The sequence below is a fragment of the Taudactylus pleione genome, unplaced genomic scaffold, assembly GCF_031769625.1.
Source record: "Taudactylus pleione unplaced genomic scaffold, aTauple2 ptg000199l, whole genome shotgun sequence".
Lineage (NCBI taxonomy): Eukaryota > Metazoa > Chordata > Amphibia > Anura > Myobatrachidae > Taudactylus > Taudactylus pleione.
The window spans coordinates 3,984,258-4,056,346 of NW_028284601.1; the positions used below are offsets into that span (position 1 = coordinate 3,984,258).

Genomic DNA, 72,089 nt, shown 5'->3' on the forward strand with positions numbered 1-72,089 from the left:
ACATGGTGGCCCACCAAACAGCCCCGAGACTGGAGGTTTAACCCAATCCACTCTCCTTTAATCACTCTATTTCTCAAAAAGGTACAATCTCACCGCACTAGACTTCTGATGTTTATAGTGAGTCTCCTTCTTCTGGTTGGTGTCCCTCAGATAAGGCGTGAGAAGACATCGAAGTTGTTGCATCGCCTGCGGCACAGGGGGCAAACGTTGTTAATCTGCAGCCACTGTCTCAGGCAAGGAACGTGGAAAGTATGCTGGCAGGATGTTACTGCCATTTCCATTTCAGCATCTATGTTGGAGATGCAGATGGCGCAGAACTCTACTTCCTCTTCTCTAACAATGCATCTGCTGAATGTGGGCAGACTGGGCAGAATGAGCCTCAGGATGGTGTCCAGAATGAGGCGTTCTGCATTCTGCGCAACCTGTTGATATTGGCTGGCAGTTGGCTGGTTCCTTGCTCTTCTAGAGGATGCTCCATTTCTCACTCTTGTTGATCTTCTTCCAGCTGATGGTCTGAGGCGTCCTGACCTCAGCCATGTCCCAGTCATGCTCTGGTTTGGTCCATCTGAAAAGACATTCATATATTGTAGATATAACAAATAGCCATATGTAACATGTAAAGATCAAATATTGTTGGCATACGATAGGAGTTATTGCAATAACATGATTTTTATATACTGTATATTATCTTACGATACAAAGGGCCTCATTTATCAACAAATTTTATCATTCATAACGAGTGATAAAACTCATTGCGTATAATAAATTGGGCTCAAGCCAATCAGCTCCGAACTGTCATTTTTCAAACAGATGACGGTTGGGAGCTGATTGGTTGAAGCACCATTATCATACGTAATGAGTTTTATCACTCATTGTGAATATATAAAACTCGTTGATAAATGAGGCTCTTAATAATCAAAAAAGAGCTGCAGTAGTATAAGTGTATGGATGCAGGCCCCAAATGTTTAGGGGTTCCTGATCAGTAACTGACTAACAGCATGGAACGGGCCACCCAGTAACACGGGACACAGGGCCTGATTCAGACTTGGGAATAGAGAGAGATATCTCTCTCAACTGATCATCTTGGTGGGACCAGGCTGCACTGCAGGTGGGGCAGATTTAAAATGTGCAGAGAGATTTAGATTTGGGAGGAGTATTTCCAAACTGACATCTAAATTGTAGAGTAATAATAAAAGCTGTACAGTATTTGTGGGCTACATGCAAAATCAGCCAGTATTTACCCCACATGTAAAAAAATGTATGTATTTAATTTTACACCCCTTGCATTGCAATATGGTGTGTTCAGGTTCACAGTTGAGAGATATCTCACTCTTTTCCCAACTCTGAATCAGGCCCACTGTCCATAGACCACTATCATAATGCCTCCCACTTCAAAGGACAACTGCCAAAGAATGAGAAACTGGTCTGAAGCTGGGTACACACGTAAAGATTATCTGTCCAACCAGCCAACTAGTTGATTGGTTGGAATGAAAATCTGGTAAGGTATGACAGCAAATGACAATCAGCAATTTGCTCCTAAACGCCGGAAAATGGACAAAAACTGTTGTTTGAACAAATTGTTTAGTTCAAACATTTAACAAACTTGTCTGACGACCATTTTCATCTGTTTTCTGGCATTTAGGAGCAAATTGCTGATCATCATTTACTCCCATACGTTACCAGATTTTCATTCCAACCAGCCAACTAGATGGATGGTTGGACAGAAAATCTTTACGTGTGTACCCTGCTTAAGATTTAATTTACTGAACATGTTTCTTACCTTCGTTTCCAATCAGCTGAGCTAACTCCCGTCGGCTCATTGCAGCTGCTGATAAAGTGCCAAATAAGATGAAAAGTAGGTGCACAAACTAACAAATAAACAACAAACAGAAAGAAAAGGCACAGGTGTGATTGTGCGCTGATCTCCGGTCACTGGTGAATCGCTGGAAGCAGTCACTAGTGGGAAAACTCGCTCTCTCTTGTGAGGCCTTTCTCATGCGTCAGCGACAGCTTCAACTGAGGAAATGCCAGTGATATTGCCGTGCGCTGGGGTTACATACCCGGCCATACAGTGGGCACCTGACCATGGCTGTTGTTTACATTTGAATGTGGCATGCGGGCGGCAGTTGGTGATGGCTGTGCGTCACATCAGCTCTCTGCCCTATACCCCACATCATCATCTTCCCACTGATATCACACAGGTACACCAGTGGGAAATCAGTGGGAAACGACAGGTTAGTGCTGAGGGGTAGTTACACCAAAAACAGAGAGGTTCTGCTACTGGACCCAGTGAGCTCAGCTATCATTGCTGCTGCTATCTCTGCTCTTCCTTTGGTGATCTCTGCTGATGGGCAGAGTTGAGCGTTTGTGATTTTGTTGCTTGGCACTATTTCCAAAACAGTCGGATCGATGAATAATATGGAAACCGGTATTCAGACTACACACTGAACAGCTAGATGCAGGCATGGGCTCCTACACTTGTAGGTGTTCTTATAACCAGACATATGCAGATGGCAGCCATTGTGCCAGCCATTCAGTGCATCTTTTCTCACTATTCATTATTATATCCAATCGAGTTGGATCACATTTGATTGATTGTGGTGAACCCACACCAGGAACATATTTTTTTTAATGTGACCCAGTTGATCAACCAAGGATGCCGGGCGTATATAGCTGGTATTAGAGCGGAGTCAAATATTGCATAATATACCCAACAAAGAAACCTATGTAAACCCATAAATTTGCAATTAAAACCTATTTAGTTAGGCAGTAAATGTTGTCACTCAGTCCCACATTGTCAGTGACTATAATGCTACTTTGCAGCAGTGGCATATCTAGGGGAGCTCCACCTTCCGCCTCCCGCAGAGGGTGACGTCTCTCCCATAGTACAGAGCGGGCCGAGAGGACGGAGGAGCGGATGGCAGCGGGCGCAGAAGCGGGGATTCAAGTAAGTGTTGGGGTTTTTGTGTGTGTGTCTTTGTCCTTATATATGTAAGGGGCACTGGCACTGCATAGGGGGGACCACTAGTGAGGGCACTGCATAGGGGACCACTACTAGCGGCACTGTATAAGGGGTACTACTGGAGGCACTGCATCAGGGGCTCTGTATAAGTGGCACTACTGGAGGCACTGTATAAGGATGCACTACTGGGGGCACTGCTACTGGGTACATTGCATAAGGGGTACTACTACAGTGGGCATTGTAAGAGGGGCACTACTACTTGGGGCATTAAGGTGCATACGGAATGGAAAGAAATGTGCCCAGAGTGATGAGAAATGGTGGTGTGTCATGTTGACACGCCCCCATTTTCAGTGACCACGCCCCTTGCACCATGTGACCACGCCCACTCTTTTGGCGTTCGCGCACCTACTTGGAGGGACGGCCTCCATTTGTTTAACTTGCCCTGGGCTCCAAATACCCTTGTTACGCCACTGCTTTACAGTTTCACTCATAGCAGAGAGTTTAATACAAAAAGTTTAAACTTATTAATTTGTACATCGTTAAGTAAGTCATCTTCATGAGGATTTAGTTACACATGGGTAGAAACAAAATGGCTGCCAATATTTTCCCCAGAAAGCGTGTGGCGGGGCTTTATATAACTGGACATTTCAATAATAGACACTCAATATTATTAACTGTCAGTTTAATAAATAAACTTTATACAACACGTGTGCTAATTTGTACAGCTACAGGCAATGCTCAAAGAATGTAATTGTCACCTAATTTTGCATGAGGTCACCACTTGCGGCTACACAATTCCAGATTAGGTCTACCGGGAGTTATGGGAAACAACACCATGATCCAGAGGAAACTGACGCCTGGTGGATGGTTGTGGCAAACTTTGGGTTCACATCTGGTGACTGAGAAGACCATGAAATAACGATAACTTCAGTGTCATGCTCAGGGTGACTATACATGCTCTGCGGATGGGCGTTCTGTCATCCTGGAAGACACGGCTGACATTGCAGTCAGATGCTCACCTTGCCCCCGCTGTTTTCCTTTGTTGAGGATGTCATTTCCTTCAGCGTTTCATGCTGACGTCACCACAGATACCACGGCTGGTCAAACTTCAGCATGTTTATCTGTCTTGAGAGTAGATGTACTAAGCCTTTGGAGAAAGATAATGTGGTGAGAGATAAAGTACCAACCAATCATCTCCTGTCACTTTATAGGCTGTGTTTGAAAAATGACAGTAAAGATGGGTACACCCTGACAGATATATTGCCTGTTCCATTGAACGGGCGATATATCTGTAGTGCATCCACTGGTGTGTACAGGCAATATGTCTGTGAGTGACGTCATTCACATACATATTGCATCTGCCCTGCAGCATAGCTGATCTATATTTAGCAGCTATATCGGCACGTCTGCCTGTGTGTTGGCGATTCGCCGACAGCCCGTACACTTGTTATAGGGACCGTTGGTGACTGACATCTCAACTGGATGGGTAAATTTAAATACCCACCGGCCCAGTTATGTCAGTGCATACACATCGGCCGAAGGATTGGCAAGTGTGTACCCAGCTTTAGGAGCTGATTGGTTGGTACTTTATCTCTCTCCAAGGCTTAGTACATATACCCCTCTGTCACTGAAATTCCTACTTAACATGCCCCAACAATCACTGAGGTCTTTCTCTTGCAGCCATAACTATGACCCCCTGGGACAGTCGAGCATTTTTATGCATGAACCTGACAGTGTTTTTTTCTCACTGGTTCACCTCCATTTTCCCAGGGTTGCGGTCCTGCTAACTCACTCACAGCCACGCTTGTGGAATCATTCACCAATTCATTCATTTGTTTGCTTAAATGCTAACTCATTCACTCACTAATATTCACACTTGCTCACTAAATTCCTTCCCTTCCTGTGATGACTCGGTATTTCACTCATTCTTCACTTGGTTATTCACCTGGATGGAACAACTACTGTACCGTCCACTACTGTCACTTCTAGTTGGCCATCCAGGTAATCACATTCCCTGCGGGGTCACAAGCTGCTGGGTTGTGAGCAGGAGGCATGTCTCCCCAGCAACTTCATTTTGATGTATCAGTCCTAGAAGTCTTTGGCTCCTCAGACGTTTGCTGTCTTACGTTGGTGGAGGTCCATTGACATAGGTGAGCATTAGAGACCAGCCAAACCGTTGCGAAGAGCAGCTGGACCGACCCAGTGGAAAGATGAGGAGTGAGCCACCGAGAAGCAGAAACAGGAATAATAATAAGGAGGCCAAACGCTTGATCCAGAGCCACAGGCAGCCCGGAGAACTGTGGGAGGTTTTGTGAGGCCTCATGACATCCCTGCCAAGAGAAGAGAACTGGCGATTACTGACTGAACACACAGATGACCTACAGAGGCAGAACCGTTACTAGACTTTTTGGTGTCCTGTGCCAGAGAGAGCATTGGTGACTCCCACCCCCACCTTCATTGTTTAAATAGGAACATAAGTTAGTGCAACTGATAAAGGGCCATGGACTCATGGGGAAGGGCCAGGGAAGAGATAAGGGAGGCCAGGAGATGCTGGGGATAAAAGAAGAGGAAGCTACAAGTGAGAATGATAATAATCAGGAAAATTGACAGGCCCAAACAGCGCCCCCTGCCCTGCGATGCCCTGTGCCATGGCACTGGTCGCACTACCCTAGTTACAGCCCTGCACAGAGGGCTCCCATTGGTAACAGGTTACTTAGGACAGTCCCTTTTATTTAACCAAAATATTTTACTCCCATAATTTTACACAAGCCCAATTAACAAAAGTGTTATAAAGGTGGATACTTATACCTTCTAAAGAGAACAAGGGAAATTGTTTCTCATGGCAACTAATCAGATTCTAGCTATCATGTAGTATATTCTATAAAATGATAGCTGGAATCTGATTGGCCGATATGGGTAACACCTCCACTTGTCCTCTTTAGAAGGTTTGATCCCTAAAACCTGTTTTACTTTATCTGTTATGTACAAAATACATTGGGTGAATATTAGGACTTCATCGGGTGGGCGGACATATTACAGCTAATTTCCTCACCAGCTGTTTTATTTATGGTAAGAGAGTGTGAATTTGTGAGGGGACCAGGAGGCGGGATGATTTCACGGTCTGCCTGTAATCTGGGCAATAACATAGATGGTGCAGCCCCAGATAATTGTTTAGTAGAACTTGTTTCCTTGACAGACATTCCCCCTGAGTCTCAGCCACATCTACTGAGGTCAAGCAGATTTGCACCTGCAAAAGTGATGGGCAAGGAAAGTCCTGGTGATCTTCCTCCATTCTTACATTGCAGTGTTTGGGGGTATGCAATATGGTTACCGATATATAACCTGTTGTACAAAGTAAAAAGTTTTCTCCTAACTCTATATAATAATTTATGTTGATCATTTTAACACCTGTGGCAATCACTATCAGGGCTGTAGCTAGGGTAGTGCGGCCAGTGCCATCGCATAGGGCACCACAGGTCAGGGGGAGCAGTTTGGGCCTGTCATATTTCTGTTTATTATCATTCTCACTTGTAGCTTCCTCTTATTTTATCCCCAGTATCTCCTGGCCTCTCCTATCTCTTCCTTGGCCCTTCCCCATGCGGCCATTCCCCTTTTTAGGGTGCATTATGTCCCTTTGAAAAATGAGGAGGGCGCCAATGCTCTTTCTGGCACAGGGCACAAAAAAGTCTAGTTACGGCTCTGATCACTATACATTAATTCTACTAGAATGTGGGATCTTTACCCGTTCTCCATGAGAATTGAGACCTCTTGCTTTGAAGGGTGAATCTTCCTTTTCACATTCTGCAACAGAAAGAACATTTATAAGAGAAGACTATCAATAGTAAAGTGACCCTGTCGCCTACACTCTGTGGAAGTTATTTATAAAGGGCAAAACACCCTTTGGTGACGTCACATGCATCAAATTATGCTGGCGCTCCTAGGTTACTGCCAAAGGAAGCAGGATTACAGCATTTGTGGAGGAGCAGCAGTTTGCACCAAAGTGAGAGGAGTTAATGGAATGAGGAGCAGTTTGCACCAGCTGGTGGGAGGAGTTAGTGGAATGAAGAGCAGTTTGCACCCACTGGTGGGAGGAGTTAGTGGAATGAGGAGCAGTTTGCACCAGCTGGTGGGAGGAGTTAGTGGAATGAAGAGCAGTTTGCACCCACTGGTGGGAGGAGTTAGTGGAATGAAGAGCAGTTTGCACCAACTGGTGGGAGGAGTTAGTGGAGTGAGGAGCAGTTTGCACCAACTGGTGGGAGGGGTTAGTGGAAAGAGGGCCTGTCTAGATGCAGCTAGTTTTGCAGTGCAGTGTAAAATCACAATGACATCTAGCAGAGCTTGAAGTGCAGAGAAGGCACATTTTAAAATGCAGATTTGTACTAGTTATGATTATGAGTTGGTGGAGATCGGGACTTATTATATAATGTGACACATTTTTACATGTAGCTATCTGTAGCCCTTTCCATTGCCCCCCACTGAACCATCTGCAGGCCGATGGCCACTCATGTGCAGTACACTCGTTAAATCTAAACCCAGAGGCAAAGTGATAACGGTAGCTATCACTTTGTTTCGAGGCTGAATTAGGTTTTTTGGAAAGCTCTGTTCCGGCGAGTTGGGACTTAATTATTACGTCTCAACTGTATTAAAAATACGCTTGATAATAAATACGGGTCACCACTAAGGGGGAGATGTACAAAGACTTGGAAGGAGATAAAGTGGAGAGAGATAAACTACCAACAAATCAGCTCCTAACTATCATGTTACATGCTGTGTTTAAAAAATGACCGTTAGGACCTGATTAGTTGGTAGTTTATCTCTCTACACTTTATCACTCTCCAAGGCTTAGTACATCTACCTCATAAGCTCCTCCCTCACCTATATGAACAAATCCATGCCTACACCCCCCCCCTTGTCTCTTTCTATCTTTAGGACTTAAACACAGTAGGCTGCTTAAATATAAAAGTAATATCTGTCATGAATCTATATATAAGAGGCACGTTCTCTGCAGCAGTTACTTCTGTGAAAGTGTCGCTTACCTGAGTCATCACCATCCGCTTTTTCTTTCCCTGCCGTCTTCTATGCCCAGGGCAGGTATGGTGTGACCGGCTGCCAATCACCTGTGCATCAGAAGCCACTGGCGCCACCTCAGCAGGGTTATGCCAGCAATGCCCAGGTGCTGGGAGGGGACCATCCATTCTGAGCGCCGAATCTGGCTCTTCTATTGGGACGGCAACTAAAACAAAGCGTAACTGTGTATCAAGTCATCAAACACAGACATTCAGCAAATTAGATGCAATGCTAGTCTATGGTTCTACAAAACCACCCTGATCTATCATTGCACAGCACAATAGGATGTGTTCTATATATTCTGTGCATTGTATGCTTGGTGTGAGGTGCAGGGCACTCACCAGGACAACAGATGGCGTCTTCTCCTCGTCCTGTCTCCATTCCTGGCAAGGAGTTGGGCAAAGACTACAAGAGGAAGAGAACCCTCATTATACACCTAACAGACTGGAACACAGATAGACAACACTAAATCTCCAGGAAAACTTGCCACAGCTAGGCAGAGAGAGAGCCAAATACAGACAGACAGCACATACACAGACATACACAGAGCGACAGAATGGGGAAATAACAGCTAGTGACACTGAGGTTCTGGACCAGGGATGGGGAACCTCCAGCCCAGAGCCGTATAAGGCCCCCAAATCATTTGGTCTGGTCCTCTGAGCTTTTTTCTGATAGCCTCATCTGGATTGCAGAGTGCCTGTAATGGCACACTGCAGCCAGAATCTATGCAGCAGTGCCGCCTGGAACGTCCTCAGGACGCTTCAGACGGTCACACCGCTGCCCTTACAGCTCCCCAGAGCACCCTCAGGATGCTCCAGGCATTGCTGTAATTACTGGCGATTGTGGCCCCGGGTGACACCACACATAGGGGGCGTGGCCTGCATCGGGCCCACGAATAAAGTTATATATATCAAAATGGCCCTCTGCAGAAAAAAAAGTTCCCCAACCCTGCTCTAGACAGTCAACCAGGGAGAGAGACATCCAAGGTTATAAACACTTGTACAGACAGACACAGTAACTGACAGGCACAGTAGAGACACACGGTAACCTCTGGCAGACATGACTGGGCCCCAGGGTAAATTCCGCCAATATTTTGCTACTTTTCTGGTTTTGTTAGCACTATATAAAAGTGTAATACTATAATGGATCAGGTCACATAACATACATCATCTCTGCGGTGGGGCTGAGCATGCAGAGGGCATTTCAGTTGTCTATTTAAGTCCTCACACTTAATCCTGGGTTTTGTTTTGCATTAAAATACACCAGTAAAAACTTATATCACATGCCACAAGCAATCATGTTTGATATACATGTACACTAGTGTTTCAGTGATCACTGTGGGCTTCCCAATGCATCTAAAGGCAAAAAGGTGAATTTGCAAAACTAACTACACAACAAAAATGTAACAGAATGCATGTAAATACTCCACAATGTGGCCCTGATTCAGACCCGCTTGTTGCCGGAGGCAGCGCGCAGGGTCTGATGGGCGTTTTTTTTTCTTTGGCCGCTCGCTAAGCTGTGGGACACCTCACTGTCACTCACCATCGACAGCCGCCCCGTCTTGTAGCGAGCCCCGCAGTGACTGAAGTTCAGTCGCTCAGCGGGGCTCACGCATGCGCACGCCGGACGCGGCGCATGTGCAGGGGGAAACATCAAGCCGCTTGCGAGCGGCTCTGAATCAGGCCCTGTGTACAGTAACTCTAATTTGACTATGTACCTTGGAGAGAAATAAAGTGAAGAGGGTTAGTACCGACCAATCAGGCTCTTTCCTCCTGTCACTATCCACTTTATCTCTCTCCAAGGCTTAGTACAGACAGACACAGTATCTTACAGGCACAATAGAGACACACGAGAGAAATAGTACCAACCAATCAGGCTCCTGTCACTTTACAGGCTGTGTTTGAAAAATTAAATTTTAGGAGCTGATTGGTTGGTACTTTATCTCCATCCATTTTATCTCTCTCCAAGGCTTAGTACACAAACCTCTATGATTACTAACAGACTGAGGTGGAGACCAAAACATTCACTTTAAGAGGGTAACTAGAGGTAGTAAATGATAGAATTCTCATAAAATTTTGCACTTCACATTCCGGAGCGGATTCAGAGCCGCACACACGTTGTGCACAATTGCTCTCACACTGGGCCTAATATAGAGGTGTCAGAGTCACAATGCCCATGTGCCGCGATGGTCTTCAGACAGCAGTTTTACTGTGGATTACGATGCAGAGTGATCGACAGACAGCAACCCTTTGGGGGGAGGTAACGGGTGTAACACACCCCCTAAACCAGTTGCGACATGCCTGCGTCTCCTCCTTACGCAGGTGTTCTGCCCCCGGTGCCTTACTTTTGAAGGGCATTTTGAGCACCCATAGGGTTGCTCAGAGGTATGATGGTGCGACCAATGTTCATCTGTTTGTACGCAAGCGGCGGATCTGAGAAGTTGGCGGTGAACGCCTCTGTACAAGAGACGGGGGCTGAGACATCTGCTTAACTTCTCACAACATCCTCTGTACTCAGAATCGCAGCAGCAACGGGCATTGCGTCCACCTCTGAATCAGGCCTATAGTGTGCAAAGATCATTCTAAATGCGAATATTCACCCGCATGCAGAATTGTGCGACTGCCCCATCCATAAAATTTGGTTTAATAACAATCATAATTATCAGCGTGCACATGCACCAGTCTTATGCTTGGTGCAAGAGATACCTCTGGAATCAGACTCTGTGTACACGCAATCAACATAGCCCGCAGTTGCGTCTACACTAAGCCTAGTCTTCGTATGAACCCTTAGCCCCTTTGCCACCTAGTTATGCCCATTCAGCTGCAAGTGGAAATGTGACTGAGATCCATATGACTCAGAATTGCCAATAGATGTATACGCAGAGCCGTAACTAGACTTTCGGTGCCCTGGGCCAGAAAGAGCATTGGCACCCCCCTCCCCCTTCATTTTTCAAATAGGGACATAAGATGCGCATCTGAAAATGGGGCGTGGCTTCATGGGGAAGGGGCATGACAAATCTGATTTGTCCCATACAATGCTGAAGAGGTACCGATCCCTATGTACCACTGTTATCTAGATGTCACTGCCAAATACATTGTGAATCCAATGGTTGCAGTGATGATACACAATAATTATGCAGAGGTGATGGGTTCGAGTCCTGGGTATGACAGTATTTTGAAATGAGTGTGTTAAATAAAGGAGGATGTGACTGGAGGTGCTTGGGGAGGTGTCCAGATGAAGGTGGAGTCAGCCAGGGAGGAGATATGAGCAGCAGGAGATGCCGGAATAAAATAAGAGAAAGCTACATGTGACAATGATTATAAACAGAAAATTGACAGGCCCAAACAGCGCCCCCTGCCCTGCGGTGCCCTGTGCCAAGTGGCACATGTCGCACCACCCTAGTTATGGCCCTGTGTGTACGCTCAGCTACAGAGCATGCGTGGTGCTAAAATACACAAGATCTGTTCTCAAAACAGACATTTATTCAACTTTGCATCAACCCCTTTATCTTCACTCATCTTTCATGTCCACCATTCACAATTATATACTGTTAGATGGCCACTGGAATGTCTACACTAGAGGTTTCCAAACTCGGTCCAGAAGGCACTCTAACACTCCATGTTTTAAGGATATCTATGGTTGAGCACAGATGGTTAAATCAAAAGACTGAGGACCTCATTCAGAGCTGCTCGCAAAATGCGAGCGCTCGCTCTGAATGAGGGCGGCCGCTTTTCTTTTGAGAGGCGGCCTCCTGGTCGCTCGCTAAGCTGTGGGTTACCACCCACAGCTTTAGCGAGTGACTAGGTGATGGTCGCGATGGTCTCGACCATCGCGGCTTGTGACGAGACCCTTGCGGTAGGGTATCATCTACCGCAAGCCCCAGGTTGCTTCCTGCTCTAACAGAGCAGGAAGCACCCTACTGACATCACTGGTGATGTCAGTAGGGCCGCCTACAAACGGCAGGTGTTCCTTCAGGAACGCCTCCGTTTGTCCGGCCACCCCCCTACCCAGCCTACAAAATGGGGCGAGCTGTCGATCAATATTGACAGCCGCCCCTTTTGTAGTGAGCCCCAGAGCGAGTGCATTTGTCACTCGCTCCGGGGCTTGCGCACGTGCAGTGTGAGCGCTGTGCGTGCGTAGGCCCTCACCAGCTTGCGAGCAGGTCTGAATGAGGCCCTGAGTTTGGAAACCTCTGGTCTATATCCATGAGTCTAGTGCAGAAATGTTCCTGTATTCTTTGACTTCGCAAGCAGCTGGCTACAGTAGGTTTATATTGAATAACAGACCAACAGTACCACAAAGATACAGCCACTGGTTGATTAACGACTGGTGCTCCAAGGCACAAGGACATTAAGACATGAGGAGAAACCAATGTGCATTTACTGATATATCTTCAATCTGTCCTTGACTGTGCATCCATTCTTGGGTCGTCTTTAAGCTGCAATTGTCCCAAGATTGAGTATGGCTGGTCAAATCATCTGCTGGAGGTTCCTGGTCTTCATGGCTTCTGAGTTTTGAAGAAGTGACCCCAAAATCTGAGCTAAAGCTGCTCTGGGATCCCTCACTCCTCTGAAAAATATTCCAGGGAGCTGTTGGGGGAAAGGTAGATACAGTGTTATACTTCCCAATGAGTTGAATCAGTTTAATAACCATTAATAAAAGAACACGTGTGGAAGATGGAAGATGAGAGGAATACGAGACAGACAAACCCTCACACACCTGACGTTGCCGTGTAGAAGGACTCTTGTCCATCATGAGAACTAGATCTTCCAACATCACCCAGTGGGTCCCAGTCTAGCTCAGCAGCCAATGCTACATTGGTAGCAGGAATGCAAGGTGCGCTTGAATCTTCTTCCTGGTCAATGTCCAGGTCTAGGAATACATCTGAAGATCCAGATGATGCATGTTCAATATTACTATCGAGAAAGTCATCCTCAAACACCTTCAGGGAAAAGAAAGCAATTGTGTTCATCCATATGTATATACTATTTAATTTGCTTGAGGGGGGCAGAGTCAAGAAAGTTAGTCAAAACTGTAGAGAAGAGAATATATGGCAGCAGTTTATTGGGAAACCCTAAATCCAACAGCCAACATTTTTTAAAGCATGGTCAATGTGTGAGCACATTAATTACATGCATGGACCTGTTCTATTGTGGTTACTACAGCAGTAATTCCAGTTTATGGTGCCTTTACCGCTGTGAGCTGCTTCACTCATGCCCCTGTGTCTCAAACTCCCACCTCCAAGAACTACAGGGAACATACATACCAGTTTGGTGCTCACAAGGCGTTTCTGGAAACGGGAGAGACGGATGAAAATCTCCTGGCAGTATGAGCCTAGCTCCGTCATCTCCTCCTCCAGGGTCTCAGCATCTCGGGGGTCACTGTTGTCTATCAGCAGGTCTCCTCGCTCTAGGAGACACTCCTCTCGCTTCATGTTGCTCCACGCATCCTCCTGGAAGACCTGAAAATCACCCGTCAACATCATTAGAGTTGTAATATTAATTCTGGCAATGCTGTAAGAAATAACTAGTATTACAATTAAAATGTACAGCCGTTATTTAAAGATAACAGTGCTAGATATGACAATGGTATTATTGATGTCTATAATAATTACTGCATACTCTGTTTTTACTTACAGTACTTACTGTGGCTTAAAGAAACTGCTATGGGTGGTGCATTAAATGCAAGCAAGTGATGCATGACTGCACCATGCATGAAATGAATGATCAATAATGAAGAAATTAGCTATACTATTAGATAAACAATTACTTGAACAAGGTAAATATATTTATGATATTTCTTGCACCTTTAATTGTTGTATCTTCTCAGTTGAGTTGCCACTATAGATATACTCTACACTGGACAGTTCTAGGTCCATCTCAGTCAGACACAGCTTCATGTCCTCCTGGTCAGTATCAAATTCTTCTCTCTTCTGGACCCTAGACTATAAGAAGACAAGTAAAAAGTCTTCAATAATGTGTTTACCGCATACATATTTATCTTGATTTCCCTTAATCCTAAATGGAACTAGTGAGATACCTTCAAAGCCTGGTGAACAGTCTCTGTCTCCCTCTGCAGATGGCACCAGGACATGTTAACCTCCTGCATTCTACTCCGAAGGACACTGGGAAGCAACGTCTGGTGACAAGTATGTGTAAGTCGCCAGTACTGCGTGTTCAGAGATTCCAGGTCCAACAACTTCCCTTGCATCTCCCCCAGGAGAACCTGTATTTCACAAGCAGGATGGGGAAAAAATGGAGGGCAGAATGGTTAGAAAAGTGTTATATGTATAATGGTGGAAGGCTTAAACATTGCCTTATTACCTCATACTTCCTCAGGGTCAGCTTAGATTCTTTATGAAGGGTCTGGAATGGGTTTCGGAGAGACGCTATTATTTGGGCAGCCTGTAGCCAATCTTCAAACAGCAAAAGGGAATTTAGAAACTGTTCACAGTTATCTGTCCTGTTCCAAACTATGGGGAAAAATACAATCCAGTGAGGCGTGAGAGGAGAGGTAGGCAGATGCTGTATGTACAAAGCAGGTGGGAAGGGATAAGTAATAATTGGAGGGCATCTACAAGGGGTAAGTAGAGGATGGTTAAGGACGGAGAACAATCATGTATAGAGCGAGAATGCAGGTGAATTAAAAACTCCAGTTGGGCTCCTTCAGAAAGAACTTTACAACACTGCATATTACTGCATGTACATAATGTGTCCTGGAAGCCCCTCTGAGCAAATCGGTTAATTGATAAAAGCTTCGATGACCAAGGCACCGAATTAATGCAAATAACATTGTGAACTGTAGGCCTATTTTATTGTTAATTTTTTTAGACAATGTAAAGTCTCTTGTACTTTGACAATACTGTATTGCCAGTACATGTGTATTACTGAACTAACTCATTTATTGAAAATCTCTGAAATATTTATACTTAAAGTCTTTCCAACAAGCTGTTAGTACTATCATCTGGACATAAGAGGCATTTTATACCTGGATGATTTATATCTTGTAGCCAGAGATGGTTTGATTGGCTGTCTGCTCTCCAATGAACAGATATTCTATGTACAGGCTGCAGATTGGTTAAGTCATTAAGAGGTCTATTCACTAAGCCTTGGATGGGGATAAAATGAACGGAGATAAGGTACCAGCCAATCAGCTCCTAGCTGTCATTTTTCAAATACAGCCTGTGACATGACAGTTAGGAGCTGATTGGCTGGTACCTTATCTCCGTTTACTTATCTCCATCCAAGGATTAGTAAATTAACCCCCAGAGTGAAGTTATAAGCTTTGCTATTTGAGCTTTTTGTCCTACAGCAACACCATAAACATTGGTACAGGAATCAGTATAATTTACCACCGGCCACATGGCCAACAGCGGCTGCCCGACACAGGAGGAAATCCCGATCTACCCATTAACCCTAACCCTCCCTTAGGGGTGCCTAACCCTAACCTTCCCACCAAGTGCCTAACCCTAACCCCCCTCTAAGTGCCTAAACCTAAGTCCCCCGGGGGGGTGCCTAACCCTAACCTCCCCCCTGTGCCTAACCCTAACCCCCCTCTAAGTGCCTCAACCTAAGTCCCCTGGGGGGGTGCCTAACCCTAACCTCCCCCCATGGGTGCCTAACCCTAACCCCCCCTTCGCCTAGCCTAAACCTAACCTCCCGGGGGGGTGCCTAACATGTTGGATTTCACTGATCCCCGACCCAGACATGTGGGGATCAGCAAATTGCCCCAATCGTTAGTGTATGGGGGCCACCCGCGCACGCAGGGGGGGTTCCGAGTACCTAGAAACCCCCCCTGCCCGTTGCTCCGACGGCCCGGCGAGCAGCTAACACTATTACTTTTTTTTTTTGTAAGGAGACACTGCCTGGGCTGGCTGTAGGTGGAGCTGCAGCGCGCAAGCCCCTCCCAGTTATTTGATGGCACTGTGATCGGCAATTTGAGAGAGCGCCTGCCGTCGCGACACTATCTACTAGTGCGAGCGCAGCGAGTCCCGGAGCCGCACAACGTAGGTGGGGTGCAGGGGGGATAATATTTGCTAGGATGACTGCTGTATGAACATACCGGCGGGGGGGGAGGGGGAAGGATCTTATGACGGCTGCATGTATATGCCGAGGGAGGGTGATAATAATATTTATTAAATGGTGCCAGATCGATTGCTGCATGTACTTGCCGGGGGGCTGTTGTTTGTATTTAACTACTTGTATTTTGGGTCTGCATTCATGTTTTTTAGATGAGCGCTGCGTGTGTGTGTGTGTGTGTGTGTGTGTGTGTGTGTGTGTGTCAGTGTGTAGTCTTTGTCAGTCAGTGTGTGTCAGTGGGTAGTTTTTGTCAGTGTGTGTGTGTAGTCTTTGTCAGATGTGTGTCAGTGGGTAGTCTTTATCAGTGTGTGTCAGTGTGTAGTCTTTGTCAGTGTGTGTGTGTGTAGTCTTTGTCAGATGTGTGTGTGTGTGTAGTCTTTGTCAGATGTGTGTGTGTGTGTAGTCTTTGTCAGTGTGTGTGTGTGTGTGTGTGTGTGTGTGTGTGTGTGTGTAGTCTTTGTCAGATGTGTGTCAGTGTGTAGTCTTTGTCAGATGTGTGTCAGTGTGTAGTCTTTGTCAGTGTGTGTCAGTGTGTAGTCTTTGTCAGTGTGTGTGTGTGTGTGTGTGTGTGTAGTCTTTGTCAGATGTGTGTCAGTGGGTAGTCTTTGTCAGATGTGTGTCAGCAGTGTGCAGTCTTTGTCAGTGTGTGTGCGTGTCTGTGTCATTGTGTGTGCAATGCTGAACTGTCCATATATATATATGGTCAGTTTGGAAACCCCCCTTTCAAAATCCTGCGTTTGCCACTAGGGGCCTTAACACTCTCCCAGTGCTTTAGACACTGTGTATCAGAAATAAATATGTCTAGGCAAAGTACTGTATACTAATATAAGCAGAATTTCGGTTGGATACAATTTGTTACAAACCATAAATTAGAGAAACTAAGGGGTCTATGCAGTGGCTTCACAAGGGGGAGCGGGCTGCACCTGGGTGTCACCCACTAAGGGGTGACACCAAAGTGCCGACTCTCCCTCAGTGAAAGGAGCCGGGTGCTGCACTGTAATATTACGTGCAGCACTCGGCTCCTGACAAAGTGAGGAAGCCGGCACTGCCCGCAGAGTCGTCCCCGGGTGCAGTCTACAACTCCGGGACCCCCCCTCCACCGACGTTCCCCAGTTGTTGCGGGGTTCGAGCCACGAGGCCACGCCCCCCCCACCGGGTGCAGTAGCAGGGAGGGGCACCACTGAGTCTATGTACTAAGACTTGGAGAGAAATAAAGTGGACAGAGATAAAGTACCAATCAGCACCTAGCTGTCACTTTACAGCACACTGTGATGCATGCGTGGTACGCAGCAATTGTGTGCGTATTAGCAAGTGTGATCCAAGCTGAATCAGGCCCTGTGCTCACTCTTGCATTTGTGTGGAGGTGACAGGCCGTATAGGTCTGGACCACCATTGTTTTTTTTTACTTAATATATTTTATATCTTTCAAATATTCTAAATGTGAGAGTTATTTTTTAATGGGTAATTGAATATAATTGTGAAGTACTCTACCTACCACTTTTTTTATTCATTCAAACAGTACCCCATTGCGAAACTCGCGTTTGCGTGCGCCAACTAGCCATTGCAATCGGGACTGAGATCGCAATGACTACGCAGACACATTCACAGAGTGATTGACAGGAAGTGCCATTTGTGGGTGGTGACGGTGAGGTAGTCAGGCGAGCGCAGGCGTGCCAGTGCGTTTCAATGCCGTTGCAGGGGAGAGGATAAATTATCCATTTCAATGGCATACGCAGCCTGAGGCCTGATAGAAATTGCTAACAACCATGCACGCTGAGTAAGGACAGGGCTTGTGCAAGTGTGCGTGAGGCTGCGATGGTACTCCATTGTACCGCTGGTTTCGCAGTCTTGCTAGACATTACGGCGGTGTGGTAAGTAAAGTGGGCATCCTTATGTTATGCTGCGAGGGTATTGCGATCGCAATGGATTAGCATACAGTTGAACTGCGTGCGTAATCGCTATTGCATTTGCAGTTGCGTATGGTAGGGAATCAGGCCCAGAGACGCCCGGCTGCTCACATACAGTAGGAGGACATACTCAGATGGAGACACTGCACCTACCTAAGGGCTGGTGCAACTTACCATGATGTGCTGCACCTAGGACGTGCCTAAAGACACTGGACGGTAATGCAGCATCTTAAGACGGTGCAAGTAGGCATCTCATTCCTTGAGACATTCGGATTCACTCTTTTACACCAGGGAATGGCTTTATTGCGGCATCTGTATAAAGTCGCAGACGCAACTGCGGCAAAAGACATGTCTGTGTCCATCTCAGAATCAGGCCCACAGTACATTAACTCTCAACCTTTTATGATTATTACATTATATACATTGGTTTTGAAACATACTGTAATATGATCTTATCAGAAATGTTTCCAGCAGGATTACCTGCTTGCCATGTCCCACTCCCCCCATATACCCGCCCCCCCTTCCCCTACACCACCACCCCTCAGGGATCACCTTCACCAGGTATTCACAGCTTACTGCTGCAGAATCATCCAGTCCCTATTTAGGGCTCTATTTACTACAATCCGCATTGCGAATTCAGCCAATATCAAAGGGATTTACTAAATATAAGAGATGTGCGCCGACCCGTGTTTTGGTTTTGGATCTGAATCTGGTTTTGGATTTTTTTCCTTGGTGTTTTGTTTTTAGGTTTTGGTTTTGGATCTGTATTTTTTCCAAAAAAATTATATGAACAGCTAAAACTACATAATTTGGGCCTGTTTTTGTTTCTGTAGTATTATTAACCTTAATAAGAATGATTTTCAGGCATTTCTAGGCATTTTTAATCACCTCACAGTATTGATTTCACTATTTTTCACCTATATAGGCCAAAGGCTGCAGCGAGCTGGCTGGCTAAAGTAAGCAACAGAGCAGCAGCACAAACACACGGCAGTTTAAAAAAAATATCAGACATCTATGAAACATTGCCACACAGCAGTGGCAGACAGGATGGCAGTTTAATAAACTATAATAATGTCAGTCGGCAATACCCCAAATTGTGCCAAATGTAAAGGAAAGAGGTGCAAGATGGAATTGTTCCTCCCACCCACTCTTATGTGGGATATTACAAAGGACATGCACAGTTTAACAAAACCAAGCACTTTAGCCACTAGGACTGACACTTTCGTGGCTGAACTCCTTGGTTTGTTTGGGTCCCCACAAAACATTTTTTGGATGACTACCTTCAATTATTAAGGAGGAGGTTGATGATGAGGGTGTTGGTGGTGGAGATTGCATGTGCTGGTCCAAACTGCTGGTAGCTGATACTGTATACAAATAGCCCAGGCGCTGGAGAGTTAAATCAATCCTACAGCAACAGTATGGTTGAAAGAGGAGGTCACCCTCAAATAACAAAGGCAAATATATATATAAAAATGGGCAACTATATGGGCTGGTGTCAATTAGTAACGCACTCAAATCAGATGTTTCAATGACAATAAGTATACATTTATTAAAAAATCATTTTAACATATCACATCAACACAATGGATGCATCCATAATAATTACTCATTACAAAAAAAGTATATTAAAAAAAATAAATAATAAAATATATAGTCCTAATATTCAGGTGGTGGTACCACAGGAAAACACAGGTAAATAGATGGATGATCAACAATAGATTGATAAGAGTCACTGTCCAGTTGTACTGTAACGTGTTATGAAATAAATGTAGTAACAAATTAATTACCTGCAGACTTCTGTTGTAGCTGGTATTGCTAGTTAATTTATGCCAAAAAATGGTGATGATGATGATAAGTCCGTATGAACGGGAAAACGGGGTGCTGTAATTGCCGCTCCTGGGAAGTGTGTGGTCGGCTGTGGAGCTCGGGACGTTCACGATCCGGATGCATAGGCAAATGCAGGGGGGGTTTCTGTCTGCCTGGAAACCCCCCTCCCCAGCCCACACCATGACCACAATAGAAATAGTAATAGAATAGAATTTTACTAGAGCTGCATGTTCTTCTCAGTATCACAAATGAAATAATTAGCACCACCTGTGGATCTTCTAACATGTATAAGCCAGTAATAAATAATCTGTGCACCAAATAGGATATCTGGAAAACATTCACTGTTAGGGATGTGCTGCTATAGAGCCCAATATGTACATATTTGTCCAGGGCAGTGCTAGGTTCTTCTGCTGCTCCCCCAGGCTCCCGAACTTGCTCCAATGCCCTGGAATGGTGCCCACATCTGAAAAAAAACATTCTGCTCAGAAAGGATGGCCTTACTGCCTCATCTAATGGCTTACTGTGATCACTGGTCCTGTATATGCTGGAATTATGACACACAATACACTTTGTATGATGTATATTAAAGCTGGTTAAGTGCTAATTCTACCCTCTTCATGGACTGGCCACACTCACTCTAAAATCAGGCATTTGGAAACCCCCTCTAGAAATCCTGCATTTGCCACTGGGATGCACTGCATCTCCGGCTGTATTAGTGCAGGGACAGGGTCTTTGTCAATGAAGCCGCAGCATCACCTCCTCCGGTAGACTCACTCGGGAAGTGGAGCGTCGTGTGTTCAGGGTGAGCTGCAGACGTGGCCGCTCTAGGTGAGGAACAGCTCCAGCAGTCAGAGCACAGGAGGCGGTGGGTGTTGTAATATCCACGGCAGTGAAATGCCGCTTGTCCCGTCTCAGTAGCAGATCATCTCAGTGGTTCAATCATTGGGGGGGAACAGGTCTGCAGTAAGTGAGAAAAGTGCTCTACCCGTGTCTGGGGAGCAGATGGTCCTTGTACCTTCTGTGGGAGCACCATGCAATAGGAGAGAGCACCTACGCGTTTCACCGTCCTAAAGGCATCTTTGTCAAGGTGAACAGAAAGCTCTGTCATTCCAGTATTTAAATTAGCTGCATATATTACAGATGAAATCCATTGGAACAGCTCATTTGAGTGGTATAATCGGTGAGCACTGTGGTATTAAGGGAACTCAGAAGGAGAACAGATAGTATACAATCGGGAAGCCGGCTGCCTTAATAACGGCAGCCGGCTTCCCGACTGTCATATCCCGGTGAGGGTGAAATGCCAGGCATCTAGATGTAGACGCCTGACATTTCCCCGATGCCGGGAGCCTGGCGCCCGGCATCCCGATCGAAGGGATGCCAGGTGCCGCGAGCGGACTGCCGCGGGGGGGAGGGTTAGGTTTAGGGCACCCGGGGGGGACTTAGGGTTAGGCCCCCCCCCGGGAGGGTTAGGGTTAGGCTAGGGGGAGGGAGGGTTAGGGTTAGGCACCCCCCCGGGGGACTAAAGTTTAGGCAGCGGGGAAAGGCGGAGTGAGGGTTAGGCACTTAGAGGGGGGATTAGGGTTAGGCACTTGGGGGGGAGGTTAGGGTTAGGCACCCCTAAGGAGGGTTAGGGGATTAGTTAGTTATTGTGGCCGGCGGCGGTATTTCATACCGATTCCGAACAGTTACTGACCTACATAGATACAGTTTACACAGCTTACAGAAGAAAAGCAACATGTAATCACTAATTGAAACTTTCTAACTAAATTAACACTAAATGTGTCAATCATCACTACTACTACTATTCTGTATGTATATTAATATTCTGACATTAGTCTTTCAGGACCAAATTTTAGTAAGTTACTCTTTCTGAACATGTATAAATATAGCTAATTTTTGCTAATTTAAGTCTACCAGAGGAGGTGATGCTGCGGCTTCATTGACAAAGACAGGGGGCGAGATATATTTGTCTTTGTCAATGAAGCCGCAGCATCACGTTGCTTTTCTGGCTTTCTTTTTATCATTAGCAAGAACTGCTACCACTGGCGGCTGATTTACACAAACCACATCCTTATCATCAACATCCACGTTAACGTCAAATAGGACAGAAATTTCCCCCTCATCCTCCTTTTGCACTTCCTCCACACTATCATCCTATTTTTTTATTTCACCATCTAATACTAGCACAGCCGTCATGGCGTCAGTGATCCGCTGTGAAACTGGGTGACAGCTGTTATACATACTTCCTCTAGCAAAGGACTGTTTACAGTGGCGTAACTACCGCCCCCGCAGCCCCCGCGGTGGCGTGAAGGCATGGAGGCTTGTGGGGTGAGGTGGCTGCAGATTCCATGCGGACTAGCCGTCCACATGAAATCTGCAGAAAATGGCCAACTGGGGGGGGGGACTGCTACTACTAAGGGCACTAGGGGGGGGGACTATTACTACTAAGGGTACTGGGGGGGGACTACTACTACTAAGGGCAGTAGGGCAGTGCTGGGGGGACTACCACTAATGGGATTGCTGGGGGGGAGGACGGACTACTACTAAGGGCACTGTGGGGCAGGACTACTACTACTACTAAGGGCCGTGCTGGGGAGGGGGACTACTACTAAAGGCACTGCTGGGGGGGTGACTACTACTAGGAGCACTGCACACTGGTGGGACCACTACTGGGGGACACTGCATAGAAGGGGATTACTACTAGGGGCACTGCTGGGGGGACTACTACTGGTGGTATTGCTGGGGGGAGAGGACGACTACTACTGGGGGCACTGCTGGGTGGGACTACTACTGGGGGGCATTGCTGGAGGGGGACTACTACTGGGGGCACTGCTGGGGTGGGGACTGCTACTGGGGGGCATTGCTGGAGGGGGACTACTACTGGGGGCACTGCTGGGTGGGACTACTACTAGGGGTACTGCTGGGGGGACTGCTACTGGGTGCACTCCTGGGGGGGCTACTGGGGGCACTGCTGGGGTGGGACTACTACTGAGGGCACTGCTACTGGGGGCACTGCTGGGGGGGCTACTACTGGGGGCACTGCTGGGGGGACTGCTACTGGGTGCACTCCTGGGGGGGCTACTGGGGGCACTGCTGGGGGGGACTACTACTGAGGGCACTGTTACTGGGGGCACTGCTGGGGGGGCTACTACTGGGGGCATTGCTGGGGGGGACTACTACTGGGGGCATTGCTGGGGGGGACTACTACTGGAGGCATTGCTGGGGGGGACCACTACTAGGGGCACTGCCCTGGAGGGACCACAACTTAGGGCACTGCATAGGTGGGGATTACTGCTGGGGGCACTGCATAGGTGGGGATTACTGCTGGCGGCAGTGCATAGGTGGGGGACTACTGCTGGGGGCATTGCTGGGGGAGGACTACTACTGGGAGCATTGCTGGTGGAGGACTACTACTGGAGGCTCTGCTGGGGGGGACTACTACTGGGGGCACTGCTGGGGGTTAGTACTGGGGGCATTATATAAGGGGTCCTGCATAGGGGGACCACTACCTGGGGCACTATATAAGGGACACTGCTGGGGGCACTGTATAAGACTCCTGACAACGATAATTAGAAACCTTACTGTGGGGCATAATATGGTGTCAGAGGGCAAATATGTAAGTGGCACTTTGGTAATAGGCATTACAGTGTGCGGCATAATGTGTAAGGGGCATTACTAAAAGGAGGAAAAATACTGTAAACTGTCTAGGGGGGGTGGGGGCATACTTTTAACTTTTGCACTGGGAGACAAATTGTGTATAAATGTCCCTGTAATGATTTTACCAAAATGCCATGGGAAAGGGGGGGGGGGGCATCAGAAAATGTTTTGGCAATTTATAGTTACGCCACAGACTGTTTAGTAGTCAATTGTTTTTTTTAAATGACTTCCGATCACGAATGAGGATGTTGATGATGATGCAGGTGTTGGTGTTGGAGATCGAAGGCGCTTGGATCCCACGGAGAGGGAGCAGGCGACATACACTTTGATATTTGATGAATGCGCTCCAAGTGACGTACCAAGGAGGAGGTTTCTAGGTAGCTTAGGTCCCTCCCTCTACTCACTCTTGCTTTGCAATGGTTATATATGGCTTGACAACTGTTGTCCGGATCGGGATGGAAATAATTCCACACGTGAGAAGTGGATTTTTTGTCTTTTGCCCCAGCATGACAACAATCGGCTTTGGCTTTTTCAAACCATGGGCAACAGCTGTTGCCTTACTTACACAAAGGACATCCTCAGCAGCAACATCCTCATCACCAACATCCTCCTCATCCTTAGCACCTACAACTACCAAAATATCCTCCTCCTCCATGTGCAATTCCACAGAAGCATCCTCAATGACTACGTCTGCAAGATGTTGACTGCCCTTCCCCACATTTACAGAGGGCACACAAATGTTGGAACTTGGTGGATCCTCCAGTACACTAGTATTTAGGTCGAGCTCACACATGACAACCGCGGACACACTTGCACTCTCCTCGGGGATTTGTGATTTCGATTTCTCAGGGCACACAGTTGGTTTTTCCGGAGCTGTCTTAATAACTTTCACATTTTTAATTGGACCACCACCACTACTACTACAAGCAGAAGGGCTATCAGAATCAGCAGTCTTCATAAAGAAAGGCCAAGGCCTTATCCTTTCCTGCCACTTCGTGTAGTGAATGGCATATTGCCAATTTTTTGTTTATCTAAAGGCAAATAATCTTAAAAATGTTTTTTCTTAACTTCAGTAAAACTTGCTTTACCATATCGATGGCGTGACTTAAGCCCTGGGGCATGGGCCTTCATAGAGGAGGAGGAAATTGACAGCCTTGCACTGCTGGCGGCAGCTACAACATGTGGTTCTTGGCCTTGCTCTCCTGTCATGTGACAGTCTTCCATATTTTCTGCAGTCTTGAAGCAGTGTCACAATCACCAATAGTGTAGTCAAGGTGCGGTTACAAAATTCACACGCATGTAGTCATGTGCACACACAAAAATATTAGAAAAAAAGACAAATGATGATTTATATTTTTTTTTCAGCTCCAGAAGAACTTGGCTCCAGAGCAACGATTGATCACGACTGGAGTCGGGCAGCACTAGGTTGCAACTTGCGTTGCTGGTTGGATCTTGTGCGGTACTACGGTTAAGCCTAACACGCACGCACGCACACAGAAAAATATAAAAGACATTTTGATTTTTTTGGGGGGCGTTTAGAACTTGGGCCCAGAGATGGACACTGCACAAGCCCAGGACACAGCAGACAGCCCAGATGGATCAGCAGACAGCACAGTGACAGTGACAGCACCATGACCAGAGACCAGAATGGATCAGCACAGACAGCACAGTGATAGTGACAGCACCGTGACCAGAGACCAGAATGGATCAGCAGTCACCAGCCCAGGATACAGCAGATAGCACCAACACCTCTCCCAGCCCTACACTACCCACCCTCCCTGTTCAGTCTCCACAGCCGGAGTGAAATGGCGTGTGGTCCCTTATACACTGCATTGATCATAGAGACGAAAGCTCGCGAACCGCAAGATTTTGTCTCTATTGTTTTGCGTCGATTTGAGAGATCCGAGTAAGGCGGGAACATCTGAGCCTGCTTGGGTCCGACTCGGCTATGCTAAATTCGGGTGGGTTCGGATCTCTGGAATCCGAACCCGCTCATCTCTACTAAATATCCCTTGCAGGGACAGAGCTTGCGATAAAGCTCTGTCCCTGCGAATCCCCTCCGTACACTTATCACGGTATTTTTGCAAAAAATACCATGACAAGTGCCCCGCGCCAAGCATCGACCGGCCACCGCTAAGCCCTGCCCCCATCGCTAAGCCCAGCCCCATGCGATCACGACCCCCCCTTCCCTTAATTACACTTACCTCTGGTGATCGGGGCTTCAGTGATGTCCTCCGTGGCTCCAGTCAGCTGATCTCCCATCCTGCACTGGGACCCGGTCAGCTGCGATCTGACTACTAAAAATAAGTGATAATTAGGGGTTGAAGTAGAATTTTACGAATTCTACTCCAATTGCCCTGTAATAACTGTAGGTGATACTAAAATAATGTGAAAAGGGTGTGAAAACACCCTTTTCACTTTATATTAGTAAAAATAATGATAATAAATAGAGCCCTAAGAGACATGCGATAGCTCTCCCTGGGCCCCACAGATTACCAATGAGCAGACATGCACGGCTTACAGTACATGCATTGCATTGTATTAGAACAGGATTGGTGCATCGGGGGTGACAGCGGGGGAGCCACGGCATCCTCAGTTCAAATGATGGATGATGAGATCGATCATACCCCTCAAGTCGGAGCCGCTGCGGCTGTCTCTGCTGGCACCACACTGAATGCTGGGAGGAGGTAGGAGGGAGGGGAGGCAGAACCGCCATTGTGTGAGCAGCTGCAGTGAGGAGCCTTACCGTCAATTGCCAGAACCAACGAGAGCCAGCTAGGCCAGCTGACCTAGCAAAGTTACCAGACAGCACTGCCAGCAACTAAAACTAAACACCAATAAGTACAGTACTGTATGTTGTTAAAATGAAATAAAATGATTGTGCTATATGAATACCCACAATCACCATCTAATATCACCTGTGGTTCTGTTCCTGGCATCGCTTTATTTGCTATTGGTTACATGAAAATAATCTGGAATATCAAATTGTCTGCATATGAAGCGTTTCTAATTTGCTCTAAGAAAATGTAATTATTTTAATGATTGTACTTACAACAACCGCATATACTTTTGTTTTGTATGTGTTAGTATCTTACCGTGTTCTAAATGTCATTAGCCTGACAGACTGCACCTCTGTGTACTTTTAATATGATCAACAGTGTGGTACAGTGTTGAGACCAGTAATATTTTCTTCATACTGTAAAATATTAAGCACTATATACTACATATATACTGTGTGTGTATATATATATATATATATATATATATATATGATGTGGTCACGTTCCTGCCGGCTAGGGATGCATTATAGGCGTCGAGATACCGATGCCTATGATAATCCCAATGCCGGAATTAGGGTTGGCACCCTACTGGGAGGGTTAGGGATAGGCTAGGAGAAGGGGGGGATAGGTTAAGGCACCCCCCAGGAGGGATAGGTTTAGGGAGCGGGATTAGGTTTAGGCACCCCCTGGGGGAGGATAGGGTTAGGCACTAGGGGGGAGGTTAGGGTTAGGCAACGCTAAGGGAGGGTAAAAGTTAGGAGGGGGAGGGTTAGCTTTACTTACCTCCACTGTCTGCATGTCATCCTTTCAGGCTCATGTTGTCGAGATTTGAACCAGCAGCTAAACAGCCCCCAGCATTACAATCCCATTCCATATATATATATATATATATATATATATATAATATATATATATATATATGTACATATACACACACTGTATACTGTTTTATAATTGTTGCTTTGGTCGGTCCATGTATTCTATACCTACACAGAAATATCAGTTGCCAATGACTGCTCTATTACAGATATGTAAGTTTTTACTGTAGCTTCAGTGGCGGCAAATAGCCTCTTCTCGGCGCACCTGGTCCGGGAGACTCCGCCGCACCGAGCAACCTTTTCGCTGAAAGTGTGCGCCTTTTTCATACAAATAAAACCACTCGAGGTGACAATGCTGCATTGCTAGCGTGCACTAACTACTGGGGTGTGCAACTTTTGTACATCAAAGTGTGGCCGAGTCTGAATCTGTGAAATAGGGCTCCGACACCAGTGGCCACATCTTTTACCTCACACCAAGTACCATTGAGCTTAATCTGAGACTTTGCACATGTGTGAATTGAAACCAATTCCTGTGTGTTACTGTCGCAGACTAGAGACTCTAGTGTTATCATTATATCATTATATTTTAAATATTTGAAGGAGATTGTTTTTCATTACAATATTATGTTTATACAGTACAATATTCAGCTTATCTGCCTACCTTCATTATTTAACCAATTTACAACACACTTTATACCCTTAACAACAACATAACTGTTTTAGCAGGGTTGGGGGAGAATGGGGGGCAACTTAATACTGTAAAGAATATACAGTTGTATAGGAAATAGAGGTTGCTGTAGGTGAAGACCGGACCTTCAGTTCTATGGGCTCTATTTACTACAAACCGCATTTGTAATGCAGATTGTAGTGTGATATTAATGACTGAATTCGCATTGCGGATTCAGGCAATATCACAGGGATTTACTACAAATCCCTTGCAGGGACAGAGCTTGTGATAAAGCTCTGTCCTTGCGAATCCCCTTCGGAGCCTTATCATGGTATTTTTGCAAAAAATACCGTGATTAAGTGCACGCGCATGTGCCGACCGGTCGCCGCTGCTACCCCCCGGCGCTAAGCCCCGCCCCCGATGCTAAGCCCCGCCCCCCATGATTGTGGACCCCCCGCGACCCCTCCCTTAATTACACTTACCTGCATGCTCCGGGCCTCCGGTGATGATCTCCATTCCTCCGGTCAGGTGATCTCCCATACTGCACTGGGGCCTGATCACCGAGCCGCAGTGCACTGTGGGAGACCAGCTGACCGGAGGGGAGTCATCTCCGGTGACCCGATCACTGGTCCCTGGAGTCAGGTAAGTTAATTTTTTTTTTACTATTTTTTTTTTTCCTTTTTTTACAGTAATCAGCTTGCGGTCTGTTAAGACCACACAGCTGATTACAGGGACCGACTCCCGGCTCTGCTCTCGGCGTTAGAGCAGGGCAGGAGGCCGGTAACCGGGGGAGATCCTGGATAACGTCACCTCCAGGTGGCGTTATTATCACAGGGCTTTCCCCGATATTTTTTCTCATTTAATTTTTAGTAACTCCGGTCAGATCACATTTCCCATTACAGTTATGGGAAATGCAATCTGATTACTGAAAATAAGTGATACTTAGGGGTTGGAGTAGAATTTTACTAATTCTACTCCAATTGCCCTGTAATAACTATAGGTGATACTAAAATAATGTGAAAAGGGTGTGAAAACACCCTTTTTCACTTTATTTTAGTCAAAACAATGTTAATAAATAGAGCCCATAAGTTTATTACATTACTGGCTGCATACATTATAACTTCATAATGATTTGGTGACTTTAGAGTGATATGCTGAGAAAGGAGAATATTTGCATTCAAAAATGTCTTCATCTTATGCCAGGATTTGACTCCATAAGTCGCTCAGGGCTTTAGTTTGCCATACATAATTACATTATAATTTCCCATTGTTCTGTGAGTGACATCTTGAATGGTGTTAATTTTGTAAAATGAGATGTTTGCATATTCCTCTAAGGGCCACTTAAAAAAGACGCCCAATTCCCTGCTTCCCCAATCTGTCCGGAACTGCCGATCCAACGGTCTGAAATGCCAATCGGTGGCCATGGATGGTAGCTAATCCGCCGGGGAATCGGAGACATTTTTTATGTTAAAAATTCCCTATTTGCCGATCCCTGTCATATTTTGGTCGTGATCAGCAAATCAGGCAAAACATTTTGGATTTCTTTCACCAATGCCCCGGCGTCCGGGGATCGGGGAATTGTGACAATCCGTCACTGATATATAGGGGCTGTTGGATAGAATGCAGAGCTCAGAGGCCTCAGGTTTGACTACAAAAGTAAATATTTTGTCTACTTATAAATACAATCTATAATGTGTCCTCATGTAACTATCCTTGCTGTCATCAGCTATTCTGAAAGTTTCAGCTAGTGATGCATGGATTAACCTCAAAGAGGGGAGATAACAGTGAATGTAACATTGCACTGGATGTTCTGTAAATGTAATTTTAATTTTTATACAGATTTATTTAAAGAAAAATGTATAAATGATGTTATTTTCATTGTTTAAGAAAACTAAACCCCTTTCAGTCACACTGAGAATCCCGGGAATTTGGCCTACCTCAGCCAAATTCCCAGGTTGCCGCATATGTCTGAAATTCCCTTCAATCGACCAGGGAATTTCCCTGCTTATGTCTGCATGGTGCTACCCGGGAATTAAACCCCGGGCTGCACCAAGCAGCTTTTACATTGAGTTGGCAGTGCAGAGCGTTCTATAGGATGCTCAGCGCTGCTGCTCATCACCCCCCGCGCCGGTGGCTGTGTACAGAGAACCCCAGACGGACGCCGGGGATACCCGCCGGCGCTGGAGATCGCCGGCGGGTCCCTGCCACAGCGGGCTGCCCAAACTCCCGCTAGACAGAAGGGGAGATATAAATAATATAATAATAGTAATAATAAAATAAAATGGCTGCAATGATTGGTCGGCTGTCTGCTGCATGATGATGACATCATCATCGGCAGCCGGAGAGGGGATAGGCTAGGAAGAGCAGAGGAGAGGCAGGTAATATTAAAAACTTAAAAAACCCGGCTTATGTCTCAACCAAATACCCGGGAATTTGCACAGGAGTAATTCCTGGGTCTGAGCAGGAAATTTCCCGGGTCGTATGTCTGAAAGGGGTATTAGTAATCCTTCAGAGATCCATCTGTATTAAAATAAAAATTAAAAAAACAGCAAAAAAAGAAAGAAAAAGTGTGCATATACCTTATAATTAACACAGTCAATATTAATAATAATAAAATAAAGACTCGGAGACATAGATTTGGCAGAATAAAATTTGTTAGCTATTTATTTGAGACATGTTAGGAATATTCAAATAAACTAAAGTATGGTGACAAAGAAATGACGGCCATAATCAGCCCACTCCAAAAATGCACAACCCAGCTAACATTATTACCAACAATATGTATCCGCTCAACCTTCTAACATCACTACACCCCACCCCGGTATGGTGTTGACACAGTACCCATCAGGGTGGTCCGGCGAACAAACAAGTCAATGAAGATGGCCCATCCAAAACCATAACATTAATTAATTCAACCAAATTTGCAGTCGAAACTGTGACTTGACGTTCTTTCCCACCAAAGCAAAGGTCTGACTACAGTACTATCGCACCACCACCAAAATACCCTAAAGCAATAACCTGAAACAGATCCTACACAAAAAAGCAAAAGTCTCCCCTCAGACAGATGGACTGCATTGGATCTATACAAATAATTATAGCGGAACCTAATTATGGAATGTCCAACCACACTACCACCATTGGCCAATACAAATTTTGCAAATGCTGCATTCTTCTTCTTTTTGGCTCTGTCAATCAGGGCCACCACACCAAATAGGCCTCGGCACAATAAATAACCAAACTATTTTGCAAGAGGACCAAGCCGATGAAATACTGCCCATATCATTCACTATGGAGCACCTCAATTCCAAACCTGTCATCTTTTCCACCGAGATGTATCAGCAAAACCTCATGAACACAAAATTGTTTAGCTAAATTGAAAAGCTTAGACTGCAAGGCCCACCACATCATACCTCTCACACCAATCCACCAAACACACTCCGACCACAGAAAAGCAGGAGCACCATTGGAAGCCATGAACCTAGCAGCCCAAAACACAAACAAATGACCAAAAATCCACACTCTAAGGGGTAAATTTACTAAAGTGAGAGTTTTTAGAAGTGAGTTTTAGAAGTGAGAATCAGATTCTACTTAACGTTTAACTAGCACCTTCTAGAAGATAATAGCTAGAATTTGATTGGTTGCTATGGGCAACATCACTTCTAGAAACTCTCACTTTAGTAAATTTACCCCTAAGAGAGTAAAATGGAACACCTATAAGGAGGGAGAAAGAAAATAAATTGATTTTAATATGAATTTAACTTGTAATGAAATGGATAATCTGCCAAAAGAAAAAAATGTTTTACTTAAAAACAAGTAGCCGAATCAAAACAAGCTTCTGTGCCAATTTGAAGCAACATAAAGACACACAAGGGTAAACTAGGAACCAAGGGGGGAGGGGGGAGAGGCTATGGAAGGGTGGGTAAACTAGGGTAACACAAGTAATAACTCGGCAAGAGGTAAAACCAAAACCTGCTGAGGGACTGTGACTTTGAGATTAAAATATATCCAATCAGCTGAATTAGGTCCGTCAGTTCAGGCAAAAAAAAGGCCAAATCCCTCAAGACCCCCGCTGCCAATAGCGGCAAGTAGCTAGTCCCCGAGTAGGGTAGACAAGGGAAAGACAAAACACTAGACACAATGACCAACAGATGGGTTTAATTATTAAAGGCAAAACATTTGCCTTTACTTGGAGTCTGGGATGAAATTTCTTGTCATAAGCACGCCAGACCGTACCAAGCAAATTGCGATGCAAGCTGTTAATCAGATGCAGATACAGTATCTGATAATGTTTGTGTGTTCCTCTGGATGGGTCTTTAAATAACAAGCAGCGAACACACAAAGACCTGCAATCCAATTACCATAGGATTTGAAAGCGTCGAACCAGATGCCCCCTTTCCCTTTCGCAGCCTTAAGCTCTTCTTTGGCCTTCTCGGTGAGGACAAAGATGTCCACATAAGCACCCTTAGTGATATTATGTTTGAAACCGGGAAGCAGGCTGCTCAACACAGCCGTATTCTCACAACGGACCCTGTCGGACCGCCCAGAGTGGGACGCATGTGCACTCTTTTTGCGCAAGCGTGGGTATTTAGACAATTTATGCCACCATTTGGCCTCGCACTTCACATATTTAGCCTCCCGCTTGTGCGCCTTCGTGGAGCTGCTAACACCTGACACTAGCGAAGAAAAGGATGAGGATGTGATACCTTCATCAGCAACAGGCGTGCGCCAGCCTGCACTTCAACGGAACCAGCTGCCACAATGCCCACAGATGTGAGCCTCCCGTCACAGCACTCAATATAGAAGCCGCGGCAGGACGGCGTGAGCCCGCACTGAGGCCTCTGCAGTGAGCAGCACCAATTGAGCCACCACTGCCTGCCACAGCTATCGCACCAGCCCCAGACACATCTAGGTACAGGTAGGGGGGTTCATTACACGCCGGGCACGAAGCATGGGGGAACAATAAGAAAAGAGATAGAAATGGGGAACAGCAAAGAAATAGGAGGACAGGGAAGGCAGGAGAAGACAAATCTGAGAGATTAAAGATTGAGGGGTCTATTTACTAAGCAGTGTTAGGAGACAGAGTGAAAAGTGATAAGAAAGTGAAAAGGTGCCAGCCAATCAGCTCCCAACTGTCATCTCACAGGCTGTGTTTGAAAAATGACAGTTGGGAGCTGATTGGCTGGCTCCTTATCACTTTTCACTCTGTCTCCTAACACTGCTTAGTAAATAGACCTCTGAGTTTAAGAAATAGCAGAACAGGGAAAGAAGGAAAAAGGCAGTAATCTGAGAGACCAGAGACTGAACTTAATAAAAACCTAAATCACAGTATATGATCACCAGAGCAAAATGCCAGCACTTATCCTCCACAGGTGACAGGAATAAAGAGGCTTAGGGGTAAATTTACTAAAGTGAGAGTTCTTAGAAGTGAGTTTTAGGTGAGATGTTGCCCATAGCAACCAATCAGATTCTAGCTATTATCTTCTAGAAGGTGCTAGTTAAATGTTAAGTAGAATCTCTACTGGTTGCTAAGAGCAACATCTCTTCTAAAACTCACTTCTAAAAACTCTCACTTTAGTAAATGTACCCCTTAGTATCAGCCCACAAAGCCTCACATAGCACATATATAGGAATGGGTATGTAATGCCTGCTGTAGGGATGCCTCCTGTCATATTACCGAAAGTAGCATCCCGACAGTTGGAATCCCAACAGGGAACCCCCCCTTAACCCTCTCCACCCACACCCTAACCCTCCCTGCTAGTTTGTAAACCTAACCCTCACCCCTTCGTACCTAAACCAAACCCACCCCCCTTAGTGTCTAACCCCCTCAGTGGTGCCTAACCCTAACACTCCTCCCTAGGGTTGTCTAACCCTAACCTCCCCCCAAAAAAAACCTAACCCTAACCCCAATACGCTCCTTAATACTAACCCTTCCCCCACAGCTAGCGCTAAGGATATATATATACACACACACACCCTAACTATCATAGTACAAACCAATCACATGGTGGCCCACCAAACAGCCCCGAGACTGGAGGTTTAACCCAATCCACTCTCCTTTAATCACTCTATTTCTCAAAAAGGTACAATCTCACCGCACTAGACTTCTGATGTTTATAGTGAGTCTCCTTCTTCTGGTTGGTGTCCCTCAGATAAGGCGTGAGAAGACATCGAAGTTGTTGCATCGCCTGCGGCACAGGGGGCAAACGTTGTTAATCTGCAGCCACTGTCTCAGGCAAGGAACGTGGAAAGTATGCTGGCAGGATGTTACTGCCATTTCCATTTCAGCATCTATGTTGGAGATGCAGATGGCGCAGAACTCTACTTCCTCTTCTCTAACAATGCATCTGCTGAATGTGGGCAGACTGGGCAGAATGAGCCTCAGGATGGTGTCCAGAATGAGGCGTTCTGCATTCTGCGCAACCTGTTGATATTGGCTGGCAGTTGGCTGGTTCCTTGCTCTTCTAGAGGATGCTCCATTTCTCACTCTTGTTGATCTTCTTCCAGCTGATGGTCTGAGGCGTCCTGACCTCAGCCATGTCCCAGTCATGCTCTGGTTTGGTCCATCTGAAAAGACATTCATATATTGTAGATATAACAAATAGCCATATGTAACATGTAAAGATCAAATATTGTTGGCATACGATAGGAGTTATAGCAATAACATGATTTTTATATACTGTATATTATCTTACGATACAAAGGGCCTCATTTATCAACAAATTTTATCATTCATAACGAGTGATAAAACTCATTGCGTATAATAAATTGGGCTCAAGCCAATCAGCTCCGAACTGTCATTTTTCAAACAGATGACGGTTGAGAGCTGATTGGTTGAAGCACCATTATCATACGTAATGAGTTTTATCACTCATTGTGAATATATAAAACTCGTTGATAAATGAGGCTCTTAATAATCAAAAAAGAGCTGCAGTAGTATAAGTGTATGGATGCAGGCCCCAAATGTTTAGGGGTTCCTGATCAGTAACTGACTAACAGCATGGAACGGGCCACCCAGTAACACGGGACACAGGGCCTGATTCAGACTTGGGAATAGAGAGAGATATCTCTCTCAACTGATCATCTTGGTGGGACCAGGCTGCACTGCAGGTGGGGCAGATTTAAAATGTGCAGAGAGATTTAGATTTGGGAGGAGTATTTCCAAACTGACATCTAAATTGTAGAGTAATAATAAAAGCTGTGCAGTATTTGTGGGCTACATGCAAAATCAGCCAGTATTTACCCCACATGTAAAAAAATGTATGTATTTCATTTTACACCCCTTGCATTGCAATATGGTGTGTTCAGGTTCACAGTTGAGAGAGATATCTCACTCTTTTCCCAACTCTGAATCAGGCCCACTGTCCATAGACCACTATCATAATGCCTCCCACTTCAAAGGACAACTGCCAAAGAATGAGAAACTGGTCTGAAGCTGGGTACACACGTAAAGATTATCTGTCCAACCAGCCAACTAGTTGATTGGTTGGAATGAAAATCTGGTAAGGTATGACAGCAAATGACAATCAGCAATTTGCTCCTAAACGCCGGAAAATGGACAAAAACTGTTGTTTGAACAAATTGTTTAGTTCAAACATTTAACAAACTTGTCTGACGTCCATTTTCATCTGTTTTCTGGCATTTAGGAGCAAATTGCTGATCATCATTTACTCCCATACGTTACCAGATTTTCATTCCAACCAGCCAACTAGATGGATGGTTGGACAGAAAATCTTTACGTGTGTACCCTGCTTAAGATTTAATTTACTGAACATGTTTCTTACCTTCGTTTCCAATCAGCTGAGCTAACTCCCGTCGGCTCATTGCAGCTGCTGATAAGGTGCCAAATAAGATGAAAAGTAGGTGCACAAACTAACAAATAAACAACAAACAGAAAGAAAAGGCACAGGTGTGATTGTGCGCTGATCTCCGGTCACTGGTGAATCGCTGGAAGCAGTCACTAGTGGGAAAACTCGCTCTCTCTTGTGAGGCCTTTCTCATGCGTCAGCAACAGCTTCAACTGAGGAAATGCCAGTGATATTGCCGTGCACTGGGGTTACATACCCGGCCATACAGTGGGCACCTGACCATGGCTGTTGTTTACATTTGAATGTGGCATGCGGGCGGCAGTTGGTGATGGCTGTGCGTCACATCAGCTCTCTGCCCTATACCCCACATCATCATCTTCCCACTGATATCACACAGGTACACCAGTGGGAAATCAGTGGGAAACGACAGGTTAGTGCTGAGGGGTAGTTACACCAAAAACAGAGAGGTTCTGCTACTGGACCCAGTGAGCTCAGCTATCATTGCTGCTGCTATCTCTGCTCTTCCTTTGGTGATCTCTGCTGATGGGCAGAGTTGAGCGTTTGTGATTTTGTTGCTTGGCACTATTTCCAAAACAGTCGGATCGATGAATAATATGGAAACCGGTATTCAGACTACACACTGAACAGCTAGATGCAGGCATGGGCTCCTACACTTGTAGGTGGTCTTATAACCAGACATATGCAGATGGCAGCCATTGTGCCAGCCATTCAGTGCATCTTTTCTCACTATTCATTATTATATCCAATCGAGTTGGATCACATTTGATTGATTGTGGTGAACCTACACCAGGAACATATTTTTTTTAATGTGACCCAGTTGATCAACCAAGGATGCCGGGCGTATATAGCTGGTATTAGAGCGGAGTCAAATATTGCATAATATACCCAACAAAGAAACCTATGTAAACCCATAAATTTGCAATTAAAACCTATTTAGTTAGGCAGTAAATGTTGTCACTCAGTCCCACATTGTCAGTGACTATAATGCTACTTTGCAGCAGTGGCATATCTAGGGGAGCTCCACCTTCCGCCTCCCGCAGAGGGTGACGTCTCTCCCATAGTACAGAGCGGGCCGAGAGGACGGAGGAGCGGATGGCAGCGGGCGCAGAAGCGGGGATTCAAGTAAGTGTTGGGGTTTTTGTGTGTGTGTCTTTGTCCTTATATATGTAAGGGGCACTGGCACTGCATAGGGGGGACCACTAGTGAGGGCACTGCATAGGGGACCACTACTAGCGGCACTGTATAAGGGGTACTACTGGAGGCACTGCATCAGGGGCTCTGTATAAGTGGCACTACTGGAGGCACTGTATAAGGATGCACTACTGGGGGCACTGCTACTGGGTACATTGCATAAGGGGTACTACTACAGTGGGCATTGTAAGAGGGGCACTACTACTTGGGGCATTAAGGTGCATACGGAATGGAAAGAAATGTGCCCAGAGTGATGAGAAATGGTGGTGTGTCATGTTGACACGCCCCCATTTTCAGTGACCACGCCCCTTGCACCATGTGACCACGCCCACTCTTTTGGCGTTCGCGCACCTACTTGGAGGGACGGCCTCCATTTGTTTAACTTGCCCTGGGCTCCAAATACCCTTGTTACGCCACTGCTTTACAGTTTCACTCATAGCAGAGAGTTTAATACAAAAAGTTTAAACTTATTAATTTGTACATCGTTAAGTAAGTCATCTTCATGAGGATTTAGTTACACATGGGTAGAAACAAAATGGCTGCCAATATTTTCCCCAGAAAGCGTGTGGCGGGGCTTTATATAACTGGACATTTCAATAATAGACACTCAATATTATTAACTGTCAGTTTAATAAATAAACTTTATACAACACGTGTGCTAATTTGTACAGCTACAGGCAATGCTCAAAGAATGTAATTGTCACCTAATTTTGCATGAGGTCACCACTTGCGGCTACACAATTCCAGATTAGGTCTACCGGGAGTTATGGGAAACAACACCATGATCCAGAGGAAACTGACGCCTGGTGGATGGTTGTGGCAAACTTTGGGTTCACATCTGGTGACTGAGAAGACCATGAAATAACGATAACTTCAGTGTCATGCTCAGGGTGACTATACATGCTCTGCGGATGGGCGTTCTGTCATCCTGGAAGACACGGCTGACATTGCAGTCAGATGCTCACCTTGCCCCCGCTGTTTTCCTTTGTTGAGGATGTCATTTCCTTCAGCGTTTCATGCTGACGTCACCACAGATACCACGGCTGGTCAAACTTCAGCATGTTTATCTGTCTTGAGAGTAGATGTACTAAGCCTTTGGAGAAAGATAATGTGGTGAGAGATAAAGTACCAACCAATCATCTCCTGTCACTTTATAGGCTGTGTTTGAAAAATGACAGTAAAGATGGGTACACCCTGACAGATATATTGCCTGTTCCATTGAACGGGCGATATATCTGTAGTGCATCCACTGGTGTGTACAGGCAATATGTCTGTGAGTGACGTCATTCACATACATATTGCATCTGCCCTGCAGCATAGCTGATCTATATTTAGCAGCTATATCGGCACGTCTGCCTGTGTGTTGGCGATTCGCCGACAGCCCGTACACTTGTTATAGGGACCGTTGGTGACTGACATCTCAACTGGATGGGTAAATTTAAATACCCACCGGCCCAGTTATGTCAGTGCATACACATCGGCCGAAGGATTGGCAAGTGTGTATCCAGCTTTAGGAGCTGATTGGTTGGTACTTTATCTCTCTCCAAGGCTTAGTACATATACCCCTCTGTCACTGAAATTCCTACTTAACATGCCCCAACAATCACTGAGGTCTTTCTCTTGCAGCCATAACTATGAACCCCTGGGACAGTCGAGCATTTTTATGCATGAACCTGACTGTTTTTTTCTCACTGGTTCACCTCCATTTTCCCAGGGTTGCGGTCCTGCTAACTCACTCACAGCCACGCTTGTGGAATCATTCACCAATTCATTCATTTGTTTGCTTAAATGCTAACTCATTCACTCACTAATATTCACACTTGCTCACTAAATTCCTTCCCTTCCTGTGATGACTCGGTATTTCACTCATTCTTCACTTGGTTATTCACCTGGATGGAACAACTACTGTACCGTCCACTACTGTCACTTCTAGTTGGCCATCCAGGTAATCACATTCCCTGCGGGGTCACAAGCTGCTGGGTTGTGAGCAGGAGGCATGTCTCCCCAGCAACTTCATTTTGATGTATCAGTCCTAGAAGTCTTTGGCTCCTCAGACGTTTGCTGTCTTACGTTGGTGGAGGTCCATTGACATAGATGAGCATTAGAGACCAGCCAAACCGTTGCGAAGAGCAGCTGGACCGACCCAGTGGAAAGATGAGGAGTGAGCCACCGAGAAGCAGAAACAGGAATAATAATAAGGAGGCCAAACGCTTGATCCAGAGCCACAGGCAGCCCGGAGAACTGTGGGAGGTTTTGTGAGGCCTCATGACATCCCTGCCAAGAGAAGAGAACTGGCGATTACTAACTGAACACACAGATGACCTACAGAGGCAGAACCGTTACTAGACTTTTTGGTGTCCTGTGCCAGAGAGAGCATTGGTGACTCCCACCCCCACCTTCATTGTTTAAATAGGAACATAAGTTAGTGCAACTGATAAAGGGCCATGGACTCATGGGGAAGGGCCAGGGAAGAGATAAGGGAGGCCAGGAGATGCTGGGGATAAAAGAAGAGGAAGCTACAAGTGAGAATGATAATAATCAGGAAAATTGACAGGCCCAAACAGCGCCCCCTGCCCTGCGATGCCCTGTGCCATGGCACTGGTCGCACTACCCTAGTTACAGCCCTGCACAGAGGGCTCCCATTGGTAACAGGTTACTTAGGACAGTCCCTTTTATTTAACCAAAATATTTTACTCCCATAATTTTACACAAGCCCAATTAACAAAAGTGTTATAAAGGTGGATACTTATACCTTCTAAAGAGAACAAGGGAAATTGTTTCTCATGGCAACTAATCAGATTCTAGCTATCATGTAGTATATTCTATAAAATGATAGCTGGAATCTGATTGGCCGATATGGGTAACACCTCCACTTGTCCTCTTTAGAAGGTTTGATCCCTAAAACCTGTTTTACTTTATCTGTTATGTACAAAATACATTGGGTGAATATTAGGACTTCATCGGGTGGGCGGACATATTACAGCTAATTTCCTCACCAGCTGTTTTATTTATGGTAAGAGAGTGTGAATTTGTGAGGGGACCAGGAGGCGGGATGATTTCACGGTCTGCCTGTAATCTGGGCAATAACATAGATGGTGCAGCCCCAGATAATTGTTTAGTAGAACTTGTTTCCTTGACAGACATTCCCCCTGAGTCTCAGTCACATCTACTGAGGTCAAGCAGATTTGCACCTGCAAAAGTGATGGGCAAGGAAAGTCCTGGTGATCTTCCTCCATTCTTACATTGCAGTGTTTGGGGGTATGCAATATGGTTACCGATATATAACCTGTTGTACAAAGTAAAAAGTTTTCTCCTAACTCTATATAATAATTTATGTTGATCATTTTAACACCTGTGGCAATCACTATCAGGGCTGTAGCTAGGGTAGTGCGGCCGGTGCCATCGCATAGGGCACCACAGGTCAGGGGGAGCAGTTTGGGCCTGTCATATTTCTGTTTATTATCGTTCTCACTTGTAGCTTCCTCTTATTTTATCCCCAGTATCTCCTGGCCTCTCCTATCTCTTCCTTGGCCCTTCCCCATGCGGCCATTCCCCTTTTTAGGGTGCATTATGTCCCTTTGAAAAATGAGGAGGGCGCCAATGCTCTTTCTGGCACAGGGCACAAAAAAGTCTAGTTACGGCTCTGATCACTATACATTAATTCTACTAGAATGTGGGATCTTTACCCGTTCTCCATGAGAATTGAGACCTCTTGCTTTGAAGGGTGAATCTTCCTTTTCACATTCTGCAACAGAAAGAATATTTATAAGAGAAGACTATCAATAGTAAAGTGACCCTGTCGCCTACACTCTGTGGAAGTTATTTATAAAGGGCAAAACACCCTTTGGTGACGTCACATGCATCAAATTATGCTGGCGCTCCTAGGTTACTGCCAAAGGAAGCAGGATTACAGCATTTGTGGAGGAGCAGCAGTTTGCACCAAAGTGAGAGGAGTTAATGGAATGAGGAGCAGTTTGCACCAGCTGGTGGGAGGAGTTAGTGGAATGAAGAGCAGTTTGCACCCACTGGTGGGAGGAGTTAGTGGAATGAGGAGCAGTTTGCACCAGCTGGTGGGAGGAGTTAGTGGAATGAAGAGCAGTTTGCACCCACTGGTGGGAGGAGTTAGTGGAATGAAGAGCAGTTTGCACCAACTGGTGGGAGGAGTTAGTGGAGTGAGGAGCAGTTTGCACCAACTGGTGGGAGGAGTTAGTGGAGTGAGGAGCAGTTTGCACCAACTGGTGGGAGGAGTTAGTGGAAAGAGGGCCTGTCTAGATGCAGCTAGTTTTGCAGTGCAGTGTAAAATCACAATGACATCTAGCAGAGCTTGAAGTGCAGAGAAGGCACATTTTAAAATGCAGATTTGTACTAGTTATGATTATGAGTTGGTGGAGATCGGGACTTATTATATAATGTGACACATTTTTACATGTAGCTATCTGTAGCCCTTTCCATTGCCCCCCACTGAACCATCTGCAGGCCGATGGCCACTCATGTGCAGTACACTCGTTAAGTCTAAACCCAGAGGCAAAGTGATAACGGTAGCTATCACTTTGTTTCGAGGCTGAATTAGGTTTTTTGGAAAGCTCTGTTCCGGCGAGTTGGGACTTAATTATTACGTCTCAACTGTATTAAAAATACGGTTGTTAATAAATACGGGTCACCACTAAGGGGGAGATGTACAAAGACTTGGAAGGAGATAAAGTGGAGAGAGATAAACTACCAACAAATCAGCTCCTAACTATCATGTTACATGCTGTGTTTAAAAAATGACCGTTAGGACCTGATTAGTTGGTAGTTTATCTCTCTACACTTTATCACTCTCCAAGGCTTAGTACATCTACCTCATAAGCTCCTCCCTCACCTATATGAACAAATCCATGCCTACATCCCCCCCCCTTGTCTCTTTCTATCTTTAGGACTTAAACACAGTAGGCTGCTTAAATATAAAAGTAATATCTGTCATGAATCTATATATAAGAGGCACGTTCTCTGCAGCAGTTACTTCTGTGAAAGTGTCGCTTACCTGAGTCATCACCATCCGCTTTTTCTTTCCCTGCCATCTTCTATGCCCAGGGCAGGTATGGTGTGACCGGCTGCCAATCACCTGTGCATCAGAAGCCACTGGCGCCACCTCAGCAGGGTTATGCCAGCAATGCCCAGGTGCTGGGAGGGGACCATCCATTCTGAGCGCCGAATCTGGCTCTTCTATTGGGACGGCAACTAAAACAAAGCGTAACTGTGTATCAAGTCATCAAACACAGACATTCAGCAAATTAGATGCAATACTAGTCTATGGTTCTACAAAACCACCCTGATCTATCATTGCACAGCACAATAGGATGTGTTCTATATATTCTGTGCATTGTATGCTTGGTGTGAGGTGCAGGGCACTCACCAGGACAACAGATGGCGTCTTCTCCTCGTCCTGTCTCCATTCCTGGCAAGGAGTTGGGCAAAGACTACAAGAGGAAGAGAACCCTCATTATACACCTAACAGACTGGAACACAGATAGACAACACTAAATCTCCAGGAAAACTTGCCACAGCTAGGCAGAGAGAGAGCCAAATACAGACAGACAGCACATACACAGACATACACAGAGCGACAGAATGGGGAAATAACAGCTAGTGACACTGAGGTTCTGGACCAGGGATGGGGAACCTCCAGCTCAGAGCCGTATAAGGCCCCCAAATCATTTGGTCTGGTCCTCTGAGCTTTTTTCTGATAGCCTCATCTGGATTGCAGAGTGCCTGTAATGGCACACTGCAGCCAGAATCTATGCAGCAGTGCCGCCTGGAACGTCCTCAGGACGCTTCAGACGGTCACACCGCTGCCCTTACAGCTCCCCAGAGCACCCTCAGGATGCTCCAGGCATTGCTGTAATTACTGGCGATTGTGGCCCCGGGTGACACCACACATAGGGGGCATGGCCTGCATCGGGCCCACGAATAAAGTTATATATATCAAAATGGCCCTCTGCAGAAAAAAAAGTTCCCCAACCCTGCTCTAGACAGTCAACCAGGGAGAGAGACATCCAAGGTTATAAACACTTGTACAGACAGACACAGTAACTGACAGGCACAGTAGAGACACACGGTAACCTCTGGCAGACATGACTGGGCCCCAGGGTAAATTCCGCCAATATTTTGCTACTTTTCTGGTTTTGTTAGCACTATATAAAAGTGTAATACTATAATGGATCAGGTCACATAACATACATCATCTCTGCGGTGGGGCTGAGCATGCAGAGGGCATTTCAGTTGTCTATTTAAGTCCTCACACTTAATCCTGGGTTTTGTTTTGCATTAAAATACACCAGTAAAAACTTATATCACATGCCACAAGCAATCATGTTTGATATACATGTACACTAGTGTTTCAGTGATCACTGTGGGCTTCCCAATGCATCTAAAGGCAAAAAGGTGAATTTGCAAAACTAACTACACAACAAAAATGTAACAGAATGCATGTAAATACTCCACAATGTGGCCCTGATTCAGACCCGCTTGTTGCCGGAGGCAGCGCGCAGGGTCTGATGGGCGTTTTTTTTTCTTTGGCCGCTCGCTAAGCTGTGGGACACCTCACTGTCACTCACCATCGACAGCCGCCCCGTCTTGTAGCGAGCCCCGCAGTGACTGAAGTTCAGTCGCTCAGCGGGGCTCGCGCATGCGCACGCCGGACGCGGCGCATGTGCAGGGGGAAACATCAAGCCGCTTGCGAGCGGCTCTGAATCAGGCCCTGTGTACAGTAACTCTAATTTGACTATGTACCTTGGAGAGAAATAAAGTGAAGAGGGTTAGTACCGACCAATCAGGCTCTTTCCTCCTGTCACTATCCACTTTATCTCTCTCCAAGGCTTAGTACAGACAGACACAGTATCTTACAGGCACAATAGAGACACACGAGAGAAATAGTACCAACCAATCAGGCTCCTGTCACTTTACAGGCTGTGTTTGAAAAATTAAATTTTAGGAGCTGATTGGTTGGTACTTTATCTCCATCCATTTTATCTCTCTCCAAGGCTTAGTACACAAACCTCTATGATTACTAACAGACTGAGGTGGAGACCAAAACATTCACTTTAAGAGGGTAACTAGAGGTAGTAAATGATAGAATTCTCATAAAATTTTGCACTTCACATTCCGGAGCGGATTCAGAGCCGCACACACGTTGTGCACAATTGCTCTCACACTGGGCCTAATATAGAGGTGTCAGAGTCACAATGTCCATGTGCCGCGATGGTCTTCAGACAGCAGTTTTACTGTGGATTACGATGCAGAGTGATCGACAGACAGCAACCCTTTGGGGGGAGGTAACGGGTGTAACACACCCCCTAAACCAGTTGCGACATGCCTGCGTCTCCTCCTTACGCAGGTGTTCTGCCCCCGGTGCCTTACTTTTGAAGGGCATTTTGAGCACCCATAGGGTTGCTCAGAGGTATGATGGTGCGACCAATGTTCATCTGTTTGTACGCAAGCGGCGGATCTGAGAAGTTGGCGGTGAACGCCTCTGTACAAGAGACGGGGGCTGAGACATCTGCTTAACTTCTCACAACATCCTCTGTACTCAGAATCGCAGCAGCAACGGGCATTGCGTCCACCTCTGAATCAGGCCTATAGTGTGCAAAGATCATTCTAAATGCGAATATTCACCCGCATGCAGAATTGAGCGACTGCCCCATCCATAAAATTTGGTTTAATAGCAATCATAATTATCAGCGTGCACATGCACCAGTCTTATGCTTGGTGCAAGAGATACCTCTGGAATCAGACTCTGTGTACACGCAATCAACATAGCCCGCAGTTGCGTCTACACTAAGCCTAGTCTTCGTATGAACCCTTAGCCCCTTTGCCACCTAGTTATGCCCATTCAGCTGCAAGTGGAAATGTGACTGAGATCCATATGACTCAGAATTGCCAATAGATGTATACGCAGAGCCGTAACTAGACTTTCGGTGCCCTGGGCCAGAAAGAGCATTGGCACCCCCCTCCCCCTTCATTTTTCAAATAGGGACATAAGATGCGCATCTGAAAATGGGGCGTGGCTTCATGGGGAAGGGGCATGACAAATCTGATTTGTCCCATACAATGCTGAAGAGGTACCGATCCCTATGTACCACTGTTATCTAGATGTCACTGCCAAATACATTGTGAATCCAATGGTTGCAGTGATGATACACAATAATTATGCAGAGGTGATGGGTTCGAGTCCTGGGTATGACAGTATTTTGAAATGAGTGTGTTAAATAAAGGAGGATGTGACTGGAGGTGCTTGGGGAGGTGTCCAGATGAAGGTGGAGTCAGCCAGGGAGGAGATATGAGCAGCAGGAGATGCCGGAATAAAATAAGAGAAAGCTACATGTGACAATGATTATAAACAGAAAATTGACAGGCCCAAACAGCGCCCCCTGCCCTGCGGTGCCCTGTGCCAAGTGGCACATGTCGCACCACCCTAGTTATGGCCCTGTGTGTACGCTCAGCTACAGAGCATGCGTGGTGCTAAAATACACAAGATCTGTTCTCAAAACAGACATTTATTCAACTTTGCATCAACCCCTTTATCTTCACTCATCTTTCATGTCCACCATTCACAATTATATACTGTTAGATGGCCACTGGAATGTCTACACTAGAGGTTTCCAAACTCGGTCCAGAAGGCACTCTAACACTCCATGTTTTAAGGATATCTATGGTTGAGCACAGATGGTTAAATCAAAAGACTGATGACCTCATTCAGAGCTGCTCGCAAAATGCGAGCGCTCGCTCTGAATGAGGGCGGCTGCTTTTCTTTTGAGAGGCGGCCTCCTGGTCGCTCGCTAAGCTGTGGGTTACCACCCACAGCTTTAGCGAGTGACTAGGTGATGGTCGCGATGGTCTCGACCATCGCGGCTTGTGACGAGACCCTTGCGGTAGGGTATCATCTACCGCAAGCCCCAGGTTGCTTCCTGCTCTAACAGAGCAGGAAGCACCCTACTGACATCACTGGTGATGTCAGTAGGGCCGCCTACAAACGGCAGGTGTTCCTTCAGGAACGCCTCCGTTTGTCCGGCCACCCCCCTACCCAGCCTACAAAATGGGGCGAGCTGTCGATCAATATTGACAGCCGCCCCTTTTGTAGTGAGCCCCAGAGCGAGTGCATTTGTCACTCGCTCCGGGGCTTGCGCACGTGCAGTGTGAGCGCTGTGCGTGCGTAGGCCCTCACCAGCTTGCGAGCAGGTCTGAATGAGGCCCTGAGTTTGGAAACCTCTGGTCTATATCCATGAGTCTAGTGCAGAAATGTTCCTGTATTCTTTGACTTCGCAAGCAGCTGGCTACAGTAGGTTTATATTGAATAACAGACCAACAGTACCACAAAGATACAGCCACTGGTTGATTAACGACTGGTGCTCCAAGGCACAAGGACATTAAGACATGAGGAGAAACCAATGTGCATTTACTGATATATCTTCAATCTGTCCTTGACTGTGCATCCATTCTTGGGTCATCTTTAAGCTGCAATTGTCCCAAGATTGAGTATGGCTGGTCAAATCATCTGCTGGAGGTTCCTGGTCTTCATGGCTTCTGAGTTTTGAAGAAGTGACCCCAAAATCTGAGCTAAAGCTGCTCTGGGATCCCTCACTCCTCTGAAAAATATTCCAGGGAGCTGTTGGGTGAAAGGTAGATACAGTGTTATACTTCCCAATGAGTTGAATCAGTTTAATAACCATTAATAAAAGAACACGTGTGGAAGATGGAAGATGAGAGGAATACGAGACAGACAAACCCTCACACACCTGACGTTGCCGTGTAGAAGGACTCTTGTCCATCATGAGAACTAGATCTTCCAACATCACCCAGTGGGTCCCAGTCTAGCTCAGCAGCCAATGCTACATTGGTAGCAGGAATGCAAGGTGCGCTTGAATCTTCTTCCTGGTCAATGTCCAGGTCTAGGAATACATCTGAAGATCCAGATGATGCATGTTCAATATTACTATCGAGAAAGTCATCCTCAAACACCTTCAGGGAAAAGAAAGCAATTGTGTTCATCCATATGTATATACTATTTAATTTGCTTGAGGGGGGCAGAGTCAAGAAAGTTAGTCAAAACTGTAGAGAAGAGAATATATGGCAGCAGTTTATTGGGAAACCCTAAATCCAACAGCCAACATTTTTTAAAGCATGGTCAATGTGTGAGCACATTAATTACATGCATGGACCTGTTCTATTGTGGTTACTACAGCAGTAATTCCAGTTTATGGTGCCTTTACCGCTGTGAGCTGCTTCACTCATGCCCCTGTGTCTCAAACTCCCACCTCCAAGAACTACAGGGAACATACATACCAGTTTGGTGCTCACAAGGCGTTTCTGGAAACGGGAGAGACGGATGAAAATCTCCTGGCAGTATGAGCCTAGCTCCGTCATCTCCTCCTCCAGGGTCTCAGCATCTCGGGGGTCACTGTTGTCTATCAGCAGGTCTCCTCGCTCTAGGAGACACTCCACTCGCTTCATGTTGCTCCACGCATCCTCCTGGAAGACCTGAAAATCACCCGTCAACATCATTAGAGTTGTAATATTAATTCTGGCAATGCTGTAAGAAATAACTAGTATTACAATTAAAATGTAGAGCCGTTATTTAAAGATAACAGTGCTAGATATGACAATGGTATTATTGATGTCTATAATAATTACTGCATACTCTGTTTTTACTTACAGTACTTACTGTGGCTTAAAGAAACTGCTATGGGTGGTGCATTAAATGCAAGCAAGTGATGCATGACTGCACCATGCATGAAATGAATGATCAATAATGAAGAAATTAGCTATACTATTAGATAAACAATTACTTGAACAAGGTAAATATATTTATGATATTTCTTGCACCTTTAATTGTTGTATCTTCTCAGTTGAGTTGCCACTATAGATATACTCTACACTGGACAGTTCTAGGTCCATCTCAGTCAGACACAGCTTCATGTCCTCCTGGTCAGTATCAAATTCTTCTCTCTTCTGGACCCTAGACTATAAGAAGACAAGTAAAAAGTCTTCAATAATGTGTTTACCGCATACATATTTATCTTGATTTCCCTTAATCCTAAATGGAACTAGTGAGATACCTTCAAAGCCTGGTGAACAGTCTCTGTCTCCCTCTGCAGATGGCACCAGGACATGTTAACCTCCTGCATTCTACTCCGAAGGACACTGGGAAGCAACGTCTGGTGACAAGTATGTGTAAGTCGCCAGTACTGCGTGTTCAGAGATTCCAGGTCCAACAACTTCCCTTGCATCTCCCCCAGGAGAACCTGTATTTCACAAGCAGGATGGGGAAAAAATGGAGGGCAGAATGGTTAGAAAAGTGTTATATGTATAATGGTGGAAGGCTTAAACATTGCCTTATTACCTCATACTTCCTCAGGGTCAGCTTAGATTCTTTATGAAGGGTCTGGAATGGGTTTCGGAGAGACGCTATTATTTGGGCAGCCTGTAGCCAATCTTCAAACAGCAAAAGGGAATTTAGAAACTGTTCACAGTTATCTGTCCTGTTCCAAACTATGGGGAAAAATACAATCCAGTGAGGCGTGAGAGGAGAGGTAGGCAGATGCTGTATGTACAAAGCAGGTGGGAAGGGATAAGTAATAATTGGAGGGCATCTACAAGGGGTAAGTAGAGGATGGTTAAGGACGGAGAACAATCATGTATAGAGCGAGAATGCAGGTGAATTAAAAACTCCAGTTGGGCTCCTTCAGAAAGAACTTTACAACACTGCATATTACTGCATGTACATAATGTGTCCTGGAAGCCCCTCTGAGCAAATCGGTTAATTGATAAAAGCTTCGATGACCAAGGCACCGATTAATGCAAATAACATTGTGAACTGTAGGCCTATTTTATTGTTAATTTTTTTAGACAATGTAAAGTCTCTTGTACTTTGACAATACTGTATTGCCAGTACATGTGTATTACTGAACTAACTCATTTATTGAAAATCTCTGATATATTTATACTTAAAGTCTTTCCAACAAGCTGTTAGTACTATCATCTGGACATAAGATGCATTTTATACCTGGATGATTTATATCTTGTAGCCAGAGATGGTTTGATTGGCTGTCTGCTCTCCAATGAACAGATATTCTATGTACAGGCTGCAGATTGGTTAAGTCATTAAGAGGTCTATTCACTAAGCCTTGGATGGGGATAAAATGAACGGAGATAAGGTACCAGCCAACCAGCTCCTAGCTGTCATTTTTTAAATACAGCCTGTGACATGACAGTTAGGAGCTGATTGGCTGGTACCTTATCTCCGTTTACTTATCTCCATCCAAGGATTAGTAAATTAACCCCCAGAGTGAAGTTATAAGCTTTGCTATTTGAGCTTTTTGTCCTACAGCAACACCATAAACATTGGTACAGGAATCAGTATAATTTACCACCGGCTGCATGGCCAACAGCGGCTGCCCGACACAGGAGGAAATCCCGATCTACCCATTAACCCTAACCCTCCCTTAGGGGTGCCTAACCCTAACCTCCCCACCAAGTGCCTAACCCTAACCCCCCTCTAAGTGCCTAAACCTAAGTCCCCCAGGGGGTGCCTAACCCTAACCTCCCCCCTGTGCCTAACCCTAACCCCCCTCTAAGTGCCTCAACCTAAGTCCCCTGGGGGGGTGCCTAACCCTAACCTCCCCCCATGGGTGCCTAACCCTAACCCCCCCTTCCCCTAGCCTAAACCTAACCTCCCGGGGGGGTGCCTAACATGTTGGATTTCACTGATCCCCGACCCAGACATGTGGGGATCAGCAATTGCCCCAATCAATAGTTAGTGTATGGGGGCCACCCGCGCACGCAGGGGGGGTTCCGAGTACCTAGAAACCCCCCCTGCCCGTTGCTCCGACGACCCGGCGAGCAGCTAACACTATTACTTTTTTTTTTGTAAGGAGACACTGCCTGGGCTGGCTGTAGGTGGAGCTGCAGCGCGCAAGCCCCTCCCAGTTATTTGATGGCACTGTGATCGGCAATGTGAGAGAGCGCCTGCCGTCGCGACACTATCTACTAGTGCGAGCGCAGCGAGTCCCGGAGCCGCACAACGTAGGTGGGGGTGCAGGGGGGATAATATTTGCTAGGATGACTGCTGTATGAACATACCGGCGGGGGGGGAGGGGGAAGGATCTTATGACTGCTGCATGTATATGCCGGGGGAGGGTGATAATAATATTTATTAAATGGTGCCAGATCGACTGCTGCATGTACTTGCCGGGGGGCTGTTGTTTGTATTTAACTACTTGTATTTTGGGTCTGCATTCATGTTTTTTAGATGAGCGCTGCGTTGTGTGTGTGTGTGTGTGTCAGTGTGTAGTCTTTGTCAGTGTGTGTCAGTGGGTAGTCTTTGTCAGTGTGTGTGTGTGTGTAGTCTTTGTCAGATGTGTGTCAGTGGGTAGTCTTTGTCAGATGTGTGTGTGTGTAGTCTTTGTCAGTGTGTGTGTGTAGTCTTTGTCAGTGTGTGTGTGTGTGTAGTCTTTGTCAGATGTGTGTGTGTGTAGTCTTTGTCAGATGTGTGTCAGCAGTGTGCAGTCTTTGTCAGTGTGTGTGCAATGCTGAACTGTCCATATATATATATATATATTAGGGGTGTGCACCGGCCACTTTTCGTGTTTTGTGTTTTGGTTTTGGATCTGGATCTTTCTTCGTGTTTTGGATCTGGATTGGTTTTGCCAAAACCACCCTTCCGTGTTTTGGGTTCTGGGTTTTGTGTTTTGGATCTGTATTTTTTTGAAAAAAAGCATAAAAACAGCTAAAATCACATAATTTGTAGGTTTTTCTGCTGCTATGCTATTATTAACCTCAATAACCTTAATTTCCACTCATTTCCAGTCTATTCTGAATACCTCAAACCTCACAATAGTGTTTTTATGTCCAAAAGGTTGCACCGAGGTAGCTGGATGACTATGCTAAGCGACACGAGTGGGCGGCACAAACACGTGACCCATCTAGGCGTGAAACTGCAGTGGCAGACAGGATGGCATTGAAAAACTAGGCCCCAAACTGTACATAATGCAAAGAAAAAAAAGAGGTGCAAGATGGAATTGTCCTTGGGCCCTCCCACCCACCCTTATGTTGTATAAACAGGACATGCACACTTTAACAAACCAATCATTTCAGCGACAGGGTCTGCCACACAACTGTGGCTGAAATGATTGGTTCGTTTGGGCCCCCACAAAACAAGCTGGCAATTTATCTGTCCCTGCACAAACTGGCTCTACGGAGGCAAGATGTCATCCTCATCCTCCTCATCCACCGATTCCTCACCCTCTTCAGTGTGTACATCCTCATCCTCACAGAGTATTAATTCGTCCCTGCTGGAACCACAGGTCCCTCTGTACGTTCTGGAGGCTGGTCTCCCTGGAAGAGTTGATAATTCATTTTATGAACATCATCTTCTCCACATTTTGTGGAAGCAACCTCCTACGCCTTTCGCTGACAAGGTTCCCGGCTGCACTAAACACTCTTTCGGAGTACACACTGGAGGGGGGGCAACTCAGGTAAAATAGAGCCAGTTTGTACAGGGACCTCCAAATTGCTTCTTTTTCCTGCCAGTACAGGTACGGACTGTCTGACATGCCTACTTGGATGCTGTCACCGATGTAATCCTTTAACAGACAGACGCACGCTTGTCGCTGCTGCTTTGAGGATTCAAGTGCGGCTACAGCCCACACAATTCACAAAGACAGAAAAAAAAAAAGAATATTTTTATTGTTTGTGGAGCACACTTTGAGGGTTACACCACCCTTTAACAGACAGACGCACGCTTGTCGCTGCTGCTTTAAGGATGCAGGTGCGGCTACAGCCCACACAATTCACAAAGACAAAAAAGAAGAATATTTTTATTGTTTGTGTTGCACACTTTGAGGGTGTCACCACCCTTTAACAGACAAACGCAAGCTTGTCGCTGCTGCTTTGAGGATGCAAGTGCGGCTACATCGCACACAAGTCACAAACACATTAAAAAAATAGTTTTTTAATTTTTGGAGCACTTTGAGAGTTACACCACCCTTTAACAGACAGACGCACGCTTGTCGCTGCTGCTTTAAGGATGCAGGTGCGGCTACAGCCCACACATTTCACAAAGACCGATAAAAAAAGAACAATATTTTAATTGTTTGTGTAGAACACTTTGAGGTTTCACCACCCTTTAACAGACAGACAGACGCACGCTTGTCGCTGCTGCTTTAAGGATGCAGGTGCGGCTACAGCCCACACAATTCACATAGACAGAAAAAAGAAGAAGAATATTTTTATTGTTTGTGTAGCACACTTTGAGGGTGTCACCACCCTTTAACAGACAGACGCACGCTTGTCGCTGCTGCTTTAAGGATGCAGGTGCGGCTACAGCCCACACAATTCACATAGACAGAAAAAAGAAGAAGAATATTTTTATTGTTTGTGTAGCACACTTTGAGGGTGTCACCACCCTTTAACAGACAGACGCACGCTTGTCACTGCTGCTTTAAGGATGCAGGTGCGGCTACAGCCCACACAATTCACATAGACAGAAAAAAGAAGAAGAATATTTTTATTGTTTGTGTAGCACACTTTGAGGGTGTCACCACCCTTTAACAGACAGACGCACGCTTGTCGCTGCTGCTTTAAGGATGCAGGTGCGGCTACAGCCCACACATTTCACAAAGACCAAAAAAAAAAGAACAATATTTTAATTGTTTGTGTAGCACACTTTGAGGGTGTCACCACCCTTTAACAGACAGACGCACGCTTGTCGCTGCTGCTTTAAGGATGCAGGTGCGGCTACAGCCCACACATTTCACAAAGACCGAAAAAAAAAGAACAATATTTTAATTGTTTGTGTAGCACACTTTGAGGGTGTCACCACCCTTTAACAGACAGACGCACGCTTGTCGCTGCTGCTTTGAGGATGCAGGTGGAATCTAGACGGGATTTGGAACCGAGGACACACTACCTCCATCAATTGTCTAAATCCCACTGCACTAATGTCGGATACCGGACGCACGTCTAACACCAACATAGCAGTCAAGGCCTCAGTTATACGTTTTGCTTCAGGATGACTGCTGTCGTACTTCATCCTCATCGCTAGGGACTGTTGGAGGGTCAATTGTTTAGTAAAAGTAGTGATGTTCCTACTTCCTCTCTGGGATGATGAACAACTCCCAGCAGCAGCAACAGCACTAGGAGGAAGTGGTTCTTGATCTTTCCCTATTTTATTTTTATCGGAGAAAGTTTGGTCCTCCATTTATGTTATATTGATATATATACGTGCGGCTAAAGCGCACACAAACACAGAAAATATTTTTTTATTTTTGCTGGAGAGTAGTGCACTTTGTGGGTTACACCACCCTAAGAAATGAGCCAGCCAGCTCTTTACTTATGGGACACAGGCGCACGCTTGGCGCTGCTCCTTTGTTGATGCACGTGCAGCCACAGTGCACACAAGTCACAAACACAGAAAATATATATTTTTTTGGATTGGAGTGTACTTTGTGGGTTACAGAACCCTTTAACGGTCAAGCCTGCCGGCCCTTTACTTATGACACAGGCGCACGCTTGGCACTACTTTGTTGATGCACGTGCGGCTACTGCGCACACAATTCACAAACACAGAAAATAATTTTTTTTTTGGTTTGGACTGGAGAGTACTTTCGGGGGTTACAGCACCCTTTAACGGTCTAGCCAGCCGGCCCTTTACTTATGACACAGGCGCACGCTTGGCACTACTTTGTTGATGCACGTGCGGCTACTGCGCACACAATTCACAAACACAGAAAATAATTTTTTTTTTGGTTTGGACTGGAGTGTACTTTCGGGGGTTACAGCACCCTTAACGGTCAAGCCAGCCGGCCCTTTACTTATGACACAGGCGCACGCTTGGCACTACTTTGTTGATGCACGTGCCGCTACTGCGCACACAATTCACAAACACAGAAAATAATTATTTTTTTGGTTTGGACTGGAGTGTACTTTCGGGGGTTACAGCACCCTTTAACGGTCAAGCCAGCCGGCCCTTTACTTATGACACAGGCGCACGCTTGGCACTACTTTGTTGATGCACGTGCGGCTACTGCGCACACAATTCACAAACACAGAAAATATATTATTTTTTTAGCACTTGGGGGGAGCACCCCTGATGGACAGAGCACCCCCTGGACAACACTACAGCACTCCTTTAGGACTGGGACACTGCACAGGACTTTGGAGTGGACACAGCCCCTATGGAGAACTGACTGCACAACACAGTCCAGCCAGCCCCTATGGACTTTGAAGTAGTGGACACAGCCCCTATTAACAACAGCAGCACAGCACAACACAGCCAGCCCCTATGGACTTTGAAGTAGTGGACAACAGCAGCACTACACTACACTACACTACACAACCCTAACTCCCACCCTCCCTCTTCACTGTCCACAGCCGAGTGAGAAAATGGCGCCGACGCGGGTACCTTATATAGGATCCAAAACCCGCGAGACTCGGAAGGCGGGATGATGACGTTTTGCCTAGATTTCAGATCCGAGTCAGGCGGGAAAAGTCGAGCCTGACTCGGATCGGACTCGGATCGGGGGGGCTCGGGGGGGTTCGGATTTCAGAAATCCGAACCCGCTCACCCCTAATATATATATATATATATATATATATATATATATATGGTCAGTTTGGAAACCCCCCTTTCAAAATCCTGCGTTTGCCACTAGGGGCCTTAACACTCTCCCAGTGCTTTAGACACTGTGTGTCAGAAATAAATATGTCTAGGCAAATTACTGTATACTAATATAAGCAGAATTTCGGTTGGATACAATTTGTTACAAACCATAAATTAGAGAAACTACGGGGTCTATGCAGTGGCTTCACAAGGGGGAGTGGGCTGCACTTGGGTGTCACCCACTAAGGGGTGACACCAAAATGCCGACTCTCCCTCAGTGAAAGGAGCCGGGTGCTGCACTGTAATATTACGTGCAGCACTCGGCTCCTGACAAAGTGAGGAAGCCGGCACTGCCCGCAGAGTGGTCCCCGGGTGCAGTCTACAACTCCGGGACCCCCCCTCCACCGACGTTCCCCAGTTGTTGCAGGGTTCGAGCCACGAGGCCACGCCCCCCCCCACCGGGTGCAGTAGCAGGGAGGGGCGCCACTGGGTCTATGTACTAAGACTTGGAGAGAAATAAAGTGGACAGAGATAAAGTACCAATCAGCACCTAGCTGTCACTTTACAGCGCACTGTGATGCATGCGCGGTACGCAACAATTGTGTGCGTATTAGCAAGTGTGATCCAAGCTGAATCAGGCCCTGTGCTCACTCTTGCATTTGTGTGGAGGTGACAGGCCGTATAGGTCTGGACCACCATTGTTTTTTTTTACTTAATATATTTTATATCTTTCAAATATTCTAAATGTGAGAGTTATTTTTTAATGGGTAATTGAATATAATTGTGAAGTACTCTACCTACCACTTTTTTTATTCATTCAAACAGTACCCCATTGCGAAACTCGCGTTTGCGTGCGCCAACTAGCCATTGCAATCGGGACTGAGATCGCAATGACTACGCAGACACATTCGCAGAGTGATTGACAGGAAGTGCCATTTGTGGGTGGTGACGGTGAGGTAGTCAGGCAAGCGCAGGCGTGCCAGTGCGTTTCAACGACGTTGCAGGGGAGAGGATAAATTATCCATTTCAATGGCATACGCAGCCTGAGGCCTGATAGAAATTGCTAACAACCACGCACGCTGAGTAAGGTCAGGGCTTGTGCAAGTGTGCGTGAGGCTGCGATGGTACTCCATTGTACCGCTGGTTTCGCAGTCTTGCTAGACATTACGGCGGTGTGGTAAGTAAAGTGGGCATCCTTATGTTATGCTGCGAGGGCATTGCGATCGCAATGGATTAGCAAACAGATGAACTGCGTGCGTAATCGCTATTGCATTTGCAGTTGCGTATGGTAGGGAATCAGGCCCAGAGACGCCCTGCTGCTCACATACAGTAGGAGGACATACTCAGATGGAGACACTGCACCTACCTAAGGGCTGGTGCAACTTACCATGTTGTGCTGCACCTAGGACGTGCCTAAAGACACTGGACGGTAATGCAGCATCTTAAGACGGTGCAAGTAGGCATCTCATTCCTTGAGACATTCGGATTCACTCTTTTACACCAGGGAATGGCTTTATTGCGGCATCTGTATAAAGTCGCAGACGCAACTGCGGCAAAAGACATGTCTGTGTCCATCTCAGAATCAGGCCCACAGTACATTAACTCTCAACCTTTTATGATTATTACATTATATTAGGGATGTGCGCCGGACCATTTTTGCCGGATTTGGATTTGGATTTGGTTCTAATTCGTCATCCGGCTTTGGATTTGGATTTGGATTTGCCAAACTGCGGTGACTGGCTTTGGATTTGGATTTGGATTTTTTGCCAAAATTGGCAAAAAAAGCTAAAATTACATAAATTGGGCTTTTTTTTCTTCCTAGAGTGTTATTTACCTCAATAACATTAATTTCCAGTCATTTACAGTCAATTTAGACCACCTCACAGCTTAAATTATTGGTTTCACCATTATTGGCCAAAGGTTGCAGTGAGCTGACTGGTGACCAAGCGTCAGAGCAGCGGCGCAGTGGCACAGACACCACAGTTTAAAGCACATCTATGAAACTATGCCACACAGCAGTGGCAGAAATGAAAGGTAGTGCTAGATGGAATTGTCCTTGGGCCCTCCCACCCACCCTTTATGTTGGATCTTAAAAAGGACATGCACACTTTAACAAACAAAGCATTTCAGCGACAGGTACTGCCACTTTGTGGCTGAAGTGCTTGGTTTGTTTGGGCCCCCACAAAAAAATCTTCCAATCTACTAAAGGCAACAGGTCTACAGTGGCATGATGTCACCATCATTGCCATCCTCACCCTCATCAGTGTGTACATCATCCGATTCCTCACACAATATCAGTTCATCCCCGCTGGAATCTACCATTACAGAAGTATCTGTACTGTGACGTGATTGGTGGGAAAGGTTTTCCTCGTGAAATTTCCAGTTCATTTTAATGAACATCATTTTTTCTACATTTTGTGGAAGTAGCCTCCTTCGTCGTTCACTCACAAGGTTCCCGGCTGTACTGAAAACTCTCTCCGAGTACACACTGGAGGGTGGGCAGCTTAAATAATGCAAAGCCAGTTTATACAAGGGTCTCCAAATTGCCTTTTTTTTCTTCCAATATTCGAAGGGACTCTGTGACATGTCTACGTGTATGGTGTCCTGAAAATAATCCTCCACCATTCTTTGGATGGTAATCGTATTAGATGGAGTTGCGGTAGAGGTGTCACTGGTGTTGGGCAAATCTTTTAGACCCGACCAGATGTCAAAATGTTGACTTGACTTATCTGCATCACCACTGGGTCTTTTGGAAAAGGTGCATTTTTTTCTGGCTGCTGCTGCAGAAACCGAAGGAGGAGACGTCATCGTAGTGCCATGTGTCACTTCAGCTGCCAACTTGCTCACCAGGAGCGCTTTGGTTCTTTTAAGATCTGGGTCAGTTGTAAAGAAAGACACAGCATATGACTTGAACCTAGGATCAAGAATGGTTGCTAAAATATAATGATCAGATTTCAAGATCTTGGCCACCCGTGGATCCTGGCGAAGCGAACAAAGGACTTGATCTATCAGTCCAGCATACTTTGCGGAATCACTTTGTTTAATATCATCCTTCAATTTCTCCAGCTGCTTTTCCAAAAGCGAAATCAGGGGAATCACCTTACTCAAGCTAGCAGTGTCAGCACTCACTTCACAAGTGGCAACTTCAAATGGTTTGAGCACCTTGCACAAGACAGAAAGTACTCTCCACTGTGCTGGGGTAAGGTACATTCCCCCTCCTCTCCCAATGTCATGGCTTGTCGTATAGCTATGGATGGCTTTTTGCTGCTCCTCCATCCGCTGAAGCATATACAGGGTTGAGTTCCACCTCGTTACCACTTCTTGCTTCAGTTGATGGCAGGGCAAATTAAACTGCTCTTGCAGGTGCTGCAATCTCCTGCACGCTGTTGCTGAATGCCGAAAATGTCCCAAAATTTTTCGGGCCACAGACAGCATCTCCTGAACGCCCCTGTCGTTTTTTAAAAAACCCTGCACCACTAAGTTTATTGTGTGAGCAAAACAGGGGATGTGTTGGAATTCACCCAGCTGTAATGCTTTCACTATATTTGTAGCATTGTCAGAAATCACAAATCCTGAGGAGAGTCCAAGTGGGGTAAGCCATGTTTCTATGACATCTCTTAGTTTTTCTAAGAGGTTGTCAGCGGTATGCCTCTTATTGAATCCGGTGATGCACAGAGTTGCCTGCCTCTGAATGAGCTGGTGTTGTTTGTTAGATACTGCTGCTGCTGAAGGCGATTCACCCACCCAGTGGGCTGTCACAGTCATGTAATCTTTAGTTTGTCCACTACCGCTTGTCCACATATCTGTGGTTAAGTGGACAGTGGGTACAATAGCATTTTGCAGACCAATAATTAGGTTCTGTTTAACGTCCTGGTACAGCCGAGGAATGGCTTTTCGGGTAAAATGAAACCGAGATGGAATTTGGTACCGGGGACACATGACCTCAACTAGCTGTGTAAATCCCACTGCATTAATTGAGGATATTGGACGCAGATCTAATATTAGCATAGCTGTCATGGCGTCAGTGATCCGCTGTGCGACAGGGTGAGAGCTGTCATACTTGCTTCCCCTTGCAAGAGATTCTTTAACAGTCAATTGTTTTTTTGGTATACTACTAGTAGTCTTCTTTGTCCACTTCTGGGATGAAGATCCACCAGCAGCAGCAGCAGCAGCAGGCCTAGCGCTCAAAGATTCAGTTTCTTCTGAGGTGTCCTGGAAATTGGAGGAGTCACCGTGACTTAGCACTAATAAATTGGATGTTGTACTACCACTGATCATTCCTGAGGATATTGAGGAGGAAGGTGTTGTCGGCGGAGATTGCAGGTGCTGGGATTTAGTAGAGAGAAGGCATCTAGCTAATGCTGGACTGCTTGTTGTTATTTTTTTTGCAGTAGTTTCTGTTATCAAACACCTGTCATGAGCTCGCTGCAGATAACGTAATAGCGTAGAGGTTCCTAGATGTTTAACGTCCCTACCTCTACTAACTGTGGTCTCACAGAGGCTACAAATGGCTTGACAAACGTTGTCAGGGTTTGGGTAAAAGTAATTCCACACAAAAGATGTGGATTTCTTGGTTCTATGCCCAGGCATGGCAATGGCCTTCTTATCTTGGCCAAGAGCTGCTTCCACTGGTGCCTGACTTATACAAATAATATCCTCATCCTCAACATCCTCATTAGTGCCAGCATCAGCTGCACATATATTCCTCTCATCCTCTTGCAATTCCACGGTGGCATTCTCAATTTCTATGTCCTCGGCAATACTGCTCATCCCCACAACTACAGATGGAAAAGAAACTGTGGAGGGCGGCTTCTCTGAAAGGTCAGGCTTACACATAGAAATGCCACTTGTGGACCCACTTAGACTCTCCTCAGGGATTTCTGACATTTGTGTTTCAAAAAACACAGTTTGTTCGACTGCCTTATTGGTTTTAAATTTTTTCACACTTCTATAGTCTGATTGAAAAGGTCTTTTATCATCACGAGAGGCACAAGATGCCTCACTGACAGCTGCAGAACCACCACTCAGAAATAAAGGGCAAAGCCTGAGTCTTTCCTTGCCGCTACGTGTGGTGAATGGTATGTTGCCAATTTTCTGTTTCTCTGCAAAAGTAGTAGTCTTTAGAGGTTTTTTTTTTGTCTTTACCCCTGTAAAATCTAAATTTTTTGATTTCAGGTTCCCTAAGGTTTTAAAGCCTCTACGCCCTTGAGCATCAGCTTTAGATAAAAGTGATGGACTTCCAGCTGCTGCAATGCTAGCATTTACATGTTGTTTCTGCTCTCCTCTCAGTTCATTCTCGTGATCCATATTACTTTATCACTATGAACTGGAGTCACAGAGCTTGTATACACACAGTGGGCTATGCCCTTTCACGGAGCTTGTATAATAGACACAGTGGGCTATGCCCTGTCACGGAGCTTGTATAATACACTCAGTGGGCTATGCCCTGTCACGGAGCTTGTATAATACTCAGTGGGCTTATGCCCTGTCACGGAGCTTGTATAATAGACACAGTGGGCTATGCCCTGTCACGGAGCTTGTATAATACACTCAGTGGGCTATGACCTGTCACGAAGCTTGTATAATACTCAGTGGGCTTATGCCCTGTCACGGAGCTTGTATAATAGACTCAGTGGGCTATGCCCTGTCACGGAGCTTGTATAATAGACACAGTGGGCTTATGCCCTGTCACAGAGCTTGTATAATAGACACAGTGGGCTTATGCCCTGTCACGGAGCTTGTATAATACTCAGTGGGCTTATGCCCTGTCACGGAGCTTGTATAATACACTCAGTGGGCTATGCCCTGTCACGGAGCTTGTATAATAGACACAGTGGGCTATGCCCTGTCACGGAGCTTGTATAATACTCAGTGGGCTTATGCCCTGTCACGGAGCTTGTATAATACTCAGTGGGCTTATGCCCTGTCACGGAGCTTGTATAATACACTCAGTGGGCTATGCCCTGTCACGGAGCTTGTATAATAGACACAGTAGGCTATGCCCTTTCACGGAGCTTGTATAATACTCAGTGGGTTTATGCCCTGTCACGGAGCTTGTATAATAGACACAGTGGGCTATGCCCTGTCACGGAGCTTGTATAATACACTCAGTGGGCTATGCCCTGTCACGGAGCTTGTATAATAGACACAGTGGGCTATGCCCTGTCACGGAGCTTGTATAATACACTCAGTGGGCTATGCCCTGTCACGGAGCTTGTATAATAGACCCAGTGGGCTATGCCCTGTCACAGAGCTTGTATAATAGACACAGTGGGCTATGCCCTGTCACGGAGCTTGTATAATACTCAGTGGGCTTATGCCCTGTCACGGAGCTTGTATAATAGACACAGTGGGCTATGCCCTGTCACGGAGCTTGTATAATACACTCAGTGGGCTATGCCCTGTCACGGAGCTTGTATAATACTCAGTGGGCTTATGCCCTGTCACGGAGCTTGTATAATAGACACAGTGGGCTATGCCCTGTCACGGAGCTTGTATAATACACTCAGTGGGCTATGCCCTGTCACGAAGCTTGTATAATACTCAGTGGGCTTATGCCCTGTCACGGAGCTTGTATAATAGACTCAGTGGGCTATGCCCTGTCACGGAGCTTGTATAATAGACACAGTGGGCTTATGCCCTGTCACAGAGCTTGTATAATAGACACAGTGGGCTTATGCCCTGTCACGGAGCTTGTATAATACTCAGTGGGCTTATGCCCTGTCACGGAGCTTGTATAATACACTCAGTGGGCTTATGCCCTGTCACGGAGCTTGTATAATAGACACAGTGGGCTATGCCCTGTCACGGAGCTTGTATAATACTCAGTGGGCTTATGCCCTGTCACGGAGCTTGTATAATACTCAGTGGGCTTATGCCCTGTCACGGAGCTTGTATAATACACTCAGTGGGCTATGCCCTGTCACGGAGCTTGTATAATATACACAGTAGGCTATGCCCTGTCACGGAGCTTGTATAATACTCAGTGGGTTTATGCCCTGTCACGGAGCTTGTATAATAGACACAGTGGGCTATGCCCTGTCACGGAGCTTGTATAATACACTCAGTGGGCTATGCCCTGTCACGGAGCTTGTATAATACTCAGTGGGCATATGCCCTGTCACGGAGCTTGTATAATACACTCAGTGGGCTATGCCCTGTCACGGAGCTTGTATAATAGACACAGTGGGCTATGCCCTGTCACTGAGCTTGTATAATAGACACAGTGGGCTATGCCCTGTCAAGGAGCTTGTATAATACTCAGTGGGCTTATGCCCTGTCACGGAGCTTGTATAATACACTCAGTGGGCTATGCCCTGTCACGGAGCTTGTATAATAGACACAGTAGGCAATGCCCTGTCACGGAGCTTGTATAATACTCAGTGGGTTTATGCCCTGTCACGGAGCTTGTATAATACTCAGTGGGCTTATGCCCTGTCACGGAGCTTGTATAATAGACACAGTGGGCTATGCCCTGTCACGGAGCTTGTATAATACACTCAGTGGGCTATGCCCTGTCACGAAGCTTGTATAATACTCAGTGGGCTTATGCCCTGTCACGGAGCTTGTATAATAGACTCAGTGGGCTATGCCCTGTCACGGAGCTTGTATAATAGACACAGTGGGCTTATGCCCTGTCACAGAGCTTGTATAATAGACACAGTGGGCTTATGCCCTGTCACGGAGCTTGTATAATACTCAGTGGGCTTATGCCCTGTCACGGAGCTTGTATAATACACTCAGTGGGCTATGCCCTGTCACGGAGCTTGTATAATAGACACAGTGGGCTATGCCCTGTCACGGAGCTTGTATAATACTCAGTGGGCTTATGCCCTGTCACGGAGCTTGTATAATACTCAGTGGGCTTATGCCCTATCACGGAGCTTGTATAATACACTCAGTGGGCTATGCCCTGTCACGGAGCTTGTATAATAGACACAGTAGGCTATGCCCTGTCACGGAGCTTGTATAATACTCAGTGGGTTTATGCCCTGTCACGGAGCTTGTATAATAGACACAGTGGGCTATGCCCTGTCACGGAGCTTGTATAATACACTCAGTGGGCTATGCCCTGTCACGGAGCTTGTATAATAGACACAGTGGGCTATGCCCTGTCACGGAGCTTGTATAATACCCTCAGTGGGCTATGCCCTGTCACGGAGCTTGTATAATAGACCCAGTGGGCTATGCCCTGTCACGGAGCTTGTATAATAGACACAGTGGGCTATGCCCTGTCACGGAGCTTGTATAATACACTCAGTGGGCTATGCCCTGTCACGGAGCTTGTATAATACTCAGTGGACATATGCCCTGTCCCGGAGCTTGTATAATACACTCAGTGGGCTATGCCCTGTCACGGAGCTTGTATAATAGACACAGTGGGCTATGCCCTGTCACAGAGCTTGTATAATAGACACAGTGGGCTATGCCCTGTCAAGGAGCTTGTATAATACTCAGTGGGCTTATGCCCTGTCACGGAGCTTGTATAATACACTCAGTGGGCTATGCCCTGTCACGGAGCTTGTATAATAGACACAGTAGGCTATGCCCTGTCACGGAGCTTGTATAATACTCAGTGGGTTTATGCCCTGTCACGGAGCTTGTATAATACTCAGTGGGCTTATGCCCTGTCACGGAGCTTGTATAATAGACTCAGTGGGCTATGCCCTGTCACGGAGCTTGTATAATAGACACAGTGGGCTTATGCCCTGTCACAGAGCTTGTATAATAGACACAGTGGGCTTATGCCCTGTCACGGAGCTTGTATAATACTCAGTGGGCTTATGCCCTGTCACGGAGCTTGTATAATACACTCAGTGGGCTATGCCCTGTCACGGAGCTTGTATAATAGACACAGTGGGCTATGCCCTGTCACGGAGCTTGTATAATACTCAGTGGGCTTATGCCCTGTCACAGAGCTTGTATAATACTCAGTGGGCTTATGCCCTGTCACGGAGCTTGTATAATACACTCAGTGGGCTATGCCCTGTCACGGAGCTTGTATAATAGACACAGTAGGCTATGCCCTGTCACGGAGCTTGTATAATACTCAGTGGGTTTATGCCCTGTCACGGAGCTTGTATAATAGACACAGTGGGCTATGCCCTGTCACGGAGCTTGTATAATACACACAGTGGGCTATGCCCTGTCACGGAGCTTGTATAATAGACACAGTGGGCTATGCCCTGTCACGGAGCTTGTATAATACACTCAGTGGGCTATGCCCTGTCACGGAGCTTGTATAATAGACCCAGTGGGCTATGCCCTGTCACGGAGCTTGTATAATAGACACAGTGGGCTATGCCCTGTCACGGAGCTTGTATAATACTCAGTGGGCTTATGCCCTGTCACGGAGCTTGTATAATAGACACAGTGGGCTATGCCCTGTCACGGAGCTTGTATAATACACTCAGTGGGCTATGCCCTGTCACAGAGCTTGTATAATACTCAGTGGGCTTATGCCCTGTCACGGAGCTTGTATAATAGACACAGTGGGCTATGCCCTGTCACGGAGCTTGTATAATACACTCAGTGGGCTATGCCCTGTCACGAAGCTTGTATAATACTCAGTGGGCTTATGCCCTGTCACGGAGCTTGTATAATAGACACAGTGGGCTATGCCCTGTCACGGAGCTTGTATAATACTCAGTGGGCTTATGCCCTGTCACGGAGCTTGTATAATACTCAGTGGGCTTATGCCCTGTCACGGAGCTTGTATAATACACTCAGTGGGCTATGCCCTGTCACGGAGCTTGTATAATAGACACAGTAGGCTATGCCCTGTCACGGAGCTTGTATAATACTCAGTGGGTTTATGCCCTGTCACGGAGCTTGTATAATAGACACAGTGGGCTATGCCCTGTCACGGAGCTTGTATAATACACTCAGTGGGCTATGCCCTGTCACGGAGCTTGTATAATAGACACAGTGGGCTATGCCCTGTCACGGAGCTTGTATAATACACTCAGTGGGCTATGCCCTGTCACGGAGCTTGTATAATAGACCCAGTGGGCTATGCCCTGTCACGGAGCTTGTATAATAGACACAGTGGGCTATGCCCTGTCACGGAGCTTGTATAATACTCAGTGGGCTTATGCCCTGTCACGGAGCTTGTATAATAGACACAGTGGGCTATGCCCTGTCACGGAGCTTGTATAATAGACACAGTGGGCTATGCCCTGTCACGGAGCTTGTATAATACACTCAGTGGGCTATGCCCTGTCACGGAGCTTGTATAATAGACACAGTGGGCTATGCCCTGTCACGGAGCTTGTATAATACACTCAGTGGGCTATGCCCTGTCACGGAGCTTGTATAATAGACCCAGTGGGCTATGCCCTGTCACGGAGCTTGTATAATACACTCAGTGGGCTATGCCCTGTCACGGAGCTTGTATAATAGACCCAGTGGGCTATGCCCTGTCACGGAGCTTGTATAATAGACACAGTGGGCTATGCCCTGTCACGGAGCTTGTATAATACTCAGTGGGCTTATGCCCTGTCACGGAGCTTGTATAATAGACACAGTGGGCTATGCCCTGTCACGGAGCTTGTATAATAGACACAGTGGGCTATGCCCTGTCACGGAGCTTGTATAATACACTCAGTGGGCTATGCCCTGTCACGGAGCTTGTATAATAGACACAGTGGGCTATGCCCTGTCACAGAGCTTGTATAATACACTCAATGGGCTATGCCCTGTCACGTAGCTTGTATAATAGACCCAGTGGGCTATGCCCTGTCACGGAGCTTGTATAATAGACACAGTGGGCTATGCCCTGTCACGGAGCTTGTATAATACACTCAGTGGGCTATGCCCTGTCACGGAGCTTGTATAATACTCAGTGGGCATATGCCCTGTCACGGAGCTTGTATAATACACTCAGTGGGCTATGCCCTGTCACGGAGCTTGTATAATAGACACAGTGGGCTATGCCCTGTCACAGAGCTTGTATAATAGAACAGTGGGCTATGCCCTGTCAAGGAGCTTGTATAATACTCAGTGGGCTTATGCCCTGTCACGGAGCTTGTATAATACACTCAGTGGGCTATGCCCTGTCACGGAGCTTGTATAATAGACACAGTAGGCTATGCCCTGTCACGGAGCTTGTATAATACTCAGTGGGTTTATGCCCTGTCACGGAGCTTGTATAATACTCAGTGGGCTTATGCCCTGTCACGGAGCTTGTATAATAGACACAGTGGGCTATGCCCTGTCACGGAGCTTGTATAATACACTCAGTGGGCTATGCCCTGTCACGAAGCTTGTATAATACTCAGTGGGCTTATGCCCTGTCACGGAGCTTGTATAATAGACTCAGTGGGCTATGCCCTGTCACGGAGCTTGTATAATAGACACAGTGGGCTTATGCCCTGTCACGGAGCTTGTATAATAGACACAGTGGGCTTATGCCCTGTCACGGAGCTTGTATAATACTCAGTGGGCTTATGCCCTGTCACGGAGCTTGTATAATAGACACAGTGGGCTATGCCCTGTCACGGAGCTTGTATAATACACTCAGTGGGCTATGCCCTGTCACGGAGCTTGTATAATACTCAGTGGGCTTATGCCCTGTCACGGAGCTTGTATAATAGACACAGTGGGCTATGCCCTGTCACGGAGCTTGTATAATACACTCAGTGGGCTATGCCCTGTCACGAAGCTTGTATAATACTCAGTGGGCTTATGCCCTGTCACGGAGCTTGTATAATAGACACAGTGGGCTATGCCCTGTCACGGAGCTTGTATAATACTCAGTGGGCTTATGCCCTGTCACGGAGCTTGTATAATACTCAGTGGGCTTATGCCCTGTCACGGAGCTTGTATAATACACTCAGTGGGCTATGCCCTGTCACGGAGCTTGTATAATAGACACAGTAGGCTATGCCCTGTCACGGAGCTTGTATAATACTCAGTGGGTTTATGCCCTGTCACGGAGCTTGTATAATAGACACAGTGGGCTATGCCCTGTCACGGAGCTTGTATAATACACTCAGTGGGCTATGCCCTGTCACGGAGCTTGTATAATAGACACAGTGGGCTATGCCCTGTCACGGAGCTTGTATAATACACTCAGTGGGCTATGCCCTGTCACGGAGCTTGTATAATAGACCCAGTGGGCTATGCCCTGTCACGGAGCTTGTATAATAGACACAGTGGGCTATGCCCTGTCACGGAGCTTGTATAATACTCAGTGGGCTTATGCCCTGTCACGGAGCTTGTATAATAGACACAGTGGGCTATGCCCTGTCACGGAGCTTGTATAATACACTCAGTGGGCTATGCCCTGTCACGGAGCTTGTATAATACTCAGTGGGCTTATGCCCTGTCACGGAGCTTGTATAAAACTCAGTGGGCTTATGCCCTGTCACGGAGCTTGTATAATACACTCAGTGGGCTATGCCCTGTCACGGAGCTTGTATAATAGACACAGTAGGCTATGCCCTGTCACGGAGCTTGTATAATACTCAGTGGGTTTATGCCCTGTCACGGAGCTTGTATAATACTCAGTGGGCTTATGCCCTGTCACGGAGCTTGTATAATAGACACAGTGGGCTATGCCCTGTCACGGAGCTTGTATAATACACTCAGTGGGCTATGCCCTGTCACGAAGCTTGTATAATACTCAGTGGGCTTATGCCCTGTCACGGAGCTTGTATAATAGACTCAGTGGGCTATGCCCTGTCACGGAGCTTGTATAATAGACACAGTGGGCTTATGCCCTGTCACAGAGCTTGTATAATAGACACAGTGGGCTTATGCCCTGTCACGGAGCTTGTATAATACTCAGTGGGCTTATGCCCTGTCACGGAGCTTGTATAATACACTCAGTGGGCTATGCCCTGTCACGGAGCTTGTATAATAGACACAGTGGGCTATGCCCTGTCACGGAGCTTGTATAATACTCAGTGGGCTTATGCCCTGTCACGGAGCTTGTATAATACTCAGTGGGCTTATGCCCTGTCACGGAGCTTGTATAATACACTCAGTGGGCTATGCCCTGTCACGGAGCTTGTATAATAGACACAGTAGGCTATGCCCTGTCACGGAGCTTGTATAATACTCAGTGGGTTTATGCCCTGTCACGGAGCTTGTATAATAGACACAGTGGGCTATGCCCTGTCACGGAGCTTGTATAATACACTCAGTGGGCTATGCCCTGTCACGGAGCTTGTATAATAGACACAGTGGGCTATGCCCTGTCACGGAGCTTGTATAATACACTCAGTGGGCTATGCCCTGTCACGGAGCTTGTATAATAGACCCAGTGGGCTATGCCCTGTCACGGAGCTTGTATAATAGACACAGTGGGCTATGCCCTGTCACGGAGCTTGTATAATACTCAGTGGGCTTATGCCCTGTCACGGAGCTTGTATAATAGACACAGTGGGCTATGCCCTGTCACGGAGCTTGTATAATACACTCAGTGGGCTATGCCCTGTCACGGAGCTTGTATAATACTCAGTGGGCTTATGCCCTGTCACGGAGCTTGTATAATAGACACAGTGGGCTATGCCCTGTCACGGAGCTTGTATAATACACTCAGTGGGCTATGCCCTGTCACGAAGCTTGAATAATACTCAGTGGGCTTATGCCCTGTCACGGAGCTTGTATAATAGACTCAGTGGGCTATGCCCTGTCACGGAGCTTGTATAATAGACACAGTGGGCTTATGCCCTGTCACAGAGCTTGTATAATAGACACAGTGGGCTTATGCCCTGTCACGGAGCTTGTATAATACTTAGTGGGCTTATGCCCTGTCACGGAGCTTGTATAATACACTCAGTGGGCTATGCCCTGTCACGGAGCTTGTATAATAGACACAGTGGGCTATGCCCTGTCACGGAGCTTGTATAATACTCAGTGGGCTTATGCCCTGTCACGGAGCTTGTATAATACTCAGTGGGCTTATGCCCTGTCACGGAGCTTGTATAATACACTCAGTGGGCTATGCCCTGTCACGGAGCTTGTATAATAGACACAGTGGGCTATGCCCTGTCACGGAGCTTGTATAATACTCAGTGGGCTTATGCCCTGTCACGGAGCTTGTATAATACTCAGTGGGCTTATGCCCTGTCACGGAGCTTGTATAATACACTCAGTGGGCTATGCCCTGTCACGGAGCTTGTATAATATACACAGTAGGCTATGCCCTGTCACGGAGCTTGTATAATACTCAGTGGGTTTATGCCCTGTCACGGAGCTTGTATAATAGACACAGTGGGCTATGCCCTGTCACGGAGCTTGTATAATACACTCAGTGGGCTATGCCCTGTCACGGAGCTTGTATAATACTCAGTGGGCATAGGCCCTGTCACGGAGCTTGTATAATACACTCAGTGGGCTATGCCCTGTCACGGAGCTTGTATAATAGACACAGTGGGCTATGCCCTGTCACAGAGCTTGTATAATAGACACAGTGGGCTATGCCCTGTCAAGGAGCTTGTATAATACTCAGTGGGCTATGCCCTGTCACGGAGCTTGTATAATACACTCAGTGGGCTATGCCCTGTCACGGAGCTTGTATAATACTCAGTGGGCTTATGCCCTGTCACGGAGCTTGTATAATACACTCAGTGGGCTTATGCCCTGTCACGGAGCTTGTATAATAGACACAGTGGGCTATGCCCTGTCACAGAGCTTGTATAATAGACACAGTGGGCTATGCCCTGTCAAGGAGCTTGTATAATACTCAGTGGGCTATGCCCTGTCACGGAGCTTGTATAATACACTCAGTGGGCTATGCCCTGTCAGTTGTCACGGAGCTTGTATAATACAGTGAGTAGTAGAGTACACATACACACAGTGGGCTTATTATGCCCAGTCACGGAGCACACACAAGGGCTTATGCCCAGTAAAGTCACAGAGCACTGCCTACTCTAATCTATCTAACACTAGAACAGACAGCGCACTAGCTAACTACCTAACTACGCGTCACGCGAGAAATGGCGCCGACTGCCGGGCACCGCGCCTTTTTATTGAGGCCGAACGTCACTCGGCTCTCGCGAGAATCCGACGCCGGACGGGTGACGTTCGGCCTCGAGGTGGAATCCGAGTCAGGCGGGAACACCCGAACTTGCGTTCGGGTGGACTCGGATTCCACCTGTTCGGAGCGGTTCGGATTCCTCAGAATCCGAACCGCTCATCACTACATTATATACATTGGTTTTGAAACATACTGTAATATGATCTTATCAGAAATGTTTCCAGCAGGATTACCTGCTTGCCATGTCCCACTCCCCCCATATACCCGCCCCCCCTTCCCCTACACCACCACCCCTCAGGGATCACCTTCACCAGGTATTCACAGCTTACTGCTGCAGAATCATCCAGTCCCTATTTAGGGCTCTATTTACTACAATCCGCATTGCGAATTCAGCCAATATCAAAGGGATTTACTAAATATAAGAGATGTGCGCCGACCCGTGTTTTGGTTTTGGATCTGAATCTGGTTTTGGATTTTTTTTCCTTGGTGTTTTGTTTTTAGGTTTTGGTTTTGGATCTGTATTTTTTCCAAAAAAATTATATGAACAGCTAAAACTACATAATTTGGGCCTGTTTTTGTTTCTGTAGTATTATTAACCTTAATAAGAATGATTTTCAGGCATTTCCAGGCATTTTAATCACCTCACAATATTGATTTCACTATTTTTCACCTATATAGGCCAAAGGCTGCAGGTAGCTGGCTGGCTAAAGTAAGCAACAGAGCAGCAGCACAAACACACGGCAGTTTAAAAAAAATATCAGACATCTATGAAACATTGCCACACAGCAGTGGCAGACAGGATGGCAGTTTAATAAACTATAATAATGTCAGTCGGCAATGCCCCAAATTGTGCCAAATGTAAAGGAAAGATATGCAAGATGGAATTGTTCCTCCCACCCACTCTTATGTGGGATATTACAAAGGACATGCACAGTTTAACAAAACCAAGCACTTTAGCCACTAGGACTGACACTTTCGTGCCTGAACTCCTTGGTTTGTTTGGGTCCCCACAAAAATTTTTTTGGATGACTACCTTCAATTATTAAGGAGGAGGTTGATGATGAGGGTGTTGGTGGTGGAGATTGCATGTGCTGGTCCAAACTGCTGGTAGCTGATACTGTATACAAATAGCCCAGGCGCTGGAGAGTTAAATCAATCCTACAGCAACAGTATGGTTGAAAGAGGAGGTCACCCTCAAATAACAAAGGCAAATATATATATAAAAATGGGCAACTATATGGGCTGGTGTCAATTAGTAACGCACTCAAATCAGATGTTTCAATGACAATAAGTATACATTTATTAAAAAATCATTTTAACATATCACATCAACACAATGGATGCATCCATAATAATTACTCATTACAAAAAAAGTATATTAAAAAAAAAATAATAATAAAATATATAGTCCTAATATTCAGGTGGTGGTACCACAGGAAAACACAGGTAAATAGATGGATGATCAACAATAGATTGATAAGAGTCACTGTCCAGTTGTACTGTACAGTGTTATGAAATAAATGTAACAAATGAATTACCTGTAGACTTCTGTTGTAGCTGGTATTGCTAGTTAATTTATGCCAGAAAATGGTGATGATGATGATAAGTCCGTATGAACGGGAAAACGGGGTGCTGTAATTGCCGCTCCTGGGAAGTGTGTGGTCGGCTGTGGAGCTCGGGGCGTTCACGATCCGGATGCATAGGCAAATGCAGGGGGGGTTTATGTCTGCCTGGAAACCCCCCTCCCCAGCCCACACCATGACCACAATAGAAATAGTAATAGAATAGAATTTTACTAGAGCTGCATGTTCTTCTCAGTATCACAAATGAAATAATTAGCACCACCTGTGGATCTTCTAACATGTATAAGCCAGTAATAAATAATCTGTGCACCAAATAGGATATCTGGAGAGCCCAATATGTACATATTTGTCCAGGGCAGTGCTAGGTTCTTCTGCTGCTCCCCCATACTCCCGAACTTGCTCCAATGCCCTGGAATGGTGCCCACATCTGAAAAAAAAACATTCTGCTCAGAGAGGATGGCCCTACTGCCTCATCTAATGGCTTACTGTGATCACTGGTCCTGTATATGCTGGAATTATGACACACAATACACTTTGTATGATGTATATTAAAGCTGGTTAAGTGCTAATTCTACCCTCTTCATGGACTGGCCACACTCACTCTAAAATCAGGCATTTGGAAACCCCCTCTAGAAATCCTGCATTTGTCACTGGGATGCACTGCATCTCCGGCTGTATCAGTGCAGGGACAGGGTCTTTGTCAATGAAGCCGCAGCATCACCTCCTCCGGTAGACTCACTCGGGAAGTGGAGCGTCGTGTGTTCAGGGTGAGCTGCAGACGTGGCCGCTCTAGGTGAGGAACAGCTCCAGCAGTCAGAGCACAGGAGGCGGTGGGTGTTGTAATATCCACGGCAGTGAAATGCCGCTTGTCCCGTCTCAGTAGCAGATCATCTCAGTGGTTCAATCATTGGGGGGGAACAGGTCTGCAGTAAGTGAGAAAAGTGCTCTACCCGTGTCTGGGGAGCAGATGGTCCTTGTATCTTCTGTGGGAGCACCATGCAATAGGAGAGAGCACCTACGCGTTTCACCATCCTAAAGGCGTCTTTGTCAAGGTGAACAGAAAGCTCTGTCATTCAAGTATTTAAATTAGCTGCATATATTACAG

General features: G+C 46.1%; 1 protein-coding gene and 1 long non-coding RNA gene across 2 annotated transcripts; both read right to left on the reverse strand.

Annotated features, from left to right (window-relative positions):
* Positions 1-3,627: 3,627 nt before the first annotated feature.
* LOC148518717 (uncharacterized) lies at positions 3,628-36,285 on the reverse strand. Its single transcript, XM_088477138.1, has 16 exons — positions 36,241-36,285; positions 35,545-35,632; positions 34,032-34,327; positions 33,861-33,948; positions 32,122-32,436; positions 14,353-14,501; positions 14,069-14,254; positions 13,836-13,973; positions 13,296-13,490; positions 12,749-12,971; positions 12,413-12,618; positions 8,371-8,434; positions 7,999-8,195; positions 6,705-6,763; positions 4,908-5,292; positions 3,628-4,109 (listed from the first exon to the last, which is right to left on the reverse strand). The coding sequence occupies exons 1-15, from the start codon at positions 36,283-36,285 to the stop codon at positions 5,085-5,087; spliced, it is 2,457 nt and encodes an 818-aa protein (XP_088333264.1). The 3' UTR covers positions 3,628-4,109; positions 4,908-5,084.
* A 1,106-nt stretch (positions 36,286-37,391) lies between these two features.
* Positions 37,392-38,867, reverse strand: LOC148518718 (uncharacterized). Its single transcript, XR_015878978.1, has 2 exons — positions 38,670-38,867; positions 37,392-37,873 (listed from the first exon to the last, which is right to left on the reverse strand). It is a non-coding gene; the product is annotated as an uncharacterized LOC148518718 (long non-coding RNA).
* Positions 38,868-72,089: the final 33,222 nt, after the last annotated feature.

Excerpts from the sequence above, each read along its gene's own strand:
- LOC148518717 (XM_088477138.1), bottom strand. The coding sequence starts at position 36,285 with ATGGCTGCCATCTGCATATGTCTGGTTATAAGACCACCTACAAGT. Across the intron at positions 14,502-32,121 it reads CGACGCTTTCAAATCCTATG|TTTGGAACAGGACAGATAAC; the intron begins GTAATTGGATTG and ends TTTTCCCCATAG. Across the intron at positions 14,255-14,352 it reads TGACCCTGAGGAAGTATGAG|GTTCTCCTGGGGGAGATGCA; the intron begins GTAATAAGGCAA and ends TGTGAAATACAG.